The 72,089-nt window shown below is 47.5% G+C and overlaps 1 protein-coding gene across 1 annotated transcript; it reads right to left on the minus strand.

Moving 5' to 3' along the window:
- Nucleotides 1-37,301: 37,301 nt before the first annotated feature.
- Nucleotides 37,302-42,381, minus strand: LOC142575146 (uncharacterized). Its single transcript, XM_075684239.1, has 6 exons — nucleotides 42,239-42,381; nucleotides 41,030-41,177; nucleotides 40,847-40,927; nucleotides 40,712-40,771; nucleotides 40,074-40,199; nucleotides 37,302-37,364 (listed from the first exon to the last, which is right to left on the minus strand). The coding sequence occupies exons 2-6, from the start codon at nucleotides 41,168-41,170 to the stop codon at nucleotides 37,302-37,304; spliced, it is 471 nt and encodes a 156-aa protein (XP_075540354.1). The 5' UTR covers nucleotides 41,171-41,177; nucleotides 42,239-42,381.
- Nucleotides 42,382-72,089: the final 29,708 nt, after the last annotated feature.

The raw sequence follows: 72,089 nt of genomic DNA on the forward strand, positions 1-72,089 counted from the left end.
GACACTGCGCCGAAAAGTGACCCGGCTTCTGGCACGTATAACAAACGCCCGCTCGCCTCATCTCGAACCGCTTTCTGCGTTTTGCTGCCGCCGTCTCTTTACGTTTGGTCGGACTGCTTTCACTCGCATCCTCACTACGCGTGTCCCCCTTTAATCTCATGGGCGTGAACTTCGGCCTCTCAAACTTCGAGCCAAATTCACCCTTTTGACCGTCCTTAGCTCCGCGAGCCCGACGCGTCACAAACTCCTCGGCTAGCTCAGCGGCTTTAGCCACCGTACAAACGTCTGGCCTATCCAAGACCCAGTATCGCACGTTCTCCGGTAACCGACTATAAAACTGTTCTAGCCCGAAACACTGCAGAACTTTATCGTGGTCACCAAACGCTTTCTCTTCTTTGAGCCACTCCTGCATGTTCGACATAAGCCTATACGCAAACTCTGTATATGACTCACTTCTGCCTTTCTCATTTTCCCGAAACTTCCGACGGAACGCCTCCGCAGACAGCCGGTACTTTTTTAGAAGACTCGATTTCACTGTGTCGAAATCCTCTGCCTCCTCTCTATCCAAGCGAGCGACTACGTCGGCCGCCTCGCCGGGTAACAAAGTGAGCAGGCGCTGTGGCCACGTTTCCCGAGAGAACCCCTGCTTCTCGCACGTTCGCTCAAAGTTAACCAGGAACAAACCAATGTCCTCTCCAAGCTTAAACGGCCGCATCAGGTCAGTCATTTTGAACAATACGCGTTCTCCTGCACCGTGTGCCTGACTTCCATTACGAGCGCGTTCCATCTCTACCTCAAGACGCTTCATTTCCAAAGCGTGTTGACGGTCACGCTCTTGTTGCTCTCGCTCTTTCTGTTCTTTACGTTCACGCTCTTCTTTTTCTTTCTGTTCTTTAAGTTCGCGCTCTTCTTTTTCTTTTTGCTCTTTAAGTTCGCGCTCTTCTTTTTCTTTTTGCTCTTTAAGTTCGCGCTCCTGTCTTTTTGCAGTCTCCCTCTCTTCAATGGTCTCAAGGCATTCCGACAGCTCGTCATCCTCAGCCTCTAACTCAAGAATAGCCTTTAGCAGTTCTGGTTTTCTGAGTTTGTCCGAGACATCCAGACCCAACTCTCTTGCAAGCTCCAACAATTTCGGTTTGCGCAACGACTTCAAATCCATGGCTGCTCTGAATGCTGCTTTCTCTACTGCCTATTATTGTCTTGCCGCAACTAACCCGGCAGCAACGACAACCACAATTACCAGCTCTGTTTCTGCCACTAACAAAAAGCCTGGCAAAGTTCAGAAGAAGAAAGTCCCGCACTCACCAAACCTCGCAGGCAGGAATTCCGCGCAGTCGTTCCGCTGCAGGCAACCAGTCGTCACACAGGGCTCGTTGCACTGCTCCCGGATCGTCGTTGAGCTGCTCAGCATACAGTCAACTGCATCTCTTTGCTGCTGGCCTCCGTTGTCGCGATCTCACCGCTGGCAGACAGTTGTTTGAAGTCGGAGGCGATCTCACCGCTGCCAACCAGATGTTTGGATCGCACCGCTGGTACGATCTGTTGGGAACTCGGCGCTGACGCCCGTGGTTGTACCTGGGTCGCAAGCCCCAAGGGTAGCGTTGGCCTGGCGGCCTGGGGTACAACTGGAAGCATCCGAAGGTCCCGGCAAAGCATGAGTCGACTGGTAACAACGAAACAACTTGTTTATTTTAACATCGCAAAAAGTTGGCGGTCAGGTTTGACCGAAGTAGAGAGACGGGAGAGCACTTCACTCAACAGAAGAAATCGGAGTCCTCCTTTTGGCGTCCGGGGGCAGCTGTTTTTATACTCTCGCAGTTGAGGGCAAGAAGGAACCCCTCAAAAGACGAGCACGTGAATGTACAATGGGCTAATGGTGACGCACACTGTCGTAGCGATGCCGTAGCACCATGTCGAGCACGATCTCGTAGCACCCTGTCATAGCGCCGCCGTGGCACCATGTCGAGCACGATCTCGTAGCACCCTGTTGTAGCGCTGCCGTAGCACCATGTCGAGCACGATCTCGTAGCACCCTGTTGTAGCGCTGCCGGTCGGGCACAATGACTGTAATGAGGGGATGATCCCTGCTTTCGCATCGCCTGGTTCTGGCACAATGACTGGAATGCGAGGGTGATCCGTTGCGGTCGCATCGCCGCAGTCGCGCCTGGAAACACCTGCCGATGAGCGTTGCGGTGACGACGATCGGGCCAAAATGTCTGCCGCCCCTCCGCAGTCGCGCCGGCAAAACCACGTGTCGCAGGCGAAACGCAACACAGGGAATCGTGTGGCAGGCCTGGCTTCTACAGCTGCCGCGCCCACGAGATCACCCTCCACTACCGCGAAATGCGGTTGAGATACTCTCCCCCAGATAAACCCTTAACAAAATTCCAACAAAGTACCTGGCGCCAGCTTCAGGCACAAACTTTTCTTTCTCCAGCTTTTCTCGCCCTGGTTCATCCAGGCCTATATCAACAGGAATGTACGCTCTGCGGCGCGCCTAGAGCTAACTTCCATCACATTATGTTCTTATGCCCTGAGCTCCAGCCACCCTCTGAGTGGCAACTCACCGACGTCGAGGGATGGGAGACCGCGGTGTCTAGCTCCAACCCAGCCGACCAAATACGGCTGGTGGACTGGGCTCGGAGGGTCGCCGAGGGCCACAAACTCCCGGACCCCACCCTACGCGCTCCTGAGCCCCCTCACAAGTAATGTTGTAAAAAGGTTCAAGCAATAAATGTTTACCACCACCACAGTGCGAGGACGGCCGACTGCCGCGATCCAACCAAGGCTACTCTGGCCGGTCGAGCCGCACTCGCGAGCCCCGTGGAACGGCGCGTGAAGTGCCGGGCTCCTTTTTCTTTCGGCGTGCCAATCTTCTAGCGAGCAGCCCTCACTCTTGCAGCATTCCAATGCTTGGAATGGTTAGCGATGTTAATGCAAAGCTCATAAAAAGTATGCCACATTTACTACCAGTCCGTTTTAACCCCAATGTTTAGTATTTTGTTGAGTATTTTGTTTAGTGAGAATTGTACTAGGGCATTTTATTGTAATCGCACTTGTTGCAGGTAGGAGCTGTGTAGTACGGTTATAACACAAAAGTGTACTGATGTATACGTGTATGAGTTAGTAACAGGATTTCTAGGCTATTGTATATTAAATCGTTTTCAATGAATAGCTCTGTATTATTGGTTTTTTCCACTCGCTCGATGTAGGGTAATGTATATATATTCCCAGCGCTACTACTACTTTTCAGTAGAACAATATACTCTCTGCTGTAATGTACGCATAATCACCGAGCAATACTTCTCGTCAAATTTGACACGTTAGCTGGTATAGGTATTCTATAAAGAAAAAGCCTCCCTGTGCCTTAAAACCAGGCCACCTAGAATTCATTGTCTAGGTATTGACTACGGTGGGATTTCATTTCGAGACTTATATTCAGGCGCATGATTTTATAACACCTCGAAAAGCGAACCGTTCGCTTTCCCTTATGTGATTGGTCAGAATGATGCTTGCTATGAGGAAAGCGCAATATTCACCAATCACGCCAGGACACATGAACGGTTTGGTTTCTGAACGGGCATGATGGTTGCATTTCGATGAATGTTTTAACCGTCTTGTGAATGATACCACCGAATCTACTTCACTATCCACATCTCGCCGTTATCCACGCCCCTTCCATCTTGGAACAACTGACTTTACTGTATCTAATACATACCCCCGTCCTAATATATATCAACGCTTTAACGAGTATTATCTCTTCTAACATCAGACTCTTCGTAGATGACTGCTTGCTTTATCATCCATTTACCATATCTGATATTCATTCACTTAAGCCTGACATTCTTCGAATCGTAATCTGGTATACCAAGTGACTCTTGTCATTAAACACCAGCAAAACATCACTGCTTTCTTTTGGTCGCCGGCGATGTGACGACTGCCGAATTATATGATTTACAACTACGAACTTTCATGTGTCAGCAGGCGCATGCACCTAGGCGTTAATTTGTCGTCAAAATTAACATGGTCCCTGCATATAATGAACGTTACTAACGAAGCTAACAGCGTTCTTGGTTGTGTACGTCGTAACTTTTACCTAGCACGTCCTTCGGCCCGAATTCTCGCCCCCCCCAATCACACAATAATCAGACCGAAATTTCAATACGCATGCACTGTTTCGGACCCTGACCACTGTAACCTTAATGAAAAGCTAGAATGTGTACAGAACTGTAGAGCCCGATCCATTTTGTCAGATTACTCATGTCAATCAACTGCCATTGAATTAAAATCTCGTGCTAGCTTTGAAAGTCTTTCCCAGCGCTGCGGTATACCACGTCTGCGCCTAATTTTCCAGTTTTAGCAAGCGTCATCCTATAATTTTGCCATCAAGCCAGCCCATCGTAATTCAGATCGCAACAATAAAAAAAAGCTGTATATGCGCCATGTCCTGAAACCATTCCGCACCTTTCTTTATTCTTTATTTTTTGGTCAAGATATCACGAGGTTTGATTGTTTATCCCGGTTACGTTGTGGCCCACTCCAGTAGCACCGATTCCAAGGCAACGATGGAGAAATTGTATTGCGAAGACATTGTAAATAAACAAATAAATAAATCTTAGAAGGCTGTCGAGCAAGCTCGCAGATAGTCTGTCTCTAACAACTTCGTATTCTCCGCATATATTCTGCGGAACTGAAACATGGCTACATGGCGGAATTCTAGACTCCGAACTTACACGTTCCGGCTACGCAGCTGTCTTTTAGCGTTGTAACAAATGCCGAGGAGGTGGCGTAACTCTCTTATTTAGGTCGGGCCTGAGCTTCTCTGGCATTCCTGGGCCTTTAATACTGAATCTTTGGGATGCAAACTTTATTCGTCGAAGCACACTCTAAAGCTGTCGATCTTCTGCCGTCCTCCGTTTACCCTTGGATTCCTTGGTTAGGAAACTTAGGAAAAAGTAGTAAAATTCGCGCTCAGACAGATGACGGTAGCATGCTAACTTCCGACACAGACAGCACAATACTGTCCAAGTCCCATCATGGCCCGTAAACCTCAAATGGAAAGCGAAAGCATCAGGATCTGGTCTTGGAACTGTTGGTACATTAAATGCAAGCATGCATCACTCGCTATACGTACAGGCGGCGCTAGTCCCCCCGGACATTATCTGCCTGCAAGGGGCGGGAGAGCAACCGAAGCCAATTATGGGGTATAAAATACAGTACGACCCGTGCTACAGTAGGGTGGCCACACTCGTCCGCAAAGATTTGGCCACAACCCTGACAATGCTCCAGGGTGAGAAAATCCCACATCTCATCACCACGATGTGGCCTGTCAAGAAGGGGAGAGCTAAACAAGTCGTATGCAACGTATACAGTCCCCCCCCCCCCCCCCCCCCCCCCCCGCGACAGAAAGGCTGACTTCGCGTCATTGTTCCGGCACCTACAGGGAATGCTGAAACACCGCGATCTCCTAACTATAACCGGAGATTTCAATGCAAAGCACAACACGTGGGGCTACTCGAAAACAGACACCAAGGGCACCAAGCTCCTAGAAGCCATAGAGCGCTACGAATACACAGTAATTGCTGTACCAGCTAGGCCTACTCGAATAGAAAACAGCACCAGCAGGGACACCACCCCTTATCTCACCATTACCAACGATACCGTGGGAACAAGCTGGAGAGTCCTAGACGACTCGCTGGGTAGTGATCACTTCATTATCAAAATCACCAGCGGCTCGGCCAAACTACGCCCACCCCTAGGGAAGGCCAAAATTACAAATTGGCCTAAGTTTAGGGAGAGGCAACAGCTTGATTTAGATTCAAGTCCGCCCTTCCCGGAAGATCAAGGCCACTTAACCACGATCAAGGAGTGGGCCCAACGCATCAAAGAACTATATGACTCCAACACTAAAGTGTACCAAACCGATACCGACACGCCGGCAATGGACAAGCATCTGATATCCTGGCCTAGCTCGGCTATGCCAGGATATACGCAGCGAAAGCTAAGGCAGAGCATGGCTAGCCTTGGTTAATCTTGACTGCAAGTCCCGGTTAGTCTGGTTGTCTACCTATGTTGCGGCGTTTAGCCTCTTGTTCGACGCGCTGTTCGTGTGTTTCCTGGGCGATTTGTGTCTTCTTCATCTCGTTCCAATGTCGATTGCAGGCGTTCTCCTGCTTATCAGAATTGCCGCCGTCCATACTGCCGCCTCAACTGTGGTTGCGACGCACGCGAGCTGTCCTTTTCAATCTTCCGACATGTTATCAGGCATGCCACGCAGCTGGCGAAGCGAGCGGAGGCGAGCACAAAGACGAGGAACGCGGTGTGTCGTTAGACATGTTGGTCATTTGGTAGTCATTAGTAGTCAGTACAAGTAATTTCAGTCACTATTAGTCATTAGATGACATTGTTAAGGATTTTTAGTCATTTTTAATTGATTGTAGTCGTTAGACATATTGGTCATTTCTTAGTCATTATAGTCGTTTTAGTCATTGCTAGTCATTACTCGACAATCTTGTAATTTCTGATCAACTTTGGTCATTACAAGCAGTCGTTAGACATGTTGGTCGTTTCGTTGTCATTAGTAGTCATTAGAAGTCATTAGCGTTAATTTTTTATAATTACTAGTCATTCTTAGCCTCTACCAATCTCTATTATAGCGCTATCAATCACTAACTGTCACTATCAATCATTTTTCATTCTTTAGTCTGTCTTTAATCGGTCTTCATATTGTTGTGATTGGCCGTTCACTCCGCGACACCCCTGCGTCACCGCTCGCACGATTATGGGAAACGGGCCGACGGCCTCGTCAAAATGGATCTTAACACAGATTAATTCTGACCAGCGCGGGAATATCTTGTTCATGAGGGGTTTCAGCGGTTAGCATTAATACGGCTGTCACCTGTAACCAGCACAAACTCGCTTGTCCAAGCCAGAGACGCACTCAGTGCGATGATTCGACCATCACCTCTCGGAGCACGATCGGTGCCAGCAAAAAGGGCCACCTACCTCCACATTACTGGGACCTGATGTCAGCGGCCTCCACCGGATTGGTGGGACCTGATGTCATTGGCCACCCAGACACCGGATTGGGGGAACTGACTACACAATGATCACGCAAGGCATAAAAGGAGCTACGGACGGCGGGAGTAATCGGTGACTACCACTTCATAATCAACGTTTCTGTTTTTGCATTGTCTTGTACATTTGTAAATATATACGTGTTTGTCTAACGTCCTGAACATCGGACCCAGCCTCACGTTCACTCACTTTTCCACGAGGAAAGAGTATCCCATGTCTTCGGACTCCGAGTCGCAACAATATGGCGTGACGACGCCTCGGCGGACACCCCGGCGGTATGGTCCGCTGACACAAACTTCACCATGAGCCTAGAAAGGCCTTCGCCTTAAAAATTAAGGAGTTGTATGCCAAACTGCTAGAATGAAAAGCATGTACAGCATGCGTGATTACCTCAAGCATGCTCGGTGGCTGTTTGGAACCGCCCCGTTTCAAAGAGCACGCCAATAAATCATGATCACCATGATCAAGTGCAAAAGAGGAGTCCCCACTATAGGCCATGTAGATAACTTGTTTTGACAGTGGCAATACGTTTTTTGCTACGCTGATTCCATGCTTAATGAATTACTGTCGACAGTGAATATGAGATTGCGTCAGCTAATATTATTTTTCTTCCTTTGCGGCATGCGACCTCTCTCTACCCCCCACCCCCCACCACCTCCCCCGAAAAAAATTTCTGACTAGTAGCAATAGTAATAAGACGCGAAAAATACGACCATAAGAAGACGTACAAAATGTACACCACTAGCGCTTGGGGTATTCATGTCGTGTCTTCATATCTTTGTATTTTTCATGCCATCGCAACCATGAGAACCATGTAGGCTGTAATATACTCCAACAATATTGTGATAACTTTTGACAAGGAATCTTAATTACCGTAGACTATAATCTTATGTCGTTCGTGATACATTATTCTTATAGTAACCTACATCACTTTATATTTCCAGTGCGCATCGTATGCGCCTCGGGCAATACATCGTTTAATAATCTGTATTGGTTCGAAGCTCAAAAGAAGTTCATTAGACAAAACGTAGTGTTGTTAGTTCAGTGTGAGCGAAGTTTCAGCAAGCATTGTACCTTTCTTCAGAAGAGAGATTTGATGGTGTTCTCGCACTGGTGCAAACCTCGGTCATCACCCACAAGCAACGAATATGATGGTGTTCTCTCGCGGATAGCGGAACCATCGCTGCAGCGCCCAAATAAAGACCACGCGCGAGCCGCCTCGTGCACGCCGTCACGCGCAAGCTTTCAGCAACACTCGCAGGTAAAGGAATATGCTGGTGGTACATTATGGCGTATTGCGCGTCAGAACCACGATATGATCATTAGGCACGCCGTAGAGAGGGGCTCCGGAATAATTTGGACCGGCTGGGGTTTTTTAAAGTGTCCCTAAATATAAGCACACGGGTGTTTTCGTATTTCGCCCCCATCGAAATGCGGCCGCCTCGGCCGGGATTTGATCCCGCGACGTCGTGCTTAGCGGCCCAGCAGTACACACAAATATACACGACACTCGCTGCACTCGCAGCTGTTTTATTTCAGGACACATGCTTCACATTTATATACCTGCGCACCCTCAGACGTCAAAGATAAGCAAAGAAGAATTAGGAGCATTTTCAAATTCATTTGCCCGAGCATACTCCGGCGTCAAAGATAGGCAACCTATATATCATGGTGTGCAATCCTATTTGTTGCACTTTTAACAAAAATCTTTTATTACACATTTCAAAATGTGTAAGAAAGAGAAAAAAAAGGTGTAACGAAAATGTGTAATAAAAAATTTTGTTAAGGGTGCCACAAATAGGATAGGACTGCACACGAGGATATATATGTTGCCAATCTTTGACGCCCGAGTATGCCCGGGCAAATGAATTTGAAAATGCTCTTAATCTTGCTTTGCTTATCTTTGACGTCTGAGGGTGCGCAGGTATATCACTAAGAAGTGTGTTTCCTGAAATAAAATAGTTGCGAGTGCAGCGGGTGTAGTGCTTTCTTGTGTGTCTTCGCCTTGTCCTTGTCAGTGCGCTGCTTCACCACCAAGGTATGATGATTAATCACCAACTATCCCAACTTTCCAAATTACTGAGCTTTGCAATATGTTGAAAGTGGTTTAAATCTTGAAACTGGGCCTCAAAAACGTGCGACGTATCTATCGCATTTACCGCTTTGTCGCCATTGAATGTTTTTTTTTTAACATCGATTAGTGCTTATTAAGCTGACCTATGCTTTAGAAAGCCTTTAAAGCCTTGTTGATTATTTCAGATTTGTAATTTAGAAGTTATCGATGTAATTATATTAAGTAGCTAATCGCCTGCTTTTTTCTTTCTTGTAAAGGATGAACGCCTGTGGAGATCACCTGTTTTTACATTTGGCAAATTTTGTAGGCTCTTTCTTTAGGTGCTCGAAGTTGAAAAAGAAAACTGCATTATGCACTGCACTATACGTGCTATCTGAGTGTATTCTGTACAATGCACTAATTACAGCAAATAGGGAATCATAAATCTTAATGAATATGGTCACTGTTTTTCCTCCATATGCGTGAATTAACCTGAAATTTCATGCTGCAGACTTTCTGTGAAATAAATTGATACCCCCAACCTCCTTTCTTACTTTCTCTGCTCAAGCTAACGCATCAGTAACCAACAAGATGAGGCTCAGTATCAGCTCTAGACAACCAGGTTTAGGCAAATACCGCAACACAAAATTTTCACCGAGTGGAATTAATAGTCTTTCAAAGTCGTCCACCTTTTGTCGTGTGCTCCTTATAATTAGCTGTAGCACTGATAGCGAGGTTGTGCTTCTATTATAGCTTTCCTTGAATTCGTCGTAACGTAAACTTTGCTTGAAGTTCGAGGTAAGAAAAAGGAAGGAAGACATGCTCGCAGGCTGAGCGATACCGTGCTCCAGTGACTTGCTAGTGACTGTGGTGGCCGAGGAGAACAATATATAGTCGTGCTCGGTAGGCACACACCCTCACCTATTAAAATGCTCAGTCCATCATTTCGCCACTACGTCCTTTCCTTAACGCACTGCGGACTGCAGCTTGGCCCTAATGCAAGACCCACTAGCTTCTTTTTATTCTTTTACCTGCGCGTTTTCTTCAAGTGCTGTTTCTCTCACGGATATCTTGCAGTCTCCATATTTAATATTTTATTTTCGTATGACTTGTGCAGCGTCCACTATCAATAATAGGAATATTCAATGAATCAACCATTTATTTAACGTTCCCGGAAACAACGCATCCGCATGAGTGCTGGCGCACAAAGAACGATAATAATATTAAATTATTAAAATGTTTATTATAATGCCCAAGAAGAGCTACGGAGCCGTCGTACATGGTGCACTTAAAAACGAACACGCAGCACACAATGTACAGAGAAGACAAATGTGTCAAAGAAAACAATCTGGGACGGAGAAAGAAATAATGCAATGTAAAGCGATGAGGTATAAGAGTAAAAGGGAGTTAATCATACAACATCACTATCTACATATATACAACACACAGGAAATTAAATCGAATATCTAAATGCAGGCGGTGTATTTAATTCTTGTTTCTTTTTTTGGAGTGGAGCCATAGATTAGTCTTTAATGCAACAAGGCATCGTAGAAAAGGCGGAATGCTGCTTGGTACACTCTTGCAGCACGGAAAATTGCACATGATCAAGAAGCTTTGGATAATGTATATTGCCATAGTCCACCTTTATAGAGGAACGTAAGGCCTGATTTATTATGCTCACATTTCAATATGTTTTGATATATGCACACGCACAAACAGACACACGCACATACTCATACACACACGCACGATCACACGCGCATACGCACACACACTCACGCAAGCACGTAAGCGTACGCGCACACCCCCGCACAGATACACGCACACACGCACGCACACACGCACGCGCGCACCTACACACGCGCGCATGCACGGACAGAAACAAACACACACCCACACACGCACGAGCACGCACGAACGCGCGCACGCGTCCGCATACGCACATACGCACGCAAACACGCACGCGCACACACACGCACGCACGCACGCACACACACACACGCACGCACCCTCCTACACATACATGCGCACACATATACGCGCGCACGCACATATGCGCAGAAACACGCGCACACACACGCACGCACGTACGCTTACACGCACGGACACACGTACACACGTACACGCACGCACGCGCAAGCACACACAGGCATACAAGCACGCAAACACACGCACTCACTCACACACGCAAGCACGTACGCGCACGCACACGGACACGCGCAAACTCCCACACGCACATACACGCACACACATGCACACACACGCACGCGTATACGCACACACACAAGCGCACAAACGCACACACACACATGCACGCATGCACGTACGCGCACGCAAACACGCACGCACACCCAAACATAAACACATGGACATACACCCATGCGCACACGAACGCGCGCTCACACACACCACACGCACACATGGACACACACACACGCAGCCGCACGTACGCACATATGCGCGTACACACCCACAAACACACACGAGCACGCGCCCACTCACACACACACACACACACACACACACACACACACACACACACACACACACACACACACACACACACACACACACACACACACACACACACACACACACACACACACACACACACACACACACACACACACACACACACGCGCGCGCGCGCTCGCGCAAGCACGAACGCGCACGGACGCACGCACACACAAGCACACGCGCATACGCGCACACACACAAACGTACGCACGTACGCGCACGCACACATACACGCACGCGAAGACGCACGCACCCACGTTATGCACGCACGCGCGCTCACGCAAACACGCACACAGAGCATATGCCAAGCAATAGCGACCTGGGACATATTAGCAAATGGCAATGACAGCCATTGGCAGAGAGAACTTAGAAACGAAGTTTTACAGATTCGGCCGCTGGACCCGTGTTCACAATGATGATTGTAGACTAGAACTGTTCGTGAGAACAAGCGCCACTCAATCGTCATATTAGACATAATATCCGGCCAATGGGGAAAACTTTTTTTGAATTTGCTCCCACTCTCTTGATCCATCAACAAAATCTTCCGCTGCCCAGTGACTGGAGTTTCTGCCAACTTATTGCTGCACCATTCGAAACGACGGTTAAAGTACGTTTTTGTGCTTTTCGCCCATCTTAATTTCACGTACATTAAAAAGAAGTTCCTAATTTCTTTTTCCTTTTTTTCATGGTCATCAACTACTGACTTCGTCGGCAAAAGAAGCCTAGATTTATTCCTTGCGCAGATAAGTAGTACTAAAAAGATAGGAGGGGCAGTTTGCCCCGATGTAAAGAGAAAATTACAGTTATTGCTCGCCTAAACACAGGACGTGTACCCTCCGATGATCTTGCCAAGGCCAGTACTCAGCGATGTCAAGTATAAGACCGCACTTTGACTGAAGTATTTGGAAACTCATTACTTCTGCGTTGCGAACGAAGTATGACGCAGTTTTTAACAATCGTTCCGCCATATAGAACTCTCATACACGAGTAATGCATATAATTTTTCCCCGAAGCGGCGGCACCAGTCAAAAGGGCATTCAATTCTCTACAAAGCAGTCACGAGACGATGCCTCTTGATTCAATGCGCGTTTAGTCGCTTCAGCTAGCCTTTTGAGGGATTGGTGTTCCCCACAGTAGAAGCGTCGCTTTTGGCAACACATTCACTATTATTCCTTCCTTTATTCGAAATGATCATAGAGTCACACAATGGTGCCCACCGAAAACAAGTAGAACATGGCACTTCGATGAAAGTGTGTTGCGACGCGGTCAGTAATGTAAACCCGTGCAAGAATAGCTGAATAAATAACAGCGGTAATTAGAGGATATTTTTTTCGCCTCCGCGCTTGCCGCATTCCAATGTGTGCAAATAAAAAAGAAACGCCCGCGTGCTCAATGTGATATAAACTTTAAATAACACAAGACGATCAAGAGTTACTGTTCGGCGCCTCTGTAGGCAGAGTTTCAATGCGAAACCTTTACTTAAGAAAGTAATGCACCATCGGCTAATATAATTATTTGTATTGATGTACGCCGCTAGGCGTTGTGCTTTACGCCCTGTAGAGAAGTGTCAGATCGATGTTGCAGCTTAAGCTGAAATGCGCTTCGACCTCCGAACGCGTTGTACAAGTCCACGATTTACTACTTGTGGGATTCGGGACGTGATTTAGGACGAATAATTTTATTGTGGTTCAAACTTTCTCTTGAAGACATCAAGAGCAAATCAGGCGTCTTTATAGCGAATGCTAATTTTATACGCTTTTCGAGAGCATGCTAAGTGCTCGCGAGGGTTGCAATGTGGGCTTTTTGGTAATGCATATTCAAGGGGTGTACGGTAGCGCGAGTAAAAGACGGGACAAAAGAAGACACACAGGGACACACACAGCGCTAACTTCCAACAACGTTTATTATCGAAAATCAGGTCGTACTAATACGCTCAGCCAACATGAGTCACAGCCACCTGAACAGATAAACAATCAGAGAAAAATATTTTTGTGATATGTTAAGCCACGCGCAAAAATTTCAGTTCTTGTTCAGAGAGAGCCAATGACGGTTTGCTGATACATGAATCTTCTAGGGCATCAATCTGCTCGGTTTCTATTATAAGTCTAGTGAATTCGCACCTTTTTCTACCAGTAATGGTTGTTGATTCGAAGAGAGGGGAGCACCTATGTTCCTCAGAATTTCGATAATAAACATTGTTCGAAGTTAGCGCTGTGTGTGTCTTCTTTTGTCCCGTCTTTTAATCGCGCTAAGCGCTCACCAACGTTATCGGTCTCCTCACTTTCATACGTCTGCTATTGCCACTACTACGACTACCTGTATGACTACTACTACTGGTGCTACTACTATATACTACTAGTACTACTACTAATACTACTACTAATATTCTAATAATTAACAACAATAATTAAGAACAAGAGGACTTATGCGCAAGTCCGGCGTTTTTTTTTTACCATATTAGGATAGTGTTATTTTTAGATGCCACTGACAGTCCTCTCCCCGGTAGGATGATTCAGTTTGCTCAGAAATTCATGAATAATTTTTAATAACCAATAAGCGAGATACCCAAACCGAAACGGGTAGCTGCTTCATGTGATGCCACGATGAGTCGGTGACGTCAGGTCGTACATTACCATAATGAAAACACACAGAACGCGTGCTAAACACGCAGTACTTGTGGCGCTAACGCCAAAGAAGCGAAGCTGATGTCTCCTGACGACACAAGGAGCTTTTACTGATTTTACGAACTAGACAGCGGCGATTTCAGCGCTGATTTGAGCGACAGTGGCGGTGTAGTCTCTGATATCCCAAAAACAGGGTGGCCAGTTGAAAGTCATGAGTCGGGAACGACACCAGTATTTAAAATTTATTTTCAGGAAAACTACTTGAGTTGCAGCCATATTGGTTGGCACAGGTAAAAAGAGTACAAACGAGAACGTATAATCAAAATTTTCATAATATAACTGCACATTGAAAAATCACCGCTGTTGCCCTTGAACAATAAACATTTTGTGCGTCACGGCATTGTAGGACATTACGTCATTTCTCGTGTAAGATAAGCATGCCGCGAAACGTTATCCTAAACTTCGAAAATATTCAGAAGAGCCACGGTATAAATAGGCGCTCGTTGTCGTGCCCACTACAGCCGGGTTAAACGAGTTGTTCGCAACACGTGATATAAGAAACTCAGTGCCCCGCACTCTGTGGAGAAGCATGACCAGCGAAGCAGTGTATGTGGGCCCCTTAATGGTGAGCTGCACCTCCACCGTTGGTCGGCCCGTTATCGCACTCTCTTCGGTGATTTGTTTCCACACGCGGTCACTATAGTGGGAAGAGTAGCCTTTCACAGCTTCGCTGTAAAAAACCAACACAGACAGTTAGCTCCCATGACATCCTCTTCACTTGACACTGCAGCTTGCGAAGGTTGCACCTGCTTGCGCTATCTTATCAACAGAAGCCCTCTATTGAAACGGAGCTTCTAAAATATTGCTCTATGCGGAACGTAGTAACACGATGCTATCGAAAAAAACGATAAGTCGCGGGTATTTCCTCCTCACTCCCACATACAAACAATCGTTCGCGTAGCCTGCTGCAGTGTGGCGTCGTTTTCTATTTATGAAAGTTTTTTTTTATCGAGTGTTCCTAAAATTTCTTATTCACGATATATTATTTTTTAGCCGCATCTTGCTCGCCTGAAGAGTAATTACGGCTATCTGTATCGGCTATGAAGAGTAAACTATCAGGCTCAGAATAATCTACGTCATCAAATAAGCCCATAGGTGACACTCCCACCCAGACTACAGGAGCAGACCGACACGCATCTATGCATATAAACACACACGCGTGCAAAGACGTACATGCCAGACGAGCCCTCAGCAAACGCCATTGCTCGTACTGAGTCAATAGTGAAGTAAAACCCCGACTGTCTGGAGACAATCAAGTCGTGGTGGTAATTCTATGCAAAGCACTAAGATAAAGTATAACCGCACTATGACATTATTGGCTTTGTTTTTTCCCTTCCTTTATGTACTCAAACTGTGACTATAAATAATGCATTCCCTTTGTTCCGATGCGGAAACGCACACAGGACCTTTGCTTCCTCTATTGCCGCTGAGTTTTCACTTTCATTCGCTCACTGAGATGGCTCGTGAAGTTCTCTGAATTGTCGTGGTTGTGGCGGGTGAGTTACTTCACCGTAAGAACAGATTTCTAAAGAGATTTATACATCACTGGTCTTGAGAGGAAGAATACAAAACGCGACAAATAAACACTTCGGATTGAATGCGTGTGTGTATCTGCAGTTCCTTGGTTCTAGTCTGCCTTTCGATGCAATCGATCTCGTTATTTCAAATCAAGAACTTATTTGGCTCTGTGATGTCTCGCCGAGCACTATAGGCGGGGTAACGCAACGCGTTCTTCTCCAAAACACCAACCGTGCACACAGTTTGCAGGCATATTAACGCAGTGAGATCCATTGTGTATACTGCCGAACAAGCGCGTTCGGCGTTTACATGCCCGAGCCTTTGATTGGCTCTCTGAATTAACGAACGTAACTGTTGGACGCGAATTGATAGGACTGCGCAAATCATCGGACAGGTCTGATGTTATCGCTCCTGTGTAAATACTGCCAAGAAAAAGAATCCCTTCATCACTATTTCTACAGCGAAGCTGGGTTTATCTAGCCCATTCGTCCGCCCATCTGTCGCTTGTACGCCGAAAACTCCTCCGGCGCAACCCAATGCCCACGCGCGAAAAAAAACAAAAAGAGAACGAGAGACGCGCGATTGGATGCGCCAGTAGTGACGTCGTTGCTCTCCGTCGCAGCCGAGCGCGCGCAGCAGTTTCTGTCCGGCTCTGAAATGTGTAGGCCACGCGTCATACGTACTGCTGAGGACCAGGCAACTTTCCATCAGCAACGCCGCCAGTAGAACCGGGAGCGAGCTGCTCTACGCCGTGCCGATACTGCACCCCAGGCGCAAGAACAGACTCCTGCAGCCGAGCGTAAACAGCAACTGCGTATCGAGGATCAGGCAGCGTACCAAACCGTCGTTCGATTAACCGTTGGGTTTAACACAGTGATAAACAACGAGACCGCACGTTTCAGCTTCGCTAGTGAACCATCTGTACGGAGTCGTTGAGCGGTTATTTTGTTATGGCGCTGGTACAAATCATTAAGAAAAAGGCTTATAGAAATTCTGCTATAGCTAGATTAAGGTTAACAATATCATCAGGAATAGTAGTAAAAGTTCGTGCGTCAATTCCGGATTTTAGCCACCAGGACGTTTGATGGCGTTTGTGTTTACATATAATCAACTAAATGAATAAGTTTCTGAATCTTCGTTTTACTGTTTTTGTTTCTTTAATCGAATATGCAACGCTTCAAAACATTAAGTGGAAGTTCAAGCACAGAATTTTTGGCCAGTCCCCTAGTGGGGGTACGAGCCATACTATGATGCCGTCATCACTATCATCCGTACCAGAGAGAAGCAGATGAATTGATCGAAAGATTCGCAATGAACGCTGTGTATTAGCTTGCTGAGTTAGGCCTAAATTTATGGACTTCTTTGTCGCAATTCCTGGCTGGATCTGTTTCTCAACAGGCTCCATTTAGGTGGTGTGACAAATTGTATTCAAGCCTTTTTGGTATTCACAAATTGTGTTCAAAGCGATGGACGAGGCTTTTCCCTTAGAGGCCAAATTTAGGAACATTGATTCCGTTGCATTGGTCCGTATTTAAACGCAATTCTTCTTCATTCTTTAAAAAAATATTGTTTATTTGGTTCAACCTAGAGGCTGAATAAAAAAAAGCGACAGCAGCTTTTGATCTGGAAAGGCCATACTAAATTTGTATTTAACCTTAATGCAACGTTCCTTTTTGCAGTAATCGTTTGAACCCTGTTCTGGTTTCTTTTCACTCGCGTTTCAAAGTGAAACTTCGTGAACTGAGATTTCAGCGCACATTGTCTGTTGTAATGCAGAACGGTATCGACATCCCGAGGTCATTCCATTAGACAACACATATTAGAAAATGTAGTAAGTGATCGTTTCTCTCTCTCTCTCTCTCTCTCTCTCTTGTTTTAGCTATCTCCTTGGCTGCTGCTCAGTAGGTGAGTGAAGATATACTTTCCAACTACATTAAAATAACAAGTTTTTCTGCCGTGTTGTTCATTAATTTTTTTCAACATCTCTCTCCTTTCGGCCGCGAACAGAATATAAAGTCCATCGTGCCCGCAGCAGGAAACAGCGCACGCGGCTTTGGCGCTAACGTCAGCGTTCGCACCGAGGGAGTGATCCACAAGTTCCCCAACGGTGGCAAGATCGTCGCCAGTGCCGAGGCCTCCAAGAAGCTTCGGCCGAGCCGGTTGTCACGGCTGGAACGGCCATCTACAGGGACAGGTCGGCATTCGCGCCAAGTCGCCCATTGGAAGGATATAGACGTTCGAAGGCAACGCACCTTCGTGGCCAGAAACAATAAATACGGATAACCACATAGCGGTTTCATTCTTCTAGCCCTGAAGCCAACACGACCTTCTTCTGCAAAACAGCGTCAAGCTTTAAATTTTTTCCTCGTTCCTTCAAGACACTGGCGTATTTGACAAGTTCTGGTATACTTACGTGAGCACCGGTTCCTTTGTGTTCGCTGTGTAATATTGTAGTGACAAAAACGGACGCCTCCAGCAAAATATGTGAAAGCAGACGCAGTTCTTGGTTGTTGTGCTCGCTCTGCTTGGCCGTTAACCAAATCGCTGTCCTGACTCTTATCTGCATAATGAAGGTTACAAAATTTCGCGAACTTAATGCGGGACTTTGAATGCGGACAAGAAAATTAAATAAGTATAGCCTTGTCGTCCGAAATTCCATCAACTATTTCCCATTGAGAATAATTCTCTGCAAAGCTTCATTAAAAAATACAACATCAAGAAGTGATCACTGCATTGTGGGACCCTGGACGATTTGTGTTAGGTCGCAGAAGAAGGTGAGGCTAATATAAGTTCCCCTGGGAAAATGCCATCATATAGAAAAGAAGTGTGTTTATCCTCGTCGACACAGGTATGGTAAAGTCTGCCATAGTTATAAGAATTATAAGAATTGAAAAGTTGCGTCGTATTTAAATCAGAGCGTAACTGAGCAGACCGAGACCTGTCGTCGAGGGGAAGGCGAAGGAATTCCAGTGCACTTAGGCGTTATTCCAACGTACGAGGGCTTGATAATCGGAAATCAATCATTCGTGTAGAAGAATGAAGCGCAGTAATGCGAGAATCTCAGGAACCAAATTTTGTTGGAGCAATGTCGGTTGATGCACACGATGTTTCCAATGCTGAGACGCGAGATTCTATGGCATCCAGTCGGTCGTTAACAGATTTCTGCAACTTTTGTAGGTCGCGAGTCATTCCGTACATCAAGCAATACAGCAGATATATGCAGGGGCTTTCGCTGGCCGAAGCTTTGCCTGCATGACCACTTGAAGCAGAAGATGATTCTTTCTACATAGCCAGATGTACTATCCGAGCGTGTTAGGCGTGCGATGTAAGTCTGGTCAGATCACTCGGGATTAGATGACGGTGCAGGCTTCGGTGCAGGCTTCGTTTCGCCCAGCGCATGATTTCGCGCGCTGCGCACGAGAACACCGCACTAGAGGTATAAATCAGTGCTACACGAAAACTGTGGGAGACACAAGCGGATCACAGAGCATGATCGCGCACTCGAACATGGTAGAAAATGACATAGTTCCGTTCCCTGCGCGGTCGACTGAACGACGTGGGAACAAGCAGACGAAAGGTAAGTACCATCTCTCTTGCTACAGTATGAAACAAAAGAAAAAAAAACACGCAGGCATTTCGTTTGTGTGTTTTATTATTTATATAATCTTTAATTCGTCTATTGAAGCAACAGATTACACAAACAAGATATGTTGCCTTGTTTAGCCAGATCTAGTGAGGGGCCCTTTAAAAGCTTGGCAGATTCGAGCGCTGGACCCGTATTCACAATGAAGTTTTTACACTAGAACTGTTCGCACGAATAAGTGCCAGCCAATCGTAATGTTGGATATAATAGCCGGCCAATGTGAAAAAGCTTTGTGAATTGGGTCCTGCTCTGTTGGGCCCATCAACAAAATCATCGAATACTTTTACGATTGGCGTGTAGCACCCCGTGCAAAAAGGACGCTCGACCACCATGCCTCATCGAAACGAAGGGTGGATTCCCAATTTGTCATGGTTGTCTCGAGTGGAGTGCCGGTCGGGCGCACGCCCCGCATTGTTCGCAGGCCCATTTGTGTGTGTGCGGCAGAACTCTTTCCACAAACTCAAAGAGGGACCCCTTCCTCGAGCTGTCAAGCTCTACTGGAGAACTTCCGAGAACCAACGTCAGCTGCTGAGTGCCACCTGTACCCGCCGCGGTTGCTCAGTGTTAGGCTGCTGAGCACGAGGTCGCGGGATCGCATCCCGGCCACGGCGGCCGCATTTCGATGGGGGCGAAATGCGAAAACACCCGTGTACCTAGATTTAGGTGCACGTTAAAGAACCCCAGGCGGTCGAAATTTCCGGAGTCCTCCACTACGGCGTGCCTCATAATCAGAAAGTGGTTTTGGCACGTAAAACCCCAAAATTTAATTTTTTAGTGCCACCTGTGAAGGCGAGCTCGTCTGGGCTCACTAGAGAAAGTGGGAGCAACCCGTCTAGGCTCACCGGAGGAAGTGGGACCAGCCCCTCTAGGCCCACCATAGAAAGTGGCAGCAGCCACCCAGCCACAACGAGACGCAGTGGGGGTCACGTGACGTTGACGTGGACAAGATCCCACCTACAATTTTAGGGGGCCTATTTAAGGGGCCGCACAATGTAGTTTTCACTTCATTCTCTTCGTCTCATCTATCAGCAGTCATTGAATAAACCGTGCAAATTTCGCACTAGAAATCGTCTCGTCCTTGCCTGGTCGCCATGCTCTACCGGATGCCTGCAGCACGCCCACATTGTCACGCTACCCAATAGTAACGTCGGTCGAGCTTCGGCCAACAGGCGTCGCAACAACTGATCGGCGTCGGTGAGGCACGCTACCCTGGAGAACGCAACAATGCCCAGTGATTGAAGTCTTTGTCACCTTATTACTGCAAAACAAAAAATTAAATTATGGGGCTTTACGTGCCAAATCCACTATCTGATTATGAGACACGCCGTAGCGCGAGACTCCGTAAATTTGGACCGCCTGAGCTTCTTTAACGTGCACCTAGATCTCAGTACACCGCTGTTTTTGCATTTGGCCCCCATCGAAATGCGCCCGCCGTGGCCGGGTTTCGATCCCTCGACCTTGTGCCCAACACCATACCCACTAAGCAACCGCGGCGGGTTTTATTGCCCCAACGTTCGAAACGCAGTCTCGAGTACGTTTTCTTGCTTTTTCTGTTGTTCTAAACATAAAGTACACTTAAAAAGAACGTTCTTTGTTTTTCATCAGGATCATAGACTACTGGCTTCGTATGCGAAACAAGTCTGGCTTTATTCTTTTTGCAGATAAATGGTACTAACAAGATAGAGATGACACTTAATTCGTACGTAAGAAAACAGAGAAACAAAACTTATTGCTCACCTAAACAGATGAGGTGTATCCACCCATGACCTTTGAAATGCCACGGCGAGTAGTCAGCGATGACTCCACTATTTGGAATCTCATCGCTTCAGCGTTGCGAACGAAGTATCACGCGGTTTTCACAACCTATCTTTTCGCCATTGTGAGCGCTCATACACGAGTAATCAATATTATTTTTCTCCGCAGCAGCTTCACCAATCATAATGGTATTCAATTCTCTACAGAACAGTCACAAGATCATGCCTCTTGATTCAACGTGCAGCTAATTCTTTCAGTCTTCCAAGCGATCGGTGTCCGACAGTCGAAGTGTCTGTTTTTGCACCATGCACATTCCTTATTGTTGGATGAATGGATGGATGAAAAACTTTATTAACACTCCTTATTATTGGCTCCCATTATCGAAATGATCCTAGATATACACAATGCGTCCGATAGAAAGCGAGTAGAACATGGTGCTTCTATAAAAGTGTGTTTTAAACAAGTGAACACGCATAAGCTCGATGTTACAGCTTAAGCTAAAGCGCGCTTTGACCTCCGAAACCATATCTTCGTTGTGTACATATGGTTCGTGCACGTTGTACCAGTCCACGATTTACTACTTTAAAAGTCTGGTACACCAAGAGCAAATCTGGTGTTGATAGCGAATGCTAATTTTATCCGCTTTTCTGGAGCCTGCTATGCGCTCGCCAACGTTTCCGGGCTCTCACTTCCACACGTCCGCTGTTGCCAATACTACTACTGATACTACTACTACTTCTAGTATTAGTACTAATATTAATGTTAAAAATGATAGTAAACAAGATGACCTAAGAATAAAGCTTTTGCGCGCCTCGGGATTGTTCGACATGACGTCATATCTGGAGTAAGATAAGCCCACCATGAAAGATTATCCTAAACCTCGACAATATTCAAAACACTCACGGTATAAGTTGGAGCTCGTGGTCGTGCACACTACTGCCGGGTTCAACTGCTTTTCGCAGCTTGCGATATGAAAAAACAGTTAGCTCCGACGACATCCTGTTTATTTGACACTGCATCTTGCGAGGGTTTCTCTTGCTTGCGCTATCTTGTCAACAGACGCCCATTGTTAGGACAGAGATCCTGTAAAGCTGCTCTGCTATGTACACACCGAACACTACGTGGCGCGTAGTAATATCATGCCACCGCAAAGAAGCGATAAGGCGCGGGTATTTCCTCTTCGCTACCAGATATAGAAATGGTTCACGTATAGTCAGCTAAAATGTGGTAAGTAATTGTGAAAGTTAATTTTTTTCTATAGGGTATTCTTCAAATGTCCAATTCACGATAAGTCCTCATCTTGCTCTTGTGAACAGTAATTGCGGCAATGAGTATCGTTTATGAAGAGTCAACTGTCAGGATCAGAATGAGCTACCTCTTCAGATAAACACACAGGTCTCACTCCCACGCGGACGGCAAAAGCAGCCCGATGAGAATCTATGCATATAAACACACACGCTGACATGACATCTTAGTCGAAATCAAGAAAAAGAAATGGGCATGGGCAGGACATGTAATGAGGAGGGAAGATAACCGATGGTCATTAAGGGTTACGGACTGGATCCCAAGGGAAGGGAAGCGTAGCAGGGGGCGGCAGAAAGTTAGGTGGGCGGATGACATTAAGAAGTTTGCAGGGACGGCATGGCCACAATTGGTACATGACCGGGGTTGTTGGAGAAACATGGGAGAGGCCTTTGCCCTGCAGTGGGCGTAACCAGGCTGATGATGATGATGATGAAACACACACGCGTACAGACAGGCACGTGCCAAACACATGCGTTCAGCAACACCATTGCTCGTAGTGGATCAATTGCGATGTAAAACCGGGATTGTCGGGAGACAATCGAGTCATGGTGCGAATTCTTCTGCAAAGCGCTCGGGTGAAGTCTAACCACTCAGCCACGTAATTGGCCTTGTTTTTTCACTCTTTATGTTCTCAAACTGTGACCTTAAATAAGGGAGCTTTTCGTTCCCATTCGGAAACGCACATAGGACCATCACTTCATATGTTGCCGCTAAGTTCTTCGGTTTGACTGGCTACATCTTCTCACTGAGGTGGCTCGTGAAGTTCTCTGCATTGTCGTCGTTCTTGTGAGTGAGTTACTTCACCGGAATGAGAGCTTTCTAAACAGCTTTAACGTAGAGTATTGACACTACGTGATCACTGCATGGTGTAGAGGGGGAAGGTTGGAAAAAGCGACACATCGACCTTTCGGAATGAATTTCAAATCTAGAACTGTTCTTGCTCTGTGATGTCTCGCCGACCACTTAGGCGGGGTAATGCAACGCGGTGTTCACCACAACGGCAAAAGTGTACACAGTTTGCAGGCATGTAAACGCACCGAGGCCCATCCTATATACTGTCGGATGAACGCGTTCAGTGCTCACAGTCCTGAGCATTTGATAGCCTCTGTACATGAACGATCGGGACTGATGGACACAAAAAGAAAACAAGGACTGTGCAAATGGTCGGCTGTACGAGAGACATGCAGATGAAGACGTGCAGATTAGCCATAAACGCTGCGTATTAGCTTGCTGAGTTAGGCGTAAATTTATGCTCTTGCTTGTCGCTATTGCTGGCTGGACCTGTTTCTATACCGGTTCCATTACGGTGCTGTGCGAAATTATATTCCAACGTTTCTTCTACGTTGAAAGAACGCAAAAAGAAAAGGGAGGAACGTGGCGTTTCTCCTAGAGGCTAAACTTTAAAACATTGCTTCCGTTGCAGTGCTCCGATTCAGCACAAAATTGACGCTCTTTTTCCTTAGAATATTGTTTATTCCTCCGAACCTAGAGCGTGAAAAAGAAAACGACACTAGCTTTTGATTTGCAAAGACCACATTCAATTCGTGCTTAAACATAACACAAGGTTCATTTTAACACTAATGGTCTGAACGCTGTTCTGGTTTCTTTACAACTGTGTTGCAAGGCGAAACTTCGTGAACGAAACTTTCTACACACATTGTTTGTTGTAATGCGCAACACTATGCACAGCGCGGGGTTATCCACCCGTCTCATTCTTCTAGTCTGGAAGAATATTCGGCCCTAGCTATGCTTTATTCTGCAATATAGCGTCAAGTTTTAAATTGTATCTTCATTCTTTCAAGACACTGCCTTAATTGACAACTTCTAGCATATTTACATAAGAACCATCTCCTTTGGGTTTCCTGTACAATACTGTAGTCACAAATACGGACGCCTGCAGCAAAGTATGCGAAAGGAGACGCAGTTCTTGGTACTCGTTCTCGTTCTGCTTGGCTGTCGCCAAACCGCAGCTGTAACTCTTTTTTCGCAGCATAAATCGCGCCTAAAGTTAAACTAGCACGAACAATACTATAATCATGCAGTTTGTTTTTATTTCTAACACCTGATAATGAAAGCCTGCTGAATTTTCTCGCATCACGGTTGAACGAGAACAAGGGGAACTTAAGAGCCCCGATTTTTGTCAGCCACAACCACATGAAGCCAACAAATAACGAAGCCAATGACAGCATAGAAAAAGTTACATATGTAGTTTTTAATTGAACTGTAGAAATGCTAAGCGGAAATGCAAAGGGGACGCAGAATTTTGCTGTAGTAGGGTGCTGAACCAACAACCTTCGCATTAGGCATGTTTTGCACTACAAATTGCGCTATGGTGGCACTTGTGCTCGCTAGGTTTGGCCGTTGACCAAACCACTGTCCTGACTATTATCTGCATGATGAACGTCGTAAAATCTCGTGAACTGAATGCGGGTCTAGGAAACTGGACAAAGAAGGGGAAACAATTTAACACAGCCTCGTGGTCAGGAATTCCATCAGCAATTTCGCTGTGAGAATAATTCTCTGCAAGGGTGGAACTTTTTTTTAGAATATAAGGTCAAGAAGAGATTTATCCACTGTGGGGCTCTGCTGGATGAGTTGTTTTAGGACGCAGCACAAGGCGAGGCGAATTAGTTGACCTCTTTGAAAGGCGTCATGTCTAAAAGAAATGTGTGTACCGTAATTGAAACCTGGTACGGTAAAGTCTCCCATAGTTATAGGATTTGAAACGTGGAAGTTGTGTTTGTGCACAAATTCATAATTCATAGAGCACATATGCACTGTCAGTGGAATACGCAGGAGGACGGTAGAAGGAGGAGGATGAACTTTATTATTGCAGAAACCGTTGCGCGGTTTATTCCTGGGTGGTTCCCTCTGACAGGGCTCCACTGGCGATCGCGGCTCGCCGGGTCTGATCGAGGGTCGCCAATTGGCTTCCCAGGTCCAGTTCGGAGAGTCTCGCCTCCCAAGACTACGTAGTGAGTGTGTGTGTTGTGACTCGTGGCGAAATTGCGTCGCCCGGACGGTCGGTGCATTCGTGTGTTATGTGCGCGAGTGTCACTGTGTGGTTGCTACACCAGGGACATATCCGGGACGTATAACTGTCTGGAGAGATTGCGTGTAGACGAGACAAGTGTGGGTATGTGTTAGTTTGCAGGCGGCGCCAGTTCCTTGCCTGAAGTTTATTCAGAGCTTTGTGTGGGGGAGCGTATTGTGTTCTTTCGAGACGTTGGTCCTGTAGTATTTGTTGACTTGTCGTCAATAACTCGTCGGTCGCTCGTCGGTCTGTTGGGGGCTGAAAAACGGTGTGGTCTGCCGCTCGGCTAGTGAGAGCTCGAGCTGCGCAGTCCGCCTCTTCGTTGCCCCGCGGGCTTTCGTGCCCAGCGCACCAGACGATACCGTGGGTCCGTTCTAGTGAGCGACCCAGGATTCGAATGGCTTGTATAGGGAGTGTTCCATTCATGTATAAACGACACGCCACTTGTGAGTCCGTAAGGAGGCGGGTGGACCTTCCCTTGCTCTCGGCCTCGCGAAGTGCGAGAGCGATCGCTGCTGCTTCTGCTGCTGCGCTGCATGTGGTGCGGATGGAGGTAGAGGCTATATACCAGGTTCCCCTGATTGACAACAGCGACTGTGTATTTGGGACCGCAACGTGGCGACGAGGGATACGGGCTAGCGTCCGTGTATTATGTGTCTCGGTCTCTGAAACAGCGTTTGTGCAACATGAGCGCACGCGCTGCTCTTCTCTCTTGATTGTGGGTGGGGTGCATGTTCTTGGGGATAGGGTCTACTACAATGTTCTCTGTAATGTGGTAAGGCAAGAGTTCTGTTTCTTCTTTGCAGTATTGAGGTGTCAGCGGGTACCCTATCCGATGAAGAAGGTGCCTTTCCTGTTGAGTCTTGTGGAGGCGCTCCCTCTGCGCTATGAGCGTGGCCCTTGCTAGCGCCTCGAAGGTGTTGTGTACGCCTAGCGCTAGTACTTTCTTTGTGCTTGTGCTTGACGGTAGCTGTAAGGCCGTTTTGTACGCCGTTCTTATAAGAGTGTCCATGCGTTCCGCCTCGCTTTTGCGCTTGACTTGATACGGGAGTGCATACGTGACACGGCTGATGACGAGGGCTTGTACCAGTCTTAAGGTTTCGTCCTCTGTGAAACCATCTTTGCTGCGCGCTACTCTGGCGATGAGTGATGCGATGCTTCTTATAACGTGATTTAATTTCTGCCGTTGTTCTCCTGGACGTGCATACCTAGTAAGCGTGCGATCGGGACGCGATATATAGGTTGCCCGGGAATCTCGAGATGTATTGGCGGGGCTCGATGTTCCTTGGTTTGCTTGGGCCGGACTTGAAGGTACTCCGACTTGTGTGGGGAACACCTTATTCCTGCTGTGGTTAGGTTTGACTCGATATGTCCGATAGCTGTGAGTAATGTGTTTTCTCTGTCGCCGTGTGAACCCTTGGTTGCCCATAGCGTGATATCGTCGGCATAGAAGGCACATGGGAGTTTTGGGATGTTTTCCAGTTGTAAAGCAAGTTTTCTAAGTCCGATGTTGAAGAGGAAAGGAGATATTATTGATCCATGCTGAGCACCCTTCTGCGGTAGATCATATATGTCTGATTGTAGGCCTGCTATGCCGATGCGGGCTTTGTGGTGGCTGAGAAAAGCCACGGTATAATGGTATACTCGCTCTCCGCATCCTATGGCGGCGAGGCCATCTAGGATGGTTTCGTGTGCTATATTATCAAATGCTTTTTCCACGTCAAGGGCTAGGAGTATGTTGTTGTTGCTGCCCGGTTGTGGGTTGAGGACCTCTTCCTTGAGCAGGAGGAACACATCCTGTGCTGACATGCCTTTCCGAAATCCGTACATGCAATTGGGGTGTACTCCATGTTATTCCATGTGTTGTTCTATTCGAGGGAGTATACAATTCGTTCAAGAAGCTTGCCCAGGCAAGACGTGAGCGTGATCGGTCGTAATTGATCGAGCCTGCGCGGTTTTCCCAGTTTGGGTATAAGGACTATGTGAGCTGTTGTCCATTCCTCGGGTAATGTTCCGCCCGGTGTGCATATTTCTTCGTTCAGCTGCTTTGTAAAGGCTCGTAGGGTTTCATCGCTTAGGATTCTCAAGGTGGCGTTGGTGATACCGTCGGGACCCGGTGCCCTGTTTTTCTTGAAGCTCTGTGCTGCCTCGTATAGCTCTGCATACGTGATGGGTGCATCAAGTATCTCGTTCGCAGGTCCCGGATATTGAGGGTATGATTTCAGATGCCCGGTCCGGATTCCCGTGTACGTTTGCTGGAGTTCCTGTATGAGTTCATCCTGGGTTCCTGGATACTCGCCAACGAGTTTTTGTAGGGTTGTGTTTCTGTTTTGGTATTTGAAGGATCAGTGATGCTGCGGAGTATGTCCCACGTCCTTTTGGCGCTCAGCGTGCCTTTAAGCGAATCGCAGAACGTGCGCCAATTGTCCCTGTAAACCTTCAGGGCATAATTGCTGGCTTGTTTAGTGACGTTTGAAATCCTAAGTCTAAGTTTGCGATTTAGCTTCTGTTTGACCCATCTTTTTGTGAGGCCTCTGCATGCTTCCTACAAGTGTATGAGATGGTTGTCGATTGCCGGCGTGTCGGTATCGGTTTGGTACACTTTAGTGTTGGAGTCATATAGTTCTTTGATGCGTTGGGCCCACTCCTTGATCGTGGTTAAGTGGCCTTGATCTTCCGGGAAGGGTGGACTTGTATCTAAATCAAGCTGTTGCCTCTCCCTAAACTTAGACCAATTTGTAATTTTGGCCTTCCCTAGGGGTCGGCGTAGTTTGGCCGAGGCGCTGGTAATTTCGATAATGAAGTGATCACTACCCAGCGAGTCGTCTAGGACCCTCCAGCTTGTTCCCACGGTATCGTTGGTGATGGTGAGATAAGGGGTCGTGTCCCTGCTGGCGCTGTTTCCTATTCGAGTAGGCCTACCTGGTACAGCAATCAGTGTGTTTTCTTGGCGCTCTATGGCTTCTAGGAGTTTGGTGCCCTTGGTGTCTGCTTTCGAGTAGCCCCACGTGTTGTTCTTTGCATTGAAATCTCCGGTTATAGTTAGGCGATCGCGGTGTTCCAGCATTCCCTGTAGGTGCCGGAACAATGACGCGAAGTCAGCCTTTCTGTCGCGGGGGGGGGGACTGTATACATTGCATATGATGATGATGATGAAAAACTTTATTTATCCCTCTTTAAAGGGAAGGGGGCAATGGAATAGAGGGTGGGGGGAGGAACTACTTGAAGTAGGCCTCCTTTATCCTCTCAGCCCACTCCAGGATGGCCTCCTGAAGATCGGGCCTGGAGCTGCGCAAGGCAGCCTCCCACTGCTCCTCACTAGATATTAATTGCTTGAGGAAAGGGGGAAGGGGGCGCTTAGGGCACCCCCACATGATATGGTTTAAGTCTGCTCTGGGAGATACACAGAATTTACAAGAGGGGGAAAGGTAAATGGCAGGATGAATGCGGTGGAGGAGGTAAGGGGACGGAAAGGTGCGAGTCTGTAGCTGTCGCCACAGAACTTCACACCTACGCGGGGAATTGCCCATGAGTGGCGGAAAGGTTAAGCGGTCTAATCGGTAGTGTGTGCAGATTTCGTGGTAAGTAATAAGTCGATCCCGCGCTGTAAACGGCGCCTCCTCCGTGGCGAGGTCCGACGCATCTGATGCATACGACTTGTTTAGGTCTCCCCTTCTTGACAGGCCATATCGTGGTGATGAGATGTGGGATTTTCTCACCCTGGAGCATTGTCAGGGTTGTTGCCAAATCTTTGCGGACGAGCGTGGCCACCCTACTGTAGCTCGGGTCGTACTGTATTTTATGCCCCATAATTGGCTTCGGTTGCTCTCCCGCCCCTTGCAGGCAGATAATGTCCGGGGGGACTAGCGCCGCCTGTACGTATAGAGAGTGATGCATGCTTGCTTTTAATTTACCTGCTGTTCCAAGACGAGATCGTGATGCTTTCGCTTTCCATTTGAGGTTTACGGGCCATGATGGGACTTGGACAGGATTGTGCTGTCTGTGTCGGAAGTTAGCATGCTACAGTCATCTGTCTGAGCGCGAATTTTACTACTGTTTCGTAACTTTCCTAACCAAGGAATCCAAGGGTAAACGGAGGACGGTAGAAGATCGACCGCTTTAGAGTGTGCTTCGCCGAATAAAGTTTGCATCCCAAAGATTCAGCATTAAATGCCCAGGAATGCCAGAGAAGCTCAGGCCCGACCTAAATAAGGGAGTTACGCCACCTCCTCGGAATTTGTTACAATGCAAATAGACAGCGGCGTAGCCGGAACGTGTAAGTTCGGAGACTAGAATTCCGCCATGTAGCCATGTTTCAGTTCCACAGAATGTATGCGGAGAATACGAAGTTATTAGAGACAGAATATCTGCGAGCTTGCTCGACAGCCTTCTAGCATTTATTTATTTGTTTATTTACAATGTCTTCGCAATACAATTTCTCCATCGTTGCCTTGAAATCGGTGCTACTGGAGTGGGCCACAACGTAACCGGGATAAACATTCAAACCTCGCAATATCTTGACCAAAAAATAAAGAATAAAGAAAGGTGCGGAATGGTTCGAGCACATGGCGCATATACAGCTTTTTTGTGATTGTTGCGATCTGAATTACGATGGGCTGGCTTGATGGCAAAATTACAGGATGGCGCTTGCTAAAACTGGAAAATTAGGCGCAGACGTGCTATACCGCAGCGCTGGGAAAGATTTTCAAAGCTAGCACGAGATTTTAATTCAATGGCAGTTGAATGATATGAGTAATCTGACAAAATGAATCGGGCTCCACAGTTCAGTACACATTCTAGCTTTTGTTGCGTTTCGCCTGCGACACGTGGTTTTGCCGGCGCGACTGCGGCGGGGCGGCAGACATTTTGGCCCGATCGTCGTCGCCGCAACACTCATCGCCAGGTGTTTCCAGGCGCGACTGCGGCGATGCGACCGCCTAGGGATCATCCTCGCATTCCAGTCATTGTGCCCGAAACAGGCGATGCCAAAGCAGGGATCTCATTCCAGTCATTGTGCCCGAAACAGGCGATGCCAAAGCAGGGATCTCGTTCCAGTCATTGTGCCCGAAACAGGCGATGCCAAAGCAGGGACCATCCTCTCATTACAGTCATTGTGTCCGACCGGCAGCGCCACGACAGGGTGCTACGAGATCGTGCTCGACATGGTGCTACGGCATCGCTACGACAGTGTGCGTCACCATTAGCCCATTGTACATTCACGTGCTCGTCTTTTGAGGGGTTCCTTCTTGCCCTCAACTGCGAGAGTATAAAAACAGCTGCCCCCGGACGCCAAGAGGAGGGCTCCGATTTCTTCTGTTGAGTGAAGTGCTCTCCCGTCTCTCTACTTCGGTCAACCTGACCGCCAACTCTTTGCGATGTTAAAATAAACAAGTTGTTTCGTTGTTACCAGTCGACTCATGCTTTGCCGGGACCTTCGGATGCTTCCAGTTGTACCCCAGGCCGCCAGGCCAACGCTACCCTTGGGGCTTGCGACCCAGGTACAACCACGGGCGTCAGCGCCGAGTTCCCAACAGATCGTACCAGCGGTCCGATCCAAACACTTTTCATTAAGGTTACAGTGGTCAGGGTCCGAAACAGCGCATGCGTATTGAAATTTCGGTCTGATTATTGTGTGATTGGGCGAGAATTCGGGCCGAAGGACGTGCTAGGTAAAAGTTACGACGTACACAACCAAGAACGCTGTTAGTTTCGTTAGTAACGTTCATTATATGCAGGGACCATGTGAATTTTGACGACAAATTAACGCCTAGGTACATGCGCCTACTTACACATGAAAGTTCGTCGTTGTAAATCACATAATTCGGCAGTAGTCACATCGCTGGGGACCAAAAGAAAGCAGTGATGTTTTGCTGGTGTTTAATGACAAGAGTCACTTGGTATACCAGATTACGATTCGAAGAATGTCAGGCTTAAGTGAATGAATATGAGATATGGTAAATGGATGATAAAGCAAGCAGTCATCTACGAAGAGTCTGATGTTAGAAGAGATAATACTCGGTAAAGCGTAGATATATATTAGGACGGGGATATATATTAGATACAGTAAAGTCAGTTGTTCAATGATGGAAGGGGCGTGGACAACGGGGAGATGTGGATAATGAAGTAGATTCGGTGGTATCATTCACAAGACGGTTAAAACATTCATCGAAATGGTTACGAACGCCGTCAATGAAAACATGGTGGTACAGGAGCTTCACAATGACACCATTGCTTGCAAGTTACGTAACTCCTCAGAAGTATGAAGAGATGGGCCCTTTCGTTTCTACACGCTTTTCATTACGTCTGTTTTGCTTCGAAAGCCTAGTAACCTCGCACTCAAAGCACGCGAACCTTCACTTCCTCTTCTTCCGATGCTGTTTAACCACTATGCTGAAGGACAAACAATGTTGAGCTTTTGGGAGAACTCCGCAATCGTGTCTTTAAGTAAGACAATCTTTTCTTTCTTGTCTTCTGTGTGCCTGTGCAACATGATCTTTCGCCAAGAGTGACTATGTATATCATCAGCGTTTTGCAATAACTTTTCAAAGGAGTGGCACGCGCGTATTTAAATCGGAACGTAACTTACTGCAAGGAGAGGTATGGTTGACGGGAAGGTAAGAAGATTCCAACACACTTAGGCGTTGTTCTAACATACGGCGACTTATAATTGGGATTCAACAAGTTATACAAATGATTTAGGCGCGGTAATGTGAGGTTCTAAACAATCAGATCCTGTTGGAGCGGAGTCAGTTGATGAATACGATGGCTCCAATTCTGACACGCAGAAATATATGGCATCGCGTCGACCATTAACAGATTTCTGCAACTTGTCAAGGTCGCGAGTCATTTCTTTACGTAGAACAAGTAAGGCCGCAGATATATGCTGGGGCTATCGCTGGCCGAACCTTTGCCTGTATTACCATTTGAAGCAGAGGATGCTTCGTTCTTAGATCCAGATGTACTATTAGAACGTGTTAAGCGTGCTATCAGACTGGCTGATCGTTGTGGATAAGATGACTGTACAGGCTTCGGTGCGCCAGTATTCATCTCATCATCTCGGCTTAACATAAGCTGTCGCGTGCAGTACAGAGCACTCGAAAGGCGGGAAATTATACTGCGTGGGCAAAGCAGCAGCAGTAGAGAGCGAACATCAGATCGGACGTAATAATAATTATTGCCATAATATACCAGCGTGAACAGCAGAATTGGATCAGGCACGTTGTCTATCGAGCCACTGCCTTGCCCACTGAAGATGGATGCCGCGGTGAGGCCTTTTCGTCATTCATTCAATGACGTCACGGGTGCTCGAACACCCGTGAATGGAGCATCCCAGGTGACGTGATATAGGCGAGAAGCTACCGGCACGTCGACAGGTACGCTGCTGCACGAGCCCATGCTGTCACGCGCTTCGGTGACAGGGCAGTCCATGACCAAAAGATCGTGAACTGCTCAAGGCGAATGTGGTTCTGGGATTTGTTGCCGCGTGGAATTCTAGAAAACGGGAAGAGCCACAGGGGCGTCAAGTACGAGACCAGGAAAGCAGCAGTTTTGGCAGAGCAACTTCGTAAACAAATGTATACATTAGGCATGTTGTCGATCCAACCGCTAATACGTGTTACAGCTGCCACTAGTTGCTACGGGGACGGGGTTTCGGCGACCATCAACAGCATCCGCTTGGAGCTCGAAGCAGATTGATCATCGGAGAGGGTCCGGCAGGGAAGACGAGGTGGTGTAATTAAGAAATAACAGAAGTTTAATACATCCTTGTGGGTTAGCGGTGCGCTCCAAGGTGAAAAGTAAAGAAACGCTTGGCGTGTGTGCTCCTGGACGCAAGGGCAGAGAAGATGTTTTCGTGGCGTCTCGCTGGCCTTTTTACACCTTACACTATCCGGATAACCTCAGTCTCTCTTGATTCCTGGTACAAGGCCTTGTCAGCACACTGGTCACCCCAGGCAGAAGAATACGGAGAAATCCACTCCCTGGCCTAGAGGTGGTGGGCATAGATCACGTGGCGTCAACGCACTGCTCAACCCACACAGAGGAATTCGGGGACAAACCAGGCCTTGGCGTAGAGGCGCTGGACGCAGGACAAAGGAGAGTATGCATAATCCCGTCGCACGCACCTGACGGCCAAGTCTTTTCATGTTGACGAGCATGATGATCAGGCACGCCGACTCTCAGGCGCTTAGCATCCGTTTCATTCATCGCCGCTCACAGTGAACCGTAACATTGGTATGACTCTTGCTCGAGGCGTGTGTCTGGTATGTGAAAAGCCGCAGATGGGGACTCCAAACTAATCTTGACCACGTGTGATTCTTTAGAGAGCCGCTTACGCACCGTGCACGTGCGTTTTTGCATTTTGCTCAAAGCGAAATGTAGCCGCCGAGGCTAAAAATCCGACTCTTTCATGTCCAGTCGCTGTCCTCTGCCACTCGCCGTTGGAAAAGCGTTGGAATGGTGCCGTGTCTTTCGGCGTTTAATTTGTGTACTTGTGCCAATGTTAAGTGTGAATTTGTTATGCGTTATTTGGATCGCGATTAAATATTATTAGCTTCTCCGAGGCAACATCTCGTTCTGGAAGGACCCGCAGCACCCGCTGAATACTGGGTGAGAACGTCTTAGTGCGGTGAAAAGTGCGGCGACAAACGCACACCGAGGTCAAAAGGTGGGCGTTATTGTGTGATGCTATTTAACCAAAATCACAATCGTAGCGAGTTGATTGATCACTATTGTTGCTAAACTGTCTTCAGGCCCGTGCCATCTGGCCAGATTGATATCTGGCCCGAGCGTGTGCGCTGCAAGTAAAATTGCCTCTGTATGTTTTTCACAAAGGAGCGGCGGTTATTTGAAATTTGGTCTGCATGAGTGTGCGTCTTTGCAGGAGCCTTAACTGGATGGCCGCACCGAATCGCACGAGGTTCAGGATCGTGAGCTTCCTCTCCATCGTACATCTACACCGGCGCACAAGCCGGTTATACTCGTGCGGATAGCCTAACTTTACTCGTACTAGACGCTACAAAAACTACGTTAAATTCCATGAGTGTTTCTTCTTACACTCCTTTATACAGAATTGTAGTGTGAATTCGTTATTCTTGCCTTCAGCTTACGTTGCGCAGGTGTCTGAGCACCTCGCAATCGTCAAGTTCATGTATGTTGGTGGCACCCGTGCAGCTACCGAATCCTTGCATGGCCGCTATGGAGCCTTTTTCTTCTGCAGTGCTGAACGCGAACAACAAGAAGGCAACACGGGACGAAAAGGATATACGGGACAAGCGCTGTCAGACATCATGGAATGTTTCCGCATGCAGTTCGTTAAGCTGTAACTCTATGATCAGTGGTACTGTTTTACACCTTCCGCTTTCTTTTTTGCAAGGCGTGATGTAAGCGTGACGCGAGCATAATGTCGCATATGGCAAAGTTAACCTCACAATTTCCTTGCTAACGCGACGCAATATTGACGTGTTGCATACGAAAGCGAATGAAAGCAGACAACCTATCGTCCTTCATAAAACAAAGCAACTTTCTTCCTCGGTGAAAATACACCAGGCTTCTCGAAGCACGAGGTCATTCCTTCATAAACCCCTCCCACCGACGTGGGATACATTAGGGAAGATGCCTGTCTCTGAAAAAAACACATACTTGTCGTAGGTTAGCACCAACGCGCTTGTTTTCAACCTTGTGTCAACATAAACCATCCAGCATTGAAGAGTGCGTTCTACGCCCCGTTACCGCTATCTCGTGAAACGCAAGGGACTCAGGCCACTTCAGCTGACCAATAAGCTGTCAAACATATATAGCGATGGGAGCAGATGGTGGTTCCATCGTGCAAACGATGGAACCGCCGGCACTGCCACCTCCCATTCAATTCCTTGTTTACTCGCACTATGTGATTTGCTTGGTGAAGCTTCACGGTTCTGCCTTGCGTAAATTTTTCTTCATAACAAGTAAACAAACCGCCGTAGGTATATAAACGCATTATGAGAAAAGTAATAATTTTTACTGCAATCGGATTTATAAGAGAAAGGCCGCATGCGATGCGTAGTGTTTAAGAATACCTTTTAAAATATGCTCATCGTTTAAATATACAATAAGTTCAACCACAAATGTCCACACACTACGAAAGCCTGAAAAGACTCTGAGCAAGGGGGCATTATTCATTAACAAAAGAGTTCAGTAGTCCGAAACGACGGCGAAAATGTGGCGAGGCAGGCGTCTCTCGTCACCAATATATATCGCCGAAGATTAGCATATTTTGCACGGTTTGCTAAACCAATACTAATGGTGTAAAATGTTTGCGATTTCAGCCCAGTTCAATGTCACGTGCCGAAATACACAAGACACGGACGCTTTTGCATTTCGCCTCCATCGAAACGCAACCACCTTGGCCGAGATTTGATGCCTCGACCTTGTGCTTGGCAGCCCGACTCCACAGGCGCTAAGGCTCCGCGTCGGGTAAAAAAGAAAACAGAATTTACGGAACGTCACCCCGTTATGGTGAAATTGAAAATAGATTGCAGTGGTTCCTGCTCTACGATTTACAGCGCTTCGCCCATCTCGTCATGTTGACCAATGCGCAGACGCGATTTCAGCAATGTTTCAGTTTCCCAGGACGAATTTAGAAAAAAAAACATGACTACTCGACCGCCAACTAGGGCGTCAACATGTCGCATAATGGTGGCCATGCAGCCATCATGCCCGTTCAGAAACCAAACCGTTCATGTGTCCTGGCGTGATTGGTGAATATTGCGCTTTCCTCATAACAAGCATCATTCTGACCAATCACATAAGGGACAGCGAACGGTTCGCTTTTCGAGCTGTTATAAAATCATGCGCCTGAATATAAGTCTCGAAATGAAATCCCGCCGTAGTCAATACCTAGACAATAAATTCTAGGTGGCCTGGTTTTAAGGCACAGGGAGGCTTTTTCTTTAAAGAATACCTATACCAGCTAACGTGTCAAATTTGAGGAGAAGTATTGCTCGCCGATTATGCGTACGATTATGCGTACAGAGTTTGCCGCCATGACAGAGGAGGATGATTCGGCCAACAAGAAAGCGGTCCCGCCCAAGACAACCCGGGCGAAGCGAAAGCAGGCTGCTGCCGACGATGGGGGCAGTCCATCTGAAGAGGCGCCCGTCGTCAAGCGGCCACGCGGGAAGGCGACCAAGGATTCGTCTACGCCAATGACGAGGTCTAGGTCAGAGAAGCCTGCAGCGGAGAAAGCCATCACTACCAGAGCTTCTGCTAAGATAAGAAAGACCTCTGATGAACCGACACCAGATGCCGATGTGAACGCCCCGTCCACCAGCAAGGGACGTTCACAAAAGGCACCCGGAGTGAGCCGCAAGACTCGAGCACGGAGCTCGGCCCCAAGCGATGCCTTCTCGGTCGCGGCCAAGGGTACCAAGCGTCGCCTCCGCTCGCGTAGTCTCTCCCCCGGCAGCAGCAGCCACCATGCCAGGAGGGGAAGGAGCCGTGGCCGATCCCGACACTCGTCCCGCAGCGGCCGAGGTGGCCGCAAGCGCAGAGGCGGTCGCCGAGGGACGCCAACCACCGGCTCGGAGAACAGCAGCGGCAGATAGAGGGGACGGAAGAGCCGACGCCACCGCTCCGTGAGCAGCTCGTCTGCCGCGAGCGCGACCACCAAGAGTGGCGGACGTAAACGGCACCGCCGCGCCCGCAGCCGCCACACCTCGTCCAGCCGTGGAGGTAGGCGGGTCAAGTCGAAGAAGGCGGGGAGCAGGTCGTCGTCGAAATCACCGCGGGCCAAGCGGACGAGTGCTTCCAAGCCCAAGAAAAGTGGCAAAGGCAATTGACAATACAGTGATCGCGGAAGCGCGCTGGTCACATCCAGTGAAAATCGGTACTTGGGATTTGCATTGGCTCCCCGCGGAAGATCCAATAATTGGGAGGCGTCGTGATTTCATTCCCGAAATCTTGCCTTGCGTCATTCGAAAGGGATTCACAATAAATTTCTCGAAGGCGCTAAACTGTTGTTCAATTATGTCTTCCAGGTGTTGTTTCCCACCGGTGTATGTTATTCTCTTGTTCCTTAATGTTTATAGGTGATTAAAGGTAAATGTAGCGCTCACTGTAAGGCAGGTCAAATCGAGCGAGCATTAAAGCAGCTCCTCGTCGGAGCTCCGTCGGCCGAGTGGTCGAGGGTTGGCAACGCTGCATGTGCGGACAGCGAAAGTAAAAATACACAGCGACGATTGAGGGTTAAATGAGAGTGAAATGCCATATCAGCACGTCGCACGTGTTTATCCATGATTAAACTGCGTATTTCGGACGCACCCGATTTTTATTATCATCATCATTAGTAGCAAAAAAAAAAACACACCCATGAGAGCGTAGGAGACGTTACATGTGGTTCTTAATTGAAAAAATAAATTATAAATAAAAAAAAACGAACGTGGATTAAAAAACAACTGATCGCAGGTTCGATACAAACCCTCGTCTTCACATCCCACCTGCTGCAAGTTGTTTTTACATCAACTTTCATTTTTAGTAATTTATCATTTCTTGCATCAATTAATAAGTACAACGTATTTCCCCTAAGCTGTCCTTGGCATCCTTGTTGGTGTGTTATGATATGATAATATATATATATATATATATATATATATATATATATATATATATATATATATATATATATATATATATGTAATAACCACAAAGTGGTTTTGGCACGTAAAACCCCATAATTTTATGGTTGCAGTGACATGAAAAAGACAAAGATGTGAAGACACCACATAAAAACCACAAGCGCTAGTGGTGTACATTTGTACGTCTTCCTATCGTCATATTTTTCGCATCTCACTACGATTGCTACTAGTCAGGAATTTTCTTCGCGGGAGGGGGCGGGGGCAGAGGTCGCATGCCACAGAAGAAGAAAAAGCATGTTAGCTGAACAAATCTCACATTGACTGTCGACAGTAGTTCATTAAGCATTGAATCAACGTACCAAAAAACGTACTGCCACAGCCGAAACTAGTTATCTACGAGGCGTATTCGCAACTCAAATCAACATTAGGGGGCGCTGCGAAGCCTGGCCCGGTCTGGCTACACTGTGCAGTATGGCGGCTTTACGGAGGTCACCGTGTACGCTGTACTTGGTGAAAATATTAAGTTTGTTGCACTGCGATGTTAATTCGCGCTGTTTTGTGGGGGGAGAACGGGTAGTGGACGCCGAGCACCTCATTTTATTCGGTACCAGTGGTACAGTGAGTAATTAAGTAGAAGTGGTCGCGCGTGTGTGCAAACCTCCGGCGTGACAGCGGACCCGCACGAGATTGTGGTGAGAATCGCCGACGCATTCCGGGACCCATCGATCGTGGAGGCAAAGTGCTCGTGCACTGCTGGATTGTCGCAAAAGTGCAAGCACATCTCGGCTGTTTCTCCTGGCACCTTATCCTGGAACATTTGGTGTAGTTGTCTGTCCCTTTAATGTTTCATCTCTACATTGCGTTTCAATGCTGCTCATATTGCAAAGATCGTATAAAGTGAAATGTTCATGTGCGTGCACCGTTGTAAGCAGAAGAGATCCTATTATGTGCCAAACTGCAACTTAGCTTCACCTTGTGCTGTGGCGCTTGAGGTTACCTATCGCAATACATATCCTGCTTTTTTTTTTTGCCGACATGACTGTTCGTTTCCTATGGCTCATACGTTATTGTTTCACAATTTCTGCACGAGCAACTGCGTGATATCAGTGGCGACTCAGGCAGAACTCATGAAGCCAACTTTTGTTGTCTTTGTTTGTGCTATCTTTTGTGTCCTAAGTGAATCACCCTTTGACATCTGCTTTTGTTTTCTGAATCGAGGCCTGATTAACTCAATTAAGTTGTCCGCACAAATGTCATCAATAAGAAAGCCACAGTCTGCCATTATGGCATCTGATATCGGGTCTAGTTGCTTGACGAGGCAGTTTTGCTCAAACAGGGCCTTGTCTGAGGTGCGGCCTCCATATCCTTGGCTTATGTAGGCACTAAGACCACTTGTAACAGTCACCATATATTTAACCGTGAAACCTTTCTTATAGAAGGGGTAGGTCTGTAATGCACATCGCAAACAGTTGGGCTGGCTAATAGGAATTACGGTGCAATCTACAATGACACGCACATTACTGAAGTGTTTAAAACAGACAGGCAAATGTTCAACATCATCTTTTGGTGGCACAGCCACAGTTACTTTTAAAATTTCAGACATCAACTGAGCAGTCTCTGCAATTATGTTGCTACATGTAGTTAGAGAACAGTTAAAAAGGTGTCTCAAGAATGCAGTGGAAATATTATGCTTCAATTTCACCAATGTCAATGCAATCGTTTTTACACATAACTGGTGCCGTCCTGAAAGTGGATGAATTTTTGTGTAGCACGTCACACGAGCATTCAGAACATCGAATGATGGCAGGCCTGTGAATGTATTTACGTTGCTACTATTTATCGTGTTCACAAACTTCTGTGGAAAAGTACCCGATGTCACTTGGACAGCCTTGCTTTCTGTAAGCCTTGTCCCTGAAGCCATTTCTAGTAGGAAATTTGCCACGTCTTTTTCTTCTCTTGAGTACTCTGCCATTAATGTCCGGGGGCCAGGTTGGCAAGCACATTCCTGTCACAAAACAAAAGCAAGAGTTATAATGTCGGACATATCTGACGCGAGATGCAGCTTCTTTTTGTCATTCCAATAATGCACGTCAATGTGTTAAATTCAATGTTGGAAGTAGGAAAGCCAGGCTTTTTGCATCAGTTAATTTGCACCCATCACACACCACAATCCTTTCACGAAGTTAATCCAGAAAACATGCTGCCGGCTAGGTAAAGACAGCTACCACATCACAAATATATAGAAAAAATAAATTGCCATATTTGCTATGTCCTTGTCCCTTATGGTGTTTGCAAGGCTTTGGTCCATGCTGTTAGGAGATGGGAAATCGTCCTGCAATGTCAGATAGAGTTCAGTTCAAGAAACCAGAGGTTAAGCAATGTGTGCACAAGTTGTAGTTAATGTGCACCCATCACACACCACGTGCTACAATGCTTTTACGATGTAAATCCAGAAAGCATGCCACCGTCTAGGTAAAGACAGCTACCACAACACATACATATACAAAAAGAAATTACCATATTTCCTTTGTCACTTATTTGGTCCATGCTGTTGCTGTCAGGGGATGGGAGATCGTCCTGCAATGTCAGAGTTTAATCCCAAGGAATTAGTGGTGAAACAATGTGTGCACAAGTTGCAGGCAGCCAATTTACCATGGTGGTCGTGCTGACAGGTGCATGGGGCAACACCTTTGCTTCTAATGGGGAGGCAGCAGTTTCTTTGCTTGATTCATTCTGTAATGCATCAAAAGGTGTTGACATCTATTGCATGCTTGTAGACATGGTGTATGTACCATAAGCATATAAGTGCTGCACCATGCAGTCAAATTAACTTACTCTGGCTGACCGATACGCACGTCGGCGAAGTCTTGCCAGTGAAAGCTCTTTCATATGAGCATCCTTGTTCTCATCATAACATGACGTCCTTGGCAGGTTTTCAGTTGGTATTGCATTTTTTTCAGCCGCTGTCTTTGACATGCTACATCTGAAAAAAATAAATGAATTGTTTATGCTTTATTGTGCCTCAATATGGGCTGCACCCAGAATTTTTTTCTTTTTACCACAGAAACAAGGCCACAATATTTATAAAAAAGCATTTGCAAGGAAATGAAGCACGGTTTGAGTGTGCAAGGCTATGTAACGTTGTACACCGAATGTAGCATCTGCAGAACGTAGTTGAAAGCTGCTCATAACGCGAAGTACACAGGTGCAAACACCACCACATGACCGGAGTAGTTTTGCCACTGACTTGGGGATGATTTAATAACACAGATAAAGCTAGCTTAGGTACTAATACTGCACATACATATGCGACACGTCAGTAGTCGGCGGACGCCGTAAATTTTCCTCGAAACTAGCAAACGCGTGTAAAATTGACATGTGGCTGTCGCGTAAGTGGCAAACTTCTGCAATGAACGTGATAGGCTCGCCGTCGGTGCGAAATACCAGTGTCATATGGCCACTCTTGAGCGCGTCGGAGATTCTCAAGTGCAAGTGGCAAATTCGTAATCAGTCGCGCTGGGAAGTGCCCGTGTGCAGTGCGCCTGTGCTGCAAGTTCATCCGCGCCACGCATGATATTTATTCCGCTTCAGCATGCCACATACGTGGCACGTTTACACTCAACACTTCCCGAACTTGCTAGTACATCATTCGTAAACATTTGAATCTCCGACGCCCGTATAAGTTGCGCGAGACGTGCTGGGCATCAAAAGCCTCCCGAGTTACAGCCGGGTGTAGCCAACGAGCGTAGAGGTGACGTTCCTCGCAGAAACCGCTGTGAAGCGTCGAACATGAGCTCTAATTACAGCCAATGTGGTTAACGAGTGCAGAGGAGACGTTCCTCGGAGAAACCGCTGTGACAGGTCTCGAACCTGTGCTCGAATTTCGCGTTGCGGCTAACATATGCAGCAAATAATGCATAGCCCAATCGCCAGTGCTCGCAATGTGAAACGTGTTTACATAAGGTGACACAGCGACATGTATAATGGCCACGCACAATGGTCATGCATTAGGTTAGAGTTCACAAGTTCACAATAGTGGCTCACCTGGTAAGGAGAAATTATCCCGTGCAAAATGCCGTGAGCAAACAGTCACTGTCAGCGTCACAGCCTTGCCGATGCGGATGTTAGCGATCCACCTGGTTCTGCGGCTTCAGCCTTTCGACTCGGAGGGAAATGCGTGAACGGAAATATCGCTCTCCTTCATCTCGCTGGCACGCACCGAGGAACACAGCATAACTGCTTGGCCGTTCGCTTTTTCTTTGCTAGCAGCTCCATCCTTCCGTCCCCGACAGCATGCAGCAGCCTCTACGGCACACACGGCGACTGGACCTCCGTATGGCGTTTCTCCCTACTGCCGCTAGGTGTCGCATGAATTGCTGGAGTTGCGTGGGAACTCCTCTTTTGCACTTGATGATGGTGATCATGATTTATTGGCGTGCTCTTTGAAAGGGGGCGGTTGCAAACAGCCACCGAGCATGCTTGAGGTAATCACGCATGCTGTACATGCGTTTCATTCTAGCACTTTTTCATACAACTCCTTCATTTTTAAGGCGAAAGCCTTTCTAGCCTCATGGTGGAGTGCGTGTCAGCGGTCCTGACCAGTGCAGTGTCCGCCGAGGCGTCGTCGCCATATTGTTGCTACTCGGGGTCCAAAGACATGGGATCCTCTTTCCTCGTGGAGGGGTGAGTGAACGTGAGGCTGGGTCCGATGTTCAGGACGTTAGAGAAACACGTATATATTTACAAATGTACAAGAAAATGCAAAGTAAAACAGAAAAGTTGATGATGAAATGGTAGTCACCGATCACTCCCGCCGTCCGTAGCTCTTTTTGTGCCTTGCGTGATCATTGTTTAGTCACTTCCCCCAATCTGGTGCCTGGGTCACCGATGGCGTCAGGTCCCACCAATCCGGTGTCAGGAGGCCGCTGACATCAGGTCCCACCAATTCAGCGGTAGGTTGCCCTTTTCGCTGACGCCGATCGTGCTCCGAGAAGTGATGGCCGGATCATCGCACTGAGCGCGTCTCCGGCTTCGACACGCCAGTTTTTGCTGCTGTCAGGTGACGGCCGTATCCTTCCTAATTGTTGAAACCACTCCTGAACGAGGTATTCCCGCGCTGGTCAGAATTCATCCGTGTCGAGAACCATTTTGACGAGGTCGTCGGCCGCTTCCCCATAATCGTGCGAGCGGTGACCCCGGGGTGTCGCGGAGTGAACAGCCGATCGGAACAATATGAAGACCGATTAAAGACAGACTAAAGAATGAAAAATGATTGGTAGTGAAAGTTAGTGATTGATAACGTTATAATAGAGATTGGTAGGGGTTAATAATGACTAGCAATTACTAAAAATGAACGCTAACGACTTCTAATGCCTACTAATGACTACTAAATGACCAACGAGTCTAACGATGGCTTGTAATGACCACTGTTGATCAGAAATGACCAGAATTGTCAAGTAATGAGTAGTAATGACTAAAATGACTACTAATGACTAATAAATGACCAATATGTCTAACAACAACTTTTAACGACTACAATAAGTCAGAAATGAGTAAAAATCCTTAGTAATGTCCAGCAATGACTATTAATGACTGTAATCACTTGTAATGACTACTAATGACTACGAAATGTCCAATTTGTCTAACGACGAATTCTGACGACTAAAATTGATTATAAATGACTAAAAATGTTTAGTAATGGCCAGTAATGACCAATGATGACTGAAATGACTTGTAATCAATAGTGATGACTATGATATGACCACATGTCTAACGACGGATTGTACTGACTACAACTGATTAAAAATGACGAAAATGATTAGTAGTGAACAGTAATGACAACTAATGACTGAAATTATCTGTAATGACTACTAATGAGTACCAAATGACCAACATGTCTAACGACAACTTGTAATGACAATTCATTAGTAATGACAACGCTTAGTAAACACCAGTAATGACTAATAATGATTGAAGTGAACTGTATTGACTATTAATGACTATGATATGACGAAGACATCTCACGACGGCTAGTAATGACCACAATTGATTAAAAATGACTAAAAATGGTTAGTAGTGAGCATTAATCAGTAAAAGAAAGAAGAGGCAAAGAGAAAGACGCGAAAGATAGGAGGACGAAGAGTAGGCTTTCTCCATTCACCTCTTAAGAGAGACCTTAAGAGGCCCAGATATTTTTTTATCTTCCACGAAACCTCTCTATCTGTGTTGTACCGCTACACATGCCTGTAATGGATCCGGTCATATCAATTTCTTCCCTGTATTTTTTTTATTCACTGATACTCTAAACGTCTCTTGCTTACCTCGACTGCTAAACCGCTGATGATTCCGCCCGCTTTAAATCCAAGCTCATCTGAAAGGTGTACGTTGCCTACGGGGTCTAACTGGGTGAATCACTTCTCATTCCATCAGAATGCGCCGAGTGGTTTCTGCATTCTTGCTGCAGCATGCCCATGCCTCATTTTGTTGTGAATGTTTCCTCCGGTATGTTTTTCTCCATAGGCGACCAGATCGAGCCTCAAATAACTAGGCACTGTCCTTTGCGTCATCGTACAGATGTTCCTTTCTCATTCCTTTCCTTCCAATCTGGTAAATATCCACGGCCTTTCTTTGTTTCCCTAAGAACACTCCTGCCGTGTAGTGGAGCCGACCAGAAGCCGTCGTTTGATCTGCGAAATGCATGGCGCACCGGTGCCTGCCAATGCTAAGAAACGCTTAACGCGGCAACCGGGATCCTATCTCGCACTTATTTCTGGACACGCTGCGCCATCTGATGGCGCTGCCGATAAGACGGCGCGTGGCCAGCGAGACAAGAAGCATGGCGCGCCGGTGCGTGCGAACGCTGAGAATTGTTCCCTCGGGTGCCGAACACTCCGTGGCACATACTCAGCGACCCAAGCAAACGGGAAGTTCATTGAGGAGCGGCACATACCCCATGCATTCATGGCGCAGCTCGCTTAAGCGTTGGCGTGAAAGGCGTGCATTGGAAGCGGGACACACACAGTGCGTTTGTGGCGGAGCCTGCGAATGCGTCGGGCTGAGGTCCTTGAAGAACCGTTGCTACGCGGGTGCAGCACCGGGTGACTCCGCCCTTATCTTACCCCCGACTCGCAATGGAAGACTTTTTCATCTACTTCAACGTCATGAATCGTCTTCCAACTTTCTACAGAGGCGCTGTTATACGATAGGTTCAGGAGATTTGTGTGCGTAGGCAAAAAAAAAAAAAAAATGGCGGCCACCACAGAGCTAGAAGAGCTAAACCATAAAGCGAGAGCGTATAGCCGGGTATGCCCCAGCTGCGTTTAAATGCGAGAATTGTCAAAAATTATTGTGACCAAATATCGTAATAAAAATAAAACCATAATAAACACTGTTTAGTTTGGATTGCGGTTTGACGTCACGGGCTCTACAGGGAATCCACGTAATCTTATCGCAGTTTCCTTCCACTCGTACAATTTGTAGGCCGCGTGAGGTGAAGGCTGCGGAAGGACAACGCGCCTACTAAGGATACCTTCGTGAACAGAAGCGGGAATGCGCGCGGCGACGGCGGGCGGCACATATTACGGACGAAGATCGTTGCGCCAACGCCATTGCGCACGCACCTTTCGTTGTACCACGCCTCGCGACTCTGCTCCCATCGTAATTGTGGGTGATTTCAACATAGACTCGTCTCGGCGAGACTTAAATTGCTCGTGGCATTTCTCTTGGAAAAGTTCGACATTCAACGTTACCAACACATCAGTGAGCCTACGACGCGTCATCGGTCATGTGTAGACCTCACATTGGCCAAGAACCTTTCCAGTGTGACCACAAAGCCAGTGGCCGTATGTCATAGTGATCATAGCCACCTTGGTGACTAAATAATGAAGACAAAAAGGGAAACAAAGGTCAAAAATAAACAAAAATGTATTGAATATGCAATTCAATAAAACAACAAAACAATCGTGAAAAACAAAATTCATTGCCATATGTGTCTTAATTTCAATCAAAATGTTTATCGCCATATGATGAAGCTCTGCTGGTCATCCACCTTTACAGAGTGGAATGATTCTGATTTTTTTCTCTCTCTCGCTTTTCCGTAGTGGGCAGCAGCATAGCCGTGACGTAAAATTCTCTGCGAGAATGATGCTTTCAATGCACGTGGTCCCTATTTGGCGAATGAGGGCGAGAGTGGTGCATCAAAATGAATACGAAATCTCCGCGCCTGCGAGGAGCATACATAGGTAGAGACACTACGTAGCTGTACCCGCCGTGGTTGCGTATAGAGCCTATACTGCTGGGCCGCTAAGCACGACGTCGCGGGATCAAATCCCGGCCGCGGCGGCCGCATTTCGATGGGCGCTAAATGCGAAAACACGCTTGTATTTCGATTTAGCTGAACGTTAAAGAACCCCAGCCGGTCCAAATTATTCCGGAGCCCCTCTCTACGGCGTGCCTAATAATCAGATCGTGGTTCTGACGCGCAATACGCCATAATGTACCACTAGCACATTCCTTTACCTGCGAGTGTTGCTGAAAGCTTGCGCGTGACGGCGTGCACGTGGCGGCTCGCGCGTGGTCTTTAGTTGGGCGCTGCAGCGATGGTTCCGCTATCCGCGAGAGAACACCATCATATTCGTAGCGTGAACGGGATGACCGAGGTTTGCAGCAGTGCGAGAACACCATCAAATCTCTCTTCTGAAGAAAGGTACAATGCTTGCTGAAACTTCGCTCACACTGAACTAACAACACTACGTTTTGTCTAATGAACTTCTTTTGAGCTTCGAACCAATACAGATTATTAAACGAAATATTGCCCGAGACGCATACGATGCGCACTGAAAATATAAAGTGATGTCGGTGACTATAACAATAATGTATATCGCGAACGACGTAAGATTAGAGTGTACGGTAATTGAGATTCCTTGTCAAAAGTTATCACAATATTGTTGGAGTATATTAGAGCCTACATGGTTCTCATGTTTGCAATGACATGAAAAAGACAAAGATATGAAGACACAACATGAATACCACAAGCGTTAATGGTGTACATTTCGTACGTCTTCTTATGGTCGTATTTTTCGCGTCTCATTACTATTGCTACTAGTCAGAAATTTCCTTTGGGGGGCATCATATTCATATGTGCTTATTCGACATCATATCAGAACGTTGAAAATCGAGCACAATTTAGAGGAACCCCAGCTAACTGCATTTTCCTAGCAAACTAACGTACTTGGCGCAAATTTTGGTGAAAGGAGAACTAAGTTCAGCGAAACGCCCATGGTAATATGCTCAATGTGATGATGGCAATTACGTGACATTCATTTGAGTATAACGATGTGCTGCCAGCCATTCATCCACCTCGAAAACCCATGCTGCATTTATTTGTCTGAAAGCCATGATAAAGGGAAGCGGGGTGTTCAAATTCACGTGGGCTACCCTATGTTGGAGAGGGAGGAGAGAGGGGGAGCTAAAGTGATAGGGAAGTAGAGATAAAAAGAAGAAACGAGCAAAGACATAAAATAACAGTCGGGCACTGTGACCGCATACCGTCACCGCACAGCACAGTATCACTTGCAGCACTATAAAAATCTGTTCAGGCTGCAGCCGCTTGTTCAATTCTGTTGCCCTTAAAAAGTGAAACAGTGCCCTCATCGCCCTCGGCTGCGATGACTTGTGATGTCGGCATTCTAAAATAAGTCCCTCGGTTAGAGGTTTTTGGTCAAAGCTTGCTATCTTCTTTGTAAATTGTAGCGAGGACAGTCACAGAGAAGGTGTTGAAGAGTCTCCTCGCTACCACAGCCATCACACGAGGCGTCGTCGGCCCATCCGATTGGCAATGCAAAAGACTTAGCGAAGGCCGCCCCTAGCCATATTCGACAAAACAGGTTAGCTTCGCAACGGCCGAGTCCAGCTGAAATGCAGAGGCGTAGAGAGGAGTGGGTGTGGGTGTGTTACTACATAACCTAATAAGAGAGATAATCTGCAGAATGGCATGTATATCGAACACGTCTATGTTGAAATCACCCACAATTACGATGGGAGTAGAGTCGGGAGGGGGGATCCAACCAAAGGTGCATGGACTTGGCGTTTGCGGCACGATCTTCGTCCGTATTACGTGCCGCCCGTCGTCGCCGCGCACATTCCCGCTTGTGTTCACCAAGGTGTTCTTAGCAGCCGCGCTGTTCTTTCGCAGTCTTCACCTCACGCGGCCTACCATTTGTACGAGTGGAAGGAAGCTGAGGTAAGATTACGTGGATTCGCGTAGAGCCCGTGACGTAAACCGGAATCCATAATAAACAGTGTTTATTCTTGCTTTATTTTTGTAAAGCGAAAGCTTTACTGGCCGCGAACTTGCGATTTCGCCGTGGCGGTGCTCCAAAGAGGCACATGATGTCACAACACGCGCCTCGCCGCGGATATTTCTCTCTCTCTCTCTCTCTCTCTCCTTAGTCACTACTGCGCATGCGCCACTAGTAGCACCGAGGCACAGGTGTTCCGCCGCTGCGCAGCGCCGCGCCTCAGCCGCCGTTTGGTATGACGTCACACCGCGTTCCTCGTCTTTGTTCTCGCCTCCGCTCGCTTCGCCAGCTGCGTCGCATGCCTGATAACATGTCGGAGGAATGAAAACGAGAGCTCGTGTGCGTCGCAACCACAGTTGAGGCGGCAGTATGGACGGCGACAATTCTGATAAGCAGGAGGACGCCTGCAATCGAAATCGGAACGAGATAAAGAGGAAAGAAATCACCCAGGAAACAGACGAACAGCGCGTCGAACGACATGCTAAACGCCGCAACATAGGTAGACAACCAGACTAACCTGGACTTGCAATCAAGATTAACCAAGGCTAGCCATGCTATGCCTTAGCTTTCCCTACGTATATCCTGGCATAGCCGAGCTAAGCCACTGCCATTTTTATTACGACATTTTTTATCACAATAATTTTTGACAATTCCCGCATTTAAACGCAGCTGGGGCATACCCGGCTATACCCTCTCGCTTTACGGTTTAGCTCTTTTAGCTATGTGGTGGCCGCCTTATTTTTTTTTTTTTTTTGCCTACGCACACAAATCTCCTGAACCTATCGTATAACAGCGCCTCTGTAGAAAGCTGGAAGACGATTCATGATGTTGAAGTAGATGAAAAAGTCTTCCTTTGTGAGTCGGGGGTGAGATAAGGGCGTAGTCACCCGGTACTGCACCCGCGTAGCAACGGTTCTTCAAGGACCTCAGCCCGACGCATTCGCAGGCTCCGCCAGAAACGCACTGTGTGTGTCCCGCTTCCAATGCACGCCTTTCACGCCAACGCTTAAGCGAGCTGCGCCATGAATGCATGGGGTATGTGCCGCTCCTCAATGAACTTCCCGTTTGCTTGGGTCGCTGAGTATGTGCCACAGAGTGTTCGGCACCCGAGGGAACAATTCTCAGCGTTCGCACGCACCGGCGCGCCATGCTTCTTGTCTCGCTGGCCACGCGCCGTCTTATCGGCAGCGCCATCAGATGGCGCAGCGTGTCGAGAAACAAGTGCGAGAGAGGATCCCGGTTGCCGCGTTAAGCGTTTCTCAGCATAGACGAGAAAACCATGGCCAGGCGGCGCTACTGCGCCCCCTGACAGCGCCCCAATGTGGAAACGCCAAGCAGCGCGGTCGCGTCGTGGCGCAGTGTCCGCTTTGTTTACATTGTGCCGTCCGCGCTTTTCTTCGCTGCTCGTTCTCACGGCGCTCCGTTTTCGACGGCGGCAGATCGCCTGCTTGCGCAACAGCGATGCAAAGATTGCCCTGCGGTTTCAAGAAGGTTGCCGACGCCGACAGCTTTTTTTCGTGGCGGCAACCTCACGATAGGGGAGCGTCTGCTCCCGAACGTGTACGGCGTTGAACAAATTGTGGACGGTGATGTGAGAGTGAAAGCCAAGTGCGTGTCACAGGTGTCCGACAAGATCGTAGACGACGTCGAGTTAGAGGTACGCACGATGTTCAGAAATTTAGCCACCTTTATTTCAATTACAACATAAGTCACACTGGCAGCAGGAACTTCTGTTGTCATACTACTCGATGACTGCAGATCCATTGGGCTGCTTCTTGACGGTTCCGTCACGTCACAAAGGCATGTTCTGGAGCCTGTTTCACACGTGTCTTACTGCTGCTCAAGAGCTGTGTCGCTGCAGTACGAAAACACATGTCCCGGTGGTGCTTACTGCTGAGAAAACTGTTGTGATTGCCATTGGTCTGTTTGGCGCCGCTTCCATCGGCATCGCATATAAATGAAACAGTATGTGTGCCTATTTGTTGTGGGGATTAAATTACTCCGATTAATATGTTTGCAAAGGTAACGTTCCTGTGATTGTGTGCATATATTATTCTACAAGAGTGGTACCACTACAAGTTATGATACTTGCACACTTAGATACTTAGAAAGCATGCAGGCAAACAACAAACATAACGCGCACGTCTCGAGCTGCTGCTTTCCGATCTGCCGCTTCCCGACGCACGCGACGACCGCGGCTTGCATTAAATACGGTCTGCTACCACACAAAAGTAGCGCGCGGCCTCTTTCGTTACCTGCACAACTAGTAATTTAAGTTGCAGCGTTTGGAAAAGGGAAATAATTCTCTTGAGCTCGTCCATGCCGATCGCGAGGGAAGGCACCGTGCAATCAAATAAATTCGGGGGTTCTAAGTGCCAAAACCGTGCCAAAACCACGAAATCATCATGAGGCCCGCTGTAATGGGGAGTCTCGGGAATAATTTTAACCTCTGGGGGTTCCTTAACGTGCATAAAAATCAAAGCACACGGTAAAAAGGGTGTTCTTGCATTTTGCCCCTATCGAGATGCGGCCGCCGTGGCTGGGAATCGAGCCCGCGTCGTAGAGCTTAGCGGCGCAACACGCATGCATTTACCGCTAACAAACGGCGGATGCCACCACAATTCAACAACGCGACACGACTAAACAAACGGCCGTGCACTAAAAACAGGCATATGACTATTCCGCTTTCAAGATATTACACGCGAATGCGAAAGTATGAGACTTACTTGACTCGGCGCACTGCAGTTATCCATGCTTGTCGTCTGTCCTTCTCGCACCACTTCCCAGGAAATCTGTAGAACTTCACGGGCGGCGTTACCTTTCGTGTTTTCGAGGCTGCTGTGGCAATCAACAACACATCAGTATTGCGTGCCACCTTTCCTGGCTGATGAGGTCGCACTCGGCATCGCAAAAACCACGCGCACGTGCGCTCCCGCCGTACAGAACACGGGCGCGTGCTAGCGCAGCGACGACCCTCGGAACTTCCATCGGTCCGCTAGGGGAGCATTCGGCGCTGGTGCCGCGCGGGCAAATTGGCAGGCACCGGTGCGCCATGCATTTCGCAGTCGGCTCCACTACACGCCAGGAGTGTTCTTAGGGAAACAAAGAATGGGAATAAGAAAGGCCGCGGAGATTTACCAGATTCTAAGGAAAGAAATGAGAAAGGAGCATCTGTACGATGACGCAAAGGGCAGTGCCTTGTTATTTGAGGATCGATCTGGTCGCCTAAAGAGAAAAACATACCGGAGGAAACATTCACAACAATATGAGGCATGGGCATGCTGAAGCAAGAATGCAGAAACCACTCGGCGCATTCTAATCGAATGAGAAGTGATTCACCCAGTGAGCCCCCGTAGGCAACGTACACCTTTCATATGCGCTTGGATTTAAAGCGGGCGGAATCATCAACGGTTCAGCAGTCGAGGTAAGCAAGAGATGTTTAGAGTATCAGTGCATAAAAAAAATACAGGGAAGAAATTGATAAGACCGGACCATTACAAGCATGTGTAGCGGTACAACGCAGATAGAGAGGTTTCGTGGAAGATAAAAAAAATTACTGGGTCTCTTAAGATCTCTCTTAAGAGGTTAATGGCGAAAGCCTGCTCTTCGTCCTCCTATCTTTCGCCTCTTTCTCTTTGCCTCTTCTTTCTTTTAGTGATTACTGCTCACTACTAAGCATTTTTAGTCATTTTCAATCAATTGTGGTCATTACAAGCCGTCCTGAAACGTGTTGGTCATATCATAGTCGTTAATAGTCAACACAATTCACTTCAGTCATTATTAGCAATTACTGGTCATTACTAAGCGTTTTTGTCATTACTAATGAATTGCCATTACAAGTTGTCGTTAGACATATTGGTCATTGGGTAGTTATTAGTAGTCATCCCAACTCATTTCAGTCATTATTAGTCATTACTTGATATTATTAAGGATTTTTAGTCACTTCTAACTGATTGTAGTCGTTAGACATATTGGTCATTTCTTAGTCATTGTAGTCGTTTTAGTCATTACTACTAATTACTATACAGTTGTAGTAATTTCTGATCAACTTTGGTCATTACAAGCCGTCGTTAGACATGTTGGTCGTTTCGTTGTCATTAGTAGTCATTAGAAGTCATTAGAGTTCATTTTTAGTAATTACTAGTCATTCTTAACCTCTACCAATCTCTATTATAGCGCTATCAATCACTAACTGTCACTATCAATCATTTTTCATTCTTTAGTCTGTCTTTAATCGGTCTTCATATTGTTGTGATCGGCCGTTCACTCCGCGACACCCCTGCGTCACCGCTCGCACGATTATGGGAAATGGGCCGACGGCCTCGTCAAAATGGATCTTAACACAGATTAATTAGGACCAGCGCGGGAATACCTTGTTCATGAGGGCTTTGAGCGATTAGCACTAATACGGCTGTCACCTGTAACCAGCACAAACTGGCTTGTCCAAGCCAGAGACGCACTCAGTGCGATGATTCGGCCATCCCCTCTCGGAGCACGATCGGTGCCAGCGAAAAGGGCCACCTACCTCCACATTACCGGGACCTGATGTCAGCGGCCTCCACCGGATTGGTGGGACCTGATGTCATCGGCCACCCAGACACCGGATTGGGGGAACTGACTAAACAATGATCACGCAAGGCATAAAAGGAGCTTGGGACGGCGGGAGTAATCGGTGACTACCGCTTCATAATCAACGTTTCTGTTTTTGCATTGTCTTGTACATTTGTAAATATATACGTGTTTCTCTAACGTCCTGAACATCGGACAAAGCCTCACGTTCACTCACTTTTCCACGAGGAAAGAGTATCACACGTCTTCGGACCCCGAGTCGCAACAATATGGCGTGACGACGCCTCGGCGGACACCGCGGCGGTGTGGTCCGCTGACACAAACTTCACCACGAGCCTAGAAAGGCCTTCGCTTTAAAAATTAAGGAGTTGTATGCAAAACTGCTAGAATAAAAAACATGCACAGCATTCGTGATTACGTCAAGCATGCTCGGTGGCTGTTTGCAACCACCCCGTTTCAAAGACCACGCCAATAAATCATGATCAGCATCATCAAGTGCAAAAGGGGAGTCCCCACTATAGGCCTCGTAGATAACTAGTTTTGACAGTGGCAATGCGCTTTTTCCTACGCTGATTCAATGGTTAATGAATTACTGTCGACGGTCAATATAAGATTGCGTCAGCTAATATTCTTTTTCTTCCTTTGCGGCATGCGGCCTCCCCCCCACCTCCCCCGAAGAAAATTTTTGACTAGTAGCAATAGTAATGAGACCCGAAAAATGCGAGCATAAGAAGACGTACAAAATGTACACCACTAGCGCTTGTGGCATTCATGTTTTGTCTTCATGTCTTTTTCTTGTCATTGCAACCATAAGAAACATGTAGGCTCTAATATACTCCAACAATTAATTACCGTACACTCTAATCTTACGTCGTTTGTGATACATTATTCTTATAGTCCCCTACATCACTTTATACTTCCAGTGCGCATCGCATGGCGTCTCGGGCAATAATTCGTTTAATAATCTGTATTGTTTCGAAGCTCAAAAGAAGTTCATTAGACAAAACGTAGTGTTGTTAGTTCAATGTGACCAAAGTTCCAGCAAGCATTGTACCTTTCTTCAGAAGAGAGATTTGATGGTGTTCTCGCACTGCTGCAAACCTCGGTCATCCCTCTCAAGCAACGAATATGATGGTGTTCTCTCGCGGATAGCGGAACCATCGCTGCAGCGCCCAACTAAAGACCACGCGCGAGCCGCCTCGTGCACGCCGTCACGCGCAAGCTTTCAGCAACACTCGCAGGTAAAGGAATATGCTAGTGGTACATTATGGCGTATTGCGCGTCAGAACCACGATCTGATTATTAGGCACGCCGTAGAGAGGGGCTCCGGAATAATTTGGACCGGCTGGGGTTCTTTAACGTTCAGCTAAATCGAAATACAAGCGTGTTTTCGCATTTAGCGCCCATCGAAATGCGGCCGCCGCGGCCGGGATTTGATCCCGCGACGTCGTGCTTAGCGGCCCAGCAGTATAGGCTCTACGCAAGCACGGCGGGTACAGATACCTATACTGCGTTCCATACATAGCAGTCAACGCTGTGGAAACTAGAGAGACTTCTTGCGGTGGCTTCGTTCGGACTTGGATATAGTTACGTTTTTTTTTTTTGCCGCAATTGTGTTCAACGGTTCTTTATATAGGCTCAGTCATGAATGAAACAAGTTGCCATCATTAGAAACAAGCACATTGTGGCATACGGCTGGTAATGCGTTGTTTTACATCAATTTTATTTTAGTTGTTTGTTTGGGGTTCTTTTTATTTTCAACCTGTCGCAGGAGCCTAACGTGCATGCTTGCCGGAGCGAACGCTGTTGGCGCGCAGCGAAGCGTGGACGGAGCGCGCGGAGTTATATCTTTTCTTGAGCGAACTTCTTGCGTAGCTTCCACAGCGTTCACTGCTATGTATGGAGCGGACGCTGAGATTTGAGCATTCATTCTGACGGGTGGCTCGCGCCCTTATTCGCTAAACCTTGATCCCGTGAGTTGAAAGCATCACTCCTCGCAGAAAAACCGACTTCGCGGCTGTGCTGCTGCTGTCCACCCCCAAGAGAGAGAAAGAATAAAAAAGTTGGAAGGCGATTCAACATACAGTTGAAGTTTATGAAAACTACTTCCTGAGGGAGTTCGGGGTGAACTAGGGGCGGAGTCACCCGACACTGCACTTAATCGCGTCACTCCTCGCGTGAGATGAAGAGGAGGAAGAGTGTCGGACTCGTAATTTCTTTACTGCACAATCTTTGGGATCGGTACACATTTTGAGACTGCACAATTTCGAGATCGGCCCAAATTTTGACGTGTAATGACGTGTTGTTTGAGCTGTGAAAACAAGGATCCAATTACGAGGCACGCCGTTATGAAGGAAAAGCGTCCGTGGCCTTAGGGTAAAGCATCATGCTTCCGTGCTAGACGTCCTCTGTTTGAATCCGGCCGTTGGACAACTTTATTCGTGTGAAAGTATCAATTGGCCTATTGAGCGAAAGAGCCGGTGTCTGTAGCAGCGAAACGGCACCTAAATTCCCATTGGCTGCTACGCACGCCACGTAAAGGCTACGTCACGAGAGCGCCTCGGCGGAGCAGAGCGCGCGAAAGGGAACCCCTGCTGCTGCCTCAGCGCGCCAAGTGTTGCCTGAGGGAAGAGGGCATCGCCACGACGCCACCTCTACCTCGCTCTCGAAGGCCGGCGCGCAGTCCGTATCTCTAACTCTATCCCCTACAGGGCTTAGCTGCAGCGCTCGCCTGCCAGCCTTGGTGGTCGCTGCTGCTTGCTCGGTCTCTCGTCGCGCAGGACGTCGGTGGCATGCGGCGTTCGCACCGCAGGCTGGTGCTGCTTGCTGGCTAAGGCAGCACGTACCGCTATGAAGTCTGAAGCATCTACATCGGTGGCGGCCGCAACCTCGGCAGTAGGGAAGCGTGGCCGTCCACGCCAGTACACCGCAGGCAAAGTAATGGAGCGGAAGAACGCAGCAAAACGCGCGAAGAGGCAGGCAGCAGACCAGCTGAATGGGGATGAAGACATCGTGGACACCGAAGATGACATCGTGAGCTTGACTCTCGTCATAGACGTTAGCGAACGCACTGCTTTAAAATAACTGCGCTTGATTTCTGACCATTATCGCCAATGATTCCATTCTGCCGCCAACATGCTAAACTCTATAAATACTCGATAAGCAACCCCTCAGCAAAGCTCGAAAACGTTACTGGCAGCGGAAAACTCGCAGGACCGCTCAGCGGCGTTCAATTCGCATTCAACACTCGTAAGAAGTGCTTGGGTGTCCTCAGAACTGTTGATTTAGTTATCGAAGAAACAACAATGTCACCCTGAGGGCGCAGCAACGAATGCGATAGGAACATGTAAGGATATTACACGAAGTAAGGCTGTAGTGGCAGTGTGAATTGCATAAAACATAAACTGACTATCAGTCTACACGAGTGCTGCGGCGCGTGTACGTGTATGCACAGAACTCGACGGCCTCAAGCAGCATCGGCTCCAACTGCAGGCTCCTGTCGGCGTTGTTACCCTGTAGTGTCTACCTTGCCTTCGCCCATACTGCTGCACGCTGTTAGGGTTGGCGTCTGGCACCACGTGCAGAAAGGAATTTCAACCGACCATCTCTCACGCGACGTTGTTCGTCGAAATGAGGCGTAACTTGTCCTGCGATGGTTGGCGTCCCGCACCACGTGCAGAAATGACTTTTCTCTCGCCCGACCTTCTTCCACCAGGCCTCGTCGAAATGAAGCGTGACTTCCTAATTCGCCATGACCATATCGAGTGTCTACCGGTCTGGCGGAAGCCCCGCAGTGTACACGCCTCTTTTGTGTGTGCGTGCGAGTTTAGAGAGACCCTTTCCTCGAACAAACTACAGGAGAACTTCCACGAACCCGCAACGCGCAGAAGGGACGGACAGGCGTCTACAATTCCAGGAGGCGGGACGACCTCCTCCTTGCAGCAGACTCGGTATAACCAAAGGAGGAGGGGCCCTCTTTCTGTGCCGGTCACGTGACATCGACGGCAGCAAGTTCCCGCCCACGATTGTAGAGAGCCTATTTAAGGGGCTCCGAAATGTACTTTTGATCACTTCATGCTCTTCTCATTTTCTTTCATCTGCCTTTGAATAAACCGTGCAAGTTTCGCACTAGAAATCGTCTCGCCCTTGCTTGGTCGACATGGTCTACCGGATGCCTGCAGCCCGCCGACAACGCCACGCTACCCAATAAGTAACGTCGGTCGAGCTTCGATAGGCAGGCGCCACTACAACTCGGCAGCAGTACGGTACGCTACCCTGGAGTACGCAACAACACTCAATGGCGGGCACGATGTGTGCGTCCGCTTCGCGCTTTTGAACTGCTCAGTTGCGTCGGCGTTGTCGCTTCGCCTCGGCCTCTCCCGTTTTCACAGTGCCGTGTCATGGCCGTCACCGGCGTTGAGTTGCGCAGCGTGCGCCGCACATGCATGTAGCACGTTTTTACTAGCGCCTGAACTAACGGAGTGGTTGACCCGCCGTGGTTGCTCAGTGGCTATGGTGTTGGGCTGCTGAGCACGAGGTCGCGGGATCGAATCCCGGCCACGGCGGCCGCATTTCGATGGGGGCGAAATGCAAAAACACCCGTGTGCTTAGATTTAGGTGCACGTTAAAGAACCCCAGGTGGTCAAAATTTCCGGAGTCCTCCACTACGGCGTGCCTCATAATCAGAAAGTGGGTTTGGCACGTAAAACCCCAAATATTATTATTAACGGAGTGGTTTTGGCGAGTATATGCAGATGCGCCTTGCTTCACAGTGAGATCAGCGTTTCACGAGAGCTTCTCGGCTGGTGCTCTGACAATTACAGCGCGCGGAGGGATGTTCGCGCGATGTGAGCGTCGTGATGCTTCTCTAGAGAAACTCCGCATCGACGGGCACTACCATGGCTTTTATAAATACTCCGTTTCAGACATCGGGCGCAACGCAGTGGCGATAAGAGATGCTTTTAGCAGTTGCTGCGTTTGCACCTGGAAATAGATCGATGTTTTTAGCACAATCTTGCGAAAGTACTCTTTATACGGGCTCAGTATTGAATGAAAAAAAAGCCTATATAGAAACAAGCAAACTGGGGTATACGGCTGCTAATGCTTCGTTTTAGATCAATTTGCTTTCAGTTGTTTTTATTTGCACTTTTTTTTCTTTCTTTGGCAGCCCGTCGCGGAAGGCTCACGTGGATGCTCGCGCGAGCAAACGCCGTTGGCGCCCACGGAAGTATTGACGGAACGCGCGGAATGATGAATTCGTGAGTTTTAGTATTGGGATCGCAAGACGCGTTGCGTTGGTTTCTCTTGGGTTCGGAAGAGTGTCGGAGATTTAGAACTGGGACAAGGGCAGCGTTGCGTTGCGCTTCGTGGCAACGCAGTGGTGAAAATGGAAGTCGCTTCAAAGCAAAAAAAAAAAAAGAAAGAAGTACACAACAACAACAGCAAGAGTCTTTTTTTTTACGAATGAAACATAAAGGAACGCGTTTTACGAAAATAAAAAAGAAGGCTTGGGATAGTTTCTAATAGAAATAATGAATATGTTATTGTTTGTACAACTTGTTTCTACGCTTTTTTAAGCCAAGGCTGGTTCAGTGACGCCTACCGGAGCTGAGCTAGCGTCTTCTGACGTTGGCCTAAATCTCTTGCCTCTAAAAACACCTAAAATCACCTGGAACAACGCAAGTTCTCGATTTTTTTGCTTTTGGTCAACGCGAACGCAAGAACACAAGACTGGCTTGTGTTCTGCCCATGTGCACTTGCGGCGTGCAATTTTCTTGGGTCCCCAAATCACTTGGCTTCCCATTTCTAAAACTCCCTAATCGTGACCGAACTTCTTGCACAGTTTCCTCAACGTCGCACCTGATGTCTGAAACGGATTATAATTAACTGTGGGAAAACGATGGTCCAAGCTGGCAGGGTCCGCATGGCTGTGTTACAATTCGTTCCAGCAAGCAAAACTGTCTAACTTGAGGCCTTCGAATACAGCTGCTTCAGTCTGTGCGATTGGAACACGAACACGCCTAGACCAATTTCGTCAACTGGGGTTCACGTTCTGACGCAAAGGCAAAGCGTATATAGTTAACGTGAGATGTTCTTCAGGAAACGTATTACACCTAAGGCAATCAGTACATTTATGTGTTTTTATTGACGACCGTAAAGATCCCATGGATTATTCGTATAGTCGATATTGTAATAAAGCGCACCAGGCCTCTGAACGCGTTGGCATGCACGTGGGAAATGCTCAAGGTTGTTCTATTCCACATACTGGGCTATGCGCCCGTGGTCTAATGGTGGGGACATCGGGCTGTTGTGTTGAGGGTCATCTCTTTGAATCCTGCGGTCGAACAATTTTATAGATTTTTAAGTGTCTAAGCATTTTTATGCCCATCCGACGAGGAAACCCGTTTGTTCGTCCGTCCGTGCGTCACGTAAGACGATCGCTTTCGAGGTGGCACTCGCAGCAGCGAGCAAATTGACCTTCGTGGTTTCTCTCGCTTCAACGCGGATTAAGCGGCGAGAACACAGCGCAAAGCTATCAGCACTCGGTGCACTGGCTTTCAAGATAGCGCTCGCGTGGCCGCCCCATGTGCAGCCGCGGGCGCAGACGCCGCCCCAGATCACGGTTGATAATGGTTGGCATCGAGAGCAAGCTGCGTCATCGACCACGTCTACGTAGGAGGACTACCAAACGTGAGACTGTTAAATTACGTGACGTATTTCAGCACGCATGGGCGCGTGCTCATCTTCCACTAAGCAGCGGCATCATCGAAACGCACCATCATATAACATGAGTCAGGCACGTACCCAGGATTTCTTTTTTTTCAAGGGGGGGGGGGTGCAACCCAAGGTAAGTTTTCTATGCAAATGAGGGGGGAGGGGTACCTTTACTAGTACAAATGTGAATAACGCCCGCCATTCGGCATATAGACGCGTAAACCCGCAAAAGAGTAATGAAATAAGGTGTATCTCACAGGTAGTACGCCTGTGAGATACACCTCTTCTTTACTTGGCAAACAAGGAATTATACATGGAATGGACTCGCGCAGGAAAGAAGCGCAGCAAGAATATTGCCAAGAGCAAGTAAACAAACGCAAGTGCAAAATAGATTTCCATCATCATCATCAGCCTCTTTTATGTCCAATACAGAATGAAGGCCTCTATCTATAGTAGATTTCTATAGTAGCGTACAACTTAAACAAAAAATCAGAAGTTGGCGACCAAGGCACACGGACCGCGCGCGGTTGTGTTACCCCGCCTGCCAATCACAGAAGCAAACAAAATCGTCGTCATGCGGCCTTTTCAATATGGCGTTGTACTTGATACCTCCGGAGCGTCTGCTGCTCTTGAGTTTTTTCATCGACGGAAGCAATGAGGTGTGCAACAGACATGGACAAAGCGTATGGAGTCTGAGCATTTCATTCTTCAAAAGTCTACCCGCCATGGTTGCTTAGTGGCTATGGTGTTGGGTTGCTAAGCAAGAGGTCGCGGGATCGAATCCCGGCCACGCCGGCCACATTTCGATGGGCACGGAATTCGAAAACACCCGCCTAGTTAGATTTAGGTGCACGTTGAAGAACCCCAGCTGCTCCGGAGTCCCCCACGACGGCGGGCCTCATTATCAGACCGTGGTTTTGGCACATAAAACTCCATAATTAATTAGTTATCCAGAAGTGTTCAGTTCATTTCACTGCTGAGTCCGTTTTACTCATAAAATTTCACTGCCAACTGAAGTAAAAGTTGACGTTAAATAGTTGCAGCGAAGCAAGCATTTTATTGCACTTCAATAAAGAATTAGGCTTTCGCAATTCCGCTATAATAGGCGAGGAAAAGCGTATAAAATTACGCGCTAATAATTTTATTTTTGTGCTTACCGCCTTATTTGGGTAACAGGAAAAGTTTGAAGTGCGAATTATTTGCAGCCTCGCGGAGGAACAGTGGCTGGCGGTTAAGAGGACGTGCGCGGGGCCTCTCGGCCGTGTGACGCAGTTAGTTTCCCGAGTACACAATCTTGCTCGGACACGTTATTGACGATTTCTCTTACCCCGAGCATTATTACAGCGAAAGCTCTTATGGACTCATTCCAATAGCCGTTTTGGTTCGCGATGGTGTCCGCTGCCGCCGGTGTCCATAGCAACTATCGCAGGGAATAAGAAAAAGAAAAAGACAGTGCCCGCCCACATTGAACCCGGCTTCACTGCGTGTGAGTCAGCTACGCTATCATTGAGCCACGCCAGCGCTTGCAAGCATTCCGCGTAAAGATGCCCAATAAACGCGTCCTACGAGCGAGGAGACACACGATGTCACATGCGCGCAGCCTAGCGTCCATGCGTGCACATTTTGCATTGCAGTTGCATATTATTATATCATGTAGAATGCCATGTAGCAGATGCAAAGGTAGGTAGCGGTACTAGGGAGTTAAAGAAGGTTTGATCAAGAAATAGAAGTTTGAGGAGATGCATACAAGAATTCTAGAAAAAAATATTATGTACGTGATTAAATCAAGCTGGCTAGGTGACTGTCATCGCCTCGTTTCAAAGGGGATGGCAATAAATCATCATCACCGTACCGTGCCACTATGCGCGCCGCGTAGCGTATACACGTGCGTCCTTTGCATTGCAGTTGCATTTTATAACATCAGGAGGCACCTCATGTAGCAGTTGCATAGGTAGCGGTACGACGTAGATAAGGAAGTCTTCAAGAAGAAAAATAAAAATAAGAAAAAAATTGATGTAATAAGAGCATGTATGGCATGCCTGATAAATTTAATCAGGATCATCATCATCAACCTATTTTAAGTCCACTGCAGGAAGAAGGCTGCTCACTCCGATTTCCAATTACCCTTCTGCAGTGACTGTTTTTCACCGTCCCGTTTCAAAGGCAATGCAATTATATCATCATCATCGGCAGCAGCAGCAATGTATCGTGCCATTTGACACGAGATGTGACATGTGCGCCGCGTAGCGTCGATACGTACAAATTTTGCATTGCTGTTCAGTTATATTCCACCAGGTGTCCCGACATGCAGCAACTGCATATGACAGTTGCTGCATGCAAATAAAGCTAAATTTTTCATTCGTCAGCTGCGTCACAGTTTTAAATATTCATGAATGCACGGATGCTATAATAGAAACTTGCACGGAAGGACACTGGTAAAAAAATTTTATCTGGTTGGAAATGCCTTCTAGAACTTTCGATTTTAATTCACAGAAGCTCGTTGAACATAAGTGCAATGTTGAAGGCGTTGTGCTCGTTTCATGTGTGGAAGAAACTAGTGTTTGGGTAAGCTTATATGCCAACAGCACATCTAATAAAATTTCAGAACAATTCTCATGGGAGGATCTAGTCATCACAGAAAATCAATCATTACTGGGAAGATTGAAGTCACCAGCAATTATAAAATTTTGATTCCGGTATTTGTCGACATTGTCATACAAATCAAACAAAAAAGACTCGATGAGCACCAGGTGGCCTGTAAAGTCCTGCGAAAACAATTTGGTTACCTCAGAAGTACTTTTACATAATGCACCTTCGAGCTTATTGTTGATAGTGGGTAACTGAACACATGGTAAAACAGTTAGACAAGAACCGCTATTCTACCCCACATTGTGTACCACGGTCCTTGCGATAGATAACACGTCTACGAGAGAGGCAAAAAGAAGCTGTTTGTTCACGTCTCGTCGAAGCCATTTCTCCGAGATAACGGCAACGCAGAGATCGTATGATCGGAATAAAGGTCCTAACTGATCTTTTCACAAAAGCGAAGCTTTTTTGCCTCTGAATTTGACTTTTTCACTGCTGCTGCTGTTATCTAACAGGCCGCATGAGGCGGGGGGGGGGGGGGGGGGAGGATAGGGGTTTACAGCTTGTGTACATGGCAGGAGTGCTGCAGAAAGGAAAAGCGCGACGTGAGAAAGCCGTTTGGACCTTTACATCGCGTCGATAGAATGGCGTCTGGAGCTCCCTGAACGATATCCTCTGGACTGTGTGGGGATGCGCGACTCTCACGCGTCCTCTGGTAGGTTGTTTTCCCGCATAACTCCAGTCTCCTGTAATCCGGCTTCGCCGCGTGGCCTGCTGCCTTCGGCAGTCGGGGTGGTTGAAGCGCATTGCGAGAGATGGCGCGAGTGTGGCTCTGCTAACCCCACCTAACGGCGGGGTTACTTGGGCGCGGATTGGAGAAGGCGCTTCCTCTTTGGCCTCGATTCGGCAAGTGGCGCGGACGTTCCGCGCGTGCGGCGATCCATGCTTCTGCGAGACCGTCTCGCGAGGCTTCGTTCGAACGCGCCATCGTTCCCGTGACCGTACGCGCGAACGACCAGGCGTTGGTGTCCAACATGGGGCGAACATATTCGCTTGTTATCCGGTCGCGGTGAGTCTGACTTCCGCGATTTGTCGCGCCCATCGGCAATGTTTTGTGGATAGCAACTCGGCTAGCAAGCATTAGTCTATGAGAGGTGCAATAAATGCACTTGTGATTGTTTGCACTACTGTGTTGTCGTTCCTTTGTCCCAAGAGCACGGGTGAGAATACCACATCTGGCTGCCCAAAGTGGACCTCTTGGGGCATGAGACGATAGCTTTAACAGTTCTGCTTCGTTCAAGACCTTTGTTTGAACGGAAGCGTAGGGCTAGCGTGGATTAGGGCTAGCGTAGGAAACGTAACGCTAACGTGGAAGCGTAGGGCTAGCGTAGGGCTAGCGTGGGCTAGCGTAGCAATTGCTACGAACGGATGGATGTCTGATTTTCCCTTTATTCACTTTGTCAACTTGTCTGATAGTGGTTAATTTAGCTTGTCTCGTTGTATACTCCAATGTACGACTTTAGAAACGTTAATGCCCCTTTGGAGTCAAATGTTTATAACAGCATTTTACCGACAAAGTTCCCGAATGGAAAATCTAAAGCACGGCTTTGGAAATGTCAATTCACCTTTCCCATCGAAAGTTTATGAGAACTTTATAAACATAAAGTTTCGGAATTGAAATCCACGCGCTCCGTAGATTACGCACCTTCGCGAGATGACGCGACGAGCCCGCTTGCCATGAAAGCGCCCTTGAAACTTTGTGCTCGATTGGGGATCTTTGCGTTATGTGACTTCAGGTGCATGGGCGTTGCCATGAAATCCAGCCCGAGTTGACAATCTTCGCGCCGAAATGTCTTTTAGAGCATGAAAAATATATTTTAGATAAAATCCAAAATGATTCCCGGCGCCGGGGGTTGTTTTGGTCGATGGTGCATGACAGCACGAGAAAATTTCGGGAGGGGGGGGGGAGCTGAAGCCCCATAAGCGCCCCCCGCTCTCCGCTGGCTACGCCCCTGTCGGCTCGTTGCAACCGTCGCCATCTACATATCGTGGGGACAACTAACAGCAAGCAAAAAATAAAAAAAAAGACAAGTGACGTCACAACCGAAAATGGCAATGACGTCAAAATCATATGGTGGCTTGGTACGACTGTTTGAATTTCTTAAGCGTCCGCTATTTCGATCGTTACGCCAGCAGTTATTTTTCTTTTGAGGCTGAGGCGAGCTTGCGACTTACATCAGCTGAAATGCCAGCTTTTCCTTTACCTATAGGAGTGGTGTATGTCTTATTAATGTGCACACAATTAGGCTATTATTGACGGCAACTGCTCCAGTAACTTCCTTAGGAAAGTGAGCGAATAGGTTGGAAATAAATGGCATTGCCTGAGAGGTTTCAAAAGCAACTTATTTTATTCGTCTAGAATAATTCAACCAATATAATTCACCAAACAAAATATGTTTCAATGGATAAAAAATACTATGGCAAGCAGACAGACCTAATGTATAGCAACACATGCGGATCTTTTTCACAGAATCATTCGTAATTCCTTGCGACAGTATGTATTCATATGTAACAGTTATCAGACATCCCTGCCCACATCATCATTTAGAAAACATTCGAATTACTAATTTTGCTGCCCGTCGGATACACAGAGCCTGTGCTACGGAGGGTAAACGAACATAGCGCGCCGTTTCTTCGAGGAGCGTTTCGCATTTATCGTCACGACGAGACAAGCGCATCGGATGCCGCAGCGTGAACTCGCACTATAACAAAAAACTTGCACTCACACTTTTCGCCAATGAATGCCGTGCGCTAGGTCACGCCAAATTTGAAGTGAAGCGCACGCCACACTTTTAACAAACACGCAAGGAAATAAAAAAAAACTCGGCCGAAACCGCCGCGTTGAAGTGAGCAACGCCATTCCGCACGACATATCTTGTTTGCACAGTCTTCCCAAGTCTTGCGCTGGAATCACTGGTTGATAGGAGTCACCAAGAGCGAACTAATAAATTGTGAAATAGAAAAAAATATCCTTTGTTGTATTTGTACACCAAAAATATTGGAAATGGAATATTTACTCGTATGACAGTATTCCGATTAAAAATTTTCGAACACCTTTTCAGATAGGTTTTCTAGTTTCAGTGTTTTAGCTCTAGTCGAACATCTTGGTTGTTTGGATCTACGACGAGACAACGGCGCTCCTTTACAAACACTTCAGTTGCAAACAGCAGCCTATCCTTGGCCTCCGAAGTCTTCAGCGTCACCGTCCACACGTGGTTCATTTGGTATGCCCCGAACGCTTCAACGTCAGGGAGCATTACCACAGCACCTAGTGCATCACGTCTACACGGTAAGGTCTTCCACGAGCATCCGCATGCAAAAATGCAGTGTTTAAAACAATACGACCGGTTGGTAGAGCAGGTAAAATAATTTCATAATCCTGGTTGTCACTGGCTGCGTTCCGGTTACCACGGCTAGACATAGTCGCTCACACCGCCCCAGGGGAGCGAAACACTCCTAAACGGTTCACGGCGGTGGCCGGAAGTGGAATCCACCACTCGGCCACGACTGCGCATATGAGCCGCAACACTTCTTCGCCACAGTGATACGCGTTCACGAAGGGCTGGCGAATAAAAAAAGACACCATAAGAAAACAGCCGCCCGGCAATGATAGAAAACATGATCTATGGTCTCCTGCTTTTGGCAGATCAAATAGTGTGATCCCCAGGGCACAAGGCAGCCTCCTTCTTCCACAAACGTCTTCACAGAGAGCGTTCCTGTGTGGAGCTTAAAAAAGGTTTTAACCCCTGGTGGCACTTGCATGCGTTTCACCCGTTTAAGGACGTCTTGTCCTGGCCCTCCACTGGATATGGCTTTGTATAACGGTACAGGGAACACAATGTCGCACACATCTCTATAAAGTGTTTTCCTTTTCACTTGACACAGATAATCGTTTGAAAAACGAACTGAAAGGAAACGCACACTGTCGACCACTTTCTTAAGATAACCCCGAAGTTTTCCGGTCATGCTTGCCGTACTAACAACAAATGTCTGCAATGCGTCGCTCAACCTGATCTGACATACGGTGCGCAGAAAAGGACCGCGCACATCGCGAAAAAACAAAAAGCGGTTGACAAGTTTGTCGAACGAAAAGATGCGCCAAGCCCACACCCCGTCTTTCACTCTTCTGAACAAATTTGTTCGGTTACATCTCCCCCATGCTGAACCCCAGATGAAGACAGCAAACACTTTGCAGCCTTTGCACATTTGCTCTAGAACAATGCAGCATTTGCATAACATAATATAGCTTCGCTATAAAAAACATATTACAAATTGTCGCTCTAGAAAAAATAGACACGTTATTGCTTCTGCATCTGTCCACTTTTTCTTTCGTTTCATTAGTTTGGTTCCTCCAGTACTCATCGTTGCTTTTGTACATGTCGAGGGGAACACCCAGATACCTCGTCGGAGTTTTCGCCCAGTTGACATTCGCGAAGTAGTCCGGTGCCGAAAACCACTCCCCGTGCCACAGGCTTGGGATTTGCTCCAATTTACTCTGCTACCCGTGACGTCACAGAAATGTTTTACTACATCTATTGTTTCGGTTACACTTTGTTTGTCTGTTCAACAGACTGCAACGTCGTCAGCTTACGCTAGCAGCTTCACTTCCGTGTCTGCTAATCTAAAACCACGTATCTTGTTATTTACATTAATGGCCACACACATTGCTTCTATGTAGATACTTCTGCGCCACAATGATACGCGTTCACGAAAAGCTGGCGAATAAAAAAAAGACACCCCCACGCAGCCGAGGTGATTGGAACCCATGCGGGGAGACCCCAATGGATTTTAAGTCCATCGCCTTAACCAGTTGGCCACGACTGCGCATATAAGCCGCAACACTTCTGCGCCACAATGATACGCGTTCACGAAGGGGTGGCGAATATAAAAAGATACCTACAAGCAGCCGAGATGATTGGAACCCATTCGGGGAGACACCAATAGATTTAGAGTCCATCGCCTTAACCACTCGGCCACGACTGCGCATATACGCCGCAACACTTCTGCGCCACAATGATACGCGTTCACGATGGGGTGGCGAATATAAAAACATTTGTTAGTGATACTGGCCTATAGAATGACATTAAGTTTAGTTTATATATTTGATCGCTCTTAGGTATTAGTATGGTGTGCGCTTTTCCAAAGGAAGGAGGCAAACATTTCTGCTGATACGCGTTATTTAATACCTCTGCCAACAATGGAGCCAATTCTCTCTTAAACGCCTTATACCACCCAGCGCAGATGCCATCAGGTCCAGGAGACTTTCCCAGGTTCAAATCGTCGATTGCCTTTTGTACTTCCCCCTCAGTTATTTTGGCTTCTAATCGTTCTTTGGTATCATCACTTATTCGCGGCATGCGATTAAGAAAATCCGTTTTAAAAACCCCCTACATTTGCTGCCTGAAATGCAAAGAGCGACTGGTAGTACTCGAAGAAGGCGCGCCCAATGCTCTCACCGTCTTCAACGACAGTCCCGTTCATTAGAATTTTATCGATGTGGTTTCGCCGTCCGCGCGACTTTTCTAGACCAAGCGCCCATTTAGTGGGCGTCTCCCCTGCCGCTAATGCATCTGCTCACGCACGCACGATGGCACTTTGATAATGCTCTTTGTCGAACTGTTCAAGTTTTCCTTCATGCTTCTCGCATCGTCTTTGTACTTACCAGGCTCTACACTCAAGCGTTATCAGCTGCTCCAGTATTCTTCTTATGCACTTTTCTATCATTTCCCTCTCAAATTTTATGCAACTTGATCGTTCTATGGCTTTAATTTTAACCTTTTGTTTAAAACATTCCCACTTCTGTTATTGTTACCGCTGCATCATCGAATATTTCATTAACCGCCTCCCTTACTGCTTTTGCAAACCACTGATCATTAAGTAACAAGGCATTCATTTTCCACAGATCCCAATTAAAAGCATGTTTCCTTTTCAGTACACCTATGTGACATTTTACGAGGCAGTGGTCTGAAAACGACATGGGCACTACACAATAACTGTGGCATCTTGGAATCGTATCCAATGACATGTACATTCGATCCAGTCGTGCATGACTACTGCCCTGAAAACGAGTAAAAGTCACTTCACGCCCCCCTTCCAGACACTCGAAAACATCGTCAAGTTCATTTTCCCTATTAGTTTTCATTATACGCTACAGCTTCTGTCCCAAACACCGGTATTATTCACTCGGTCTCTGGCATTATACACACAAAGTACCCTAACAAAATAACGCGCTTATCACAATGGACATGCTTAGAAAGGTTAGAAAAAAAAAAAAGACACGCTCCACCACTGAATTCGGAGCGTAGACGCATATGACGCGGAATTCCACATTACATATCAAAACATCGCAAAAAACAATCCTTCAAGATTCGCAGGAAAAAAAACACTTTGAATCTGCAGTCCATGCAGGCAGCTTCTTGACGAACAGAATGCACCCCCCGGACGTGCCTACCCCATAGCTAACCACCCCAAAATATCTGTGCGTGAATCGTCGCACCATGCTCCCGGTCTGCTCCCCTCCGTCAACCTTAGTCTCTTGGACGGCTAGAACGTCTATGTTGTGGTCACTTACCGGTCGTAGGACCTGACTTTGCCTACGACTAGCCGCCAACCCTCGCACGTTCAATGTTGCAATAATAAAGGACGGTATTTCAGCCATCTTCAACTAGGGAGAAAAGCAGGCTCGGAGCGTGGTGCTTACCGTTCACGATTAGCCCTCGGCTAGCCGCCTCCGGGACCTCCCGGCTTGTTTGTGTCGTTAGGCAAGGCCGCTTTGCCCACAGGCTTCTTTTCAGGTGGTACATTAGGCTTTGGCTTGTAGCCCATCCGCCTTCCTTGAGGCGCCTTCGTCGGCGGCACCTCGCTGTTGCTGGTGGCACCACCGTCCCTGTCCTTGGTCTCGTCGTGGAGGCGCTTCACTGGGGCACCGAGAGTCAGTCCGCTCATTGTCGTTGACTTCCTTGTCCTGCAGCATTGCCGTCGTGTCGTTGTCGGGTGCGTCTTCGTTAACGCCCCCCGTAGCAAGGCTCATTGCAGGCAGGACCTGTACCGGTTTGCCCGCCTTCTCGGCAGCCTCAGCCACCGTGCCTTCAGCGCCAGTGGTAGATGACCCTCTGAGTGTCGCTGTCGAAACTAAGTCTCTGGTTTCTTTGGCGGCGTCCTCCGTCTCGACCACGTCCATGACGTGCTCAGCCGCAACGTCACTCGCTACTGGTCCTGTCACGGCGACGTCGGATTTGACGCAGTCAGCGTCAACTTCGCCGAAACGTCTGCACCTGGAACAGCGCGGGACTTTACACTCTCGGCGGACGTGCCCCGTGCCTTGGCAGCGCAGGCACTGCATGGGTCGACCGGGCACGACCACAAAGGCCAACTCTCCGCCGACGCGGACCTGATGAGGAAGGTCCTCAACTATGACGCCGCTTTTTAGCTTGAGGAGCACCGTCCTGGTCGTCGACGTCTTGTTTCCCCAGGCCTTTGACTCGCCACCGCTCCCGGCTCACCTCCTCCACCTTGCCGAAAGCCGCGAACGCTGTCCGGATGTCCTTGTCGGCCATGCCATAGAGCAGCCAGTGAAGCCTAAGCTGCACCTGCTGGTCCTGTGGGTCAACGATGACGCACCGTCGTCGCTTCACTTGCAGGTCCTTAAGGGAAACCAGTCTTTTCATCCCAGTCGCATCATTCAGGGTCACCGCCCAGACGTGGTTTATCTGGTACGCCCCTGTTCAAAGCACGTCAGGCAGCAGGCCTGTCGGCAGTAGAGCTTCCCTGAAATCTTTGACCTTGAATGGTCTCGCACGCACATCACCGTGCAAAAACACGGTGTTCATCGCAACTCATCCTTTCGGCAGTTGAGGCAAAATGAACGGATATTCCTGATTCTGTTCCGTAATCCCGTTTCCGCGACAAAAAGGGGCCGCTGTCGCTGCCTCAGAAGATGCCATGACCCTGCGATCCGAACAGCTCGGCTGCCGGATGCAGAATGCCACGACTGCGCATATGAGCCGCAATACTTCTGCGCCACAGTGATACGCGTTCACGAAGGGCTGGCGAATAAAAAAAGATACCTACACGCAGTCGAAAGGATTCGAACCTGTGCGGGGACACCCCAATGGATTTCGAGTCCACCGCCTTAACCCCTCGGCCACAACTGCGCATATGAGCCGCAATACATCTGCGCCACAATGATACGCGTTCAAGAAGGGCTGGCGAATAAAAAAAAAGATATCTACACGCAGCCGAGATGATTGGAACCCATGCGGGGAGACCCCAATGGATTTCGAGTCCATCGCCTTAACCACTCGGCCACGACTGCGCTTTCTTTTATTTATTGCCGGTCTTTCACATCGTACAGAGCACATAATACAGAACAATATTACAAAACAAATAAAAGCATTTTGAACAAAAGATGAATGCCATCAGTCCAATAAGGACTGGCGTTGTCTTATTAAAATTCTTTCAATGCTGTCAGAGGTTCTGTCCTCGACAGCCACTCGGGTACACAATCTTGTATTTTCTTTATTTCAATGAAATTAGACATGCTTTCTCTCAAGTAAGTACGCGCAGGCCTAGCGTCCGGGTCACAGTAGTACCCAGACATCCACGCACGCCATAGACTGCGCCATTCAGCATTATTAAGTCAAAGGGAACCCCGTCCTCATTCTTTACCGCCAGATACCTGATTCCATGCGAATTTAACGGTAACTCTTTCTTCATTGTTCGTTTCAGGACATCCCAGAAGAACACCCCGGCTCAGCAATGCAAAAAGACATGGTCTACTGTTTCAGCTTGCTTGCAAAACAAGCAGTGTGATCCCCAGGGTACAAGGAAGCCACGTTCTTCCATGAATGTCTTCACTGAGAGTGTCCCTGTGTGTAGCTTTAAAAAAAAATTTTTACCCTCGTAGGCACCTCCATTTTTTTCAGGCGTTTAACGACATCCTGTCCTGGTCTTCCAGTGTATATAACTCTGTACAATGGCACTAGAAATACAATGTCGCAAACATCTTTATATAATGCTTTCCTTTTAACTTCACATAAATAATCAAACGAAAAACGAACAGAAACAAAGCGCACACTATCCACAACTTCTTTAATGTAGCCCCGAAGCGTTCCCGGCATACTATCAGTACTAACGAAAAGTGCCGGCAAAGCGCCTCTCAACCTTAGCTGGCATACGGTACGCAGAAATGGATCACGCACATACCGAAAAAACAAAAATCTGTTGACGAGCTGCCGTTCAAAAAGATGCGCCACGCCCAGCCCCCCTTCCTTCACGTGCCTGAACAGACTGGTTCGGCTACACCTCTCCCAGGTAGAGCCCCAGATAAAAATGGCGAACACTCTGTGCAGCTTTTGCACATTTACTCTCGAACAGTACAACGTCTGCATGACGTACCACAACTTCGTAATAAAAACATGTTACACACAGTTGCCTTTGCGAAAATGGACAGGTTGATGCCTTTCCACCGTTCTGCTTTTTCTCTAGTTTCTTTTGCTTGATTCGTTCAGTATTCATCGCTATTTTTGTAACTGTCCATGGGAACACCTAGATATCTGGACGGGGTTCTTATCCAGCTCACATTTGCAAAATTGTCCGGGGCCGAAGACCACTCTCCGTGCCACAAACCAAGCGACTTCCCCCAGTTCACTCTACTGCCCGTCACATCA

The sequence above is a fragment of the Dermacentor variabilis genome, chromosome 1 (genome assembly GCF_050947875.1).
Source record: "Dermacentor variabilis isolate Ectoservices chromosome 1, ASM5094787v1, whole genome shotgun sequence".
Lineage (NCBI taxonomy): Eukaryota > Metazoa > Arthropoda > Arachnida > Ixodida > Ixodidae > Dermacentor > Dermacentor variabilis.

Coding starts and splice junctions, on each gene's coding strand:
- LOC142575146 (XM_075684239.1), bottom strand. CDS start 41,170: ATGTCAAAGACAGCGGCTGAAAAAAATGCAATACCAACTGAAAACCTG. Junction 40,772..40,846: donor CTGTCAGCACGACCACCATG/GTAAATTGGCTG, acceptor CTGACATTGCAG/GACGATCTCCCATCCCCTGA. Junction 40,200..40,711: donor TAAGTGACAAAGGAAATATG/GTAATTTCTTTT, acceptor GTTTTGTGACAG/GAATGTGCTTGCCAACCTGG.